The sequence below is a fragment of the Mustela nigripes genome, chromosome X (genome assembly GCF_022355385.1).
Source record: "Mustela nigripes isolate SB6536 chromosome X, MUSNIG.SB6536, whole genome shotgun sequence".
NCBI classification, from domain to species: domain Eukaryota; kingdom Metazoa; phylum Chordata; class Mammalia; order Carnivora; family Mustelidae; genus Mustela; species Mustela nigripes.
Window position 1 is genome coordinate 44,591,124 of NC_081575.1, and position 72,089 is coordinate 44,663,212.

The 72,089-nt window shown below is 38.2% G+C and overlaps 2 protein-coding genes across 3 annotated transcripts; both read right to left on the reverse strand.

Annotated features, from left to right (window-relative positions):
* Nucleotides 1-9,699: 9,699 nt before the first annotated feature.
* LOC132006839 (T-complex protein 11 X-linked protein 2-like) lies at nucleotides 9,700-50,537 on the reverse strand. Of its 2 annotated transcripts, XM_059384897.1 has the most exons (9): nucleotides 50,411-50,537; nucleotides 26,016-26,118; nucleotides 23,022-23,142; nucleotides 21,838-22,058; nucleotides 20,759-20,895; nucleotides 12,876-13,093; nucleotides 12,598-12,779; nucleotides 11,628-11,791; nucleotides 9,700-9,932 (listed from the first exon to the last, which is right to left on the reverse strand). In XM_059384897.1, the coding sequence occupies exons 1-9, from the start codon at nucleotides 50,535-50,537 to the stop codon at nucleotides 9,700-9,702; spliced, it is 1,506 nt and encodes a 501-aa protein (XP_059240880.1). The 2 variants fall into 2 exon arrangements, with proteins under 2 accessions (XP_059240880.1, XP_059240881.1); XM_059384898.1 differs by lacking the exons at nucleotides 26,016-26,118; nucleotides 50,411-50,537 and having other exon boundaries at nucleotides 21,838-22,028; nucleotides 23,022-23,117.
* Nucleotides 50,538-70,909: 20,372 nt separating this feature from the next.
* On the reverse strand, nucleotides 70,910-72,008 carry TMSB15A (thymosin beta 15A). The gene is given in 3 exon segments (XM_059385732.1): nucleotides 70,910-70,947; nucleotides 71,908-71,932; nucleotides 71,934-72,008. Coding segments are annotated over 3 exon segments (138 nt in total).
* Nucleotides 72,009-72,089: the final 81 nt, after the last annotated feature.

Here is a 72,089-nt window from a genome sequence, read left to right on the forward strand (position 1 = left end):
GTAGATTAGTTACTAGGAATGGGGGCAATAGGAAATTGGGACTGGCTTGTAGTTACAAGCCATTTCTTTTTAAGATGATGGAAGTATTCTTGAATTAAATTGTGGTGATGATTATACAACATAAAAACTAAAAACCTATGAATTTTAAAACAGGGAGTTTTGTGTTATATGAAGTATATCTTAGTAAAAAATATAGCAGAAGGGAGTGACTTGCACAGCAGTGAAAGACTACATCATTTTAGAGAATAGTTAAATTATCATAAATTTTTGGTAGAAATAAAAATATCAAAGGGCACTGTTGATAAGAGTTCAGAAAGCAATAGAGAACATGTTTTTGAAAACTGGAGAAAAGGGTAATCTTGTAAATTGGCAGATAGCTCAACTTATTGTGTCTTACATTTGGGTAGAAAGCAGAACTTGTAAGGGAAGAACTTGATGATCTGAGGAGAATTCCAAGTAAAATGTTAAAGGCGTAGCCTGTTTTCTTCTTGCTGCTTATAGTAAAAAAGAAGGAAGACAGAAATTGAAGAATGTTAAACATAAAAACCCTAGTATTAATGATTTGGGAAATTCTCAGCCTATTCAAATTGTAAATGATGTCAAAACTAAGATATTCATGGGTGCCTGAGTGGGTCAGCTGGTTAAGCATCTGCCTTTGGCTCAAGTCCTGATCTCAGTGTCCTGGGACCGAGCTCTGCATTGAACCCCACATTAATCTCCAAAATGAGCCCCACATTGAGCCTTCTATTGGGCTCCCTTCTCAGTGGAAAGCATGCTTCTCCCTCTCCTTCTGCCCCTCCCCCACCCAGCTATGCACTCTCTCAAATAAATAAATAAATAAATAAATAAAATCTTTTAAACATTAATAATATAGTAAAATAAGACTAAGAGGTTCACTATGAGGAAAGCATGCTGTAAAGTCAAAGCCATGGGTATAGCTGGACAACCTTTTGCTAGAGCTTTTAAAGGATGAAAATACCAGAATATTTATTCATACAGAGGTCTCTTTAAGGATATTAAACAAGTGACTCATGGAACCAATTAACCATTTCAGCAGAATCCTGTCAGAAACAAGTTTATCCAGGAAAGATTTGTGAAAGATTCTCTGGTCAAATGCAATGAATCCCTGACTTATACAAAGTAAATTCATAGCTTGATCTGAGTGGGATAGAAAAAAAGATCAAATGAAGGAAGTCTGTTGGACTTCCAAATTCTGCAAGCAGGATAGAGACTGATAAAAATACTCAGCTTCAAACATGAACTCTCCTTCAAGAAAAATGGAAGAATGACCTTAAGGACAGAGCTTTGGATATAAAGGGGAAAGAGGCCAGAGCCTTCAGCCACAGAGTTATTCCTAGGCCTTCAAGCCTAATGGAGTTTGCCTGGTTGGATATCAAAATTGCTTGTAGGGAATGCCTCTGTTCATTTTCTCCCATTTGGAATGGGAATGTCTATTAATTATTATCTTATTCCTATTCTACCACTTTAATTCACCAATGCACTGATAGAAATTTTTCCCCAGGGAGGCTCATACCCAGTTTCTCACATCCCTGATTAAATGATTTACATTTGAGATTTTGGACTTTTATCGAAATGTAATGTGTTGGGACTTTGGGGGATATTGGGGTGAGCTGAATGTACTTTGCATGTAGGATAGATATAAATTTTATATCTATAAATGTCAGAAGACAGAATATCATAAGTTGAATAATAGTCTCTAAGGATATCCATGTCTCAGTCCCTGGAACTTGTAAATGTCTTACATAGCAAAGGGACTTTGCAGATGTAAATAAGTTAAGGATATTCAGATGCAGAGATTATTCTGGTGGGATCTAAATGTAATAACAAGTGTCTGTATTAACAGAAAAGGAGAGGGAGATTTGATGCAGAAGGAAAAAAAAAACAGTGTGATGACTGAAGCAAGATGCTATGTGCCTGATTTTGATGATGGAAAGATGGGTCATAGTTCAAGGAATCCAAGAATGCAGCTCTAGGAGGAAGCCAAGATTGTGGAGGAGTAGGGGAACCCATTTCAACTGGTCCCCTGAATTTAGCTGGGTATCTATCAAGCCATTTTGAACATCCATGAAATCAGCCTGAGATGTAAGAATATATATCTGGATCTCTACAACCAGAAAAGCAACTGCTTTTTGGAAGGTAGTACATGTGGAGTCATGAATCTGTGGGGAGATGTCAGAAGATAAACAAAAGGAGGGAGCCTCCATAAGCTGGCTCTTGGAAAATAATATAACACTGGAGCACAAAATCGGAATCCTTAGAAATCTACTCTAGCAACAGACATCCCTCTCTGAAAGGGGTTCTGGAAATGAAAAGGCAGAATTCTAGGTATGGCATTGTGGTATTGGGAACTGAGGAGTCACAGATCAAACAGGAGTACCTGAACCAGTACAGTTCCTGAGCAGTGGAGCCTGGGAGCAGGTTATGGTAAGCAAGCCCAGGAGGGGACTCTCAGCTCAGGTTGCCATAAACCATGAGCCAGGCTAGTCGGTAATTCCTCTTTTTTTGAGCAGCTTGAAAAAAACTAGAACCTGTTCCCACAAATGGGCAAAAGCTTGCAGAGCAGTAGTGGCCTAGAAAGGATATTAGGACAGCACCCACACATGATCCATGAGCTTTGGGTGCATGCAGGAGCCCAGGACCACTCACAGTTTTAGAATCACAAAGGACAGTGGCACTCATGGGCCCCTGGGACTACCTCTGAGAGGGTTGCAGTGGGTGTGTACCATGGGAGGATGCAGTTAGCAGCATATATAGAAGTGGAGACTATTTGTCCTGAAGGTTTATTTAACAAGGGAAGACTGTAATCTTTCTGCTCTGGGCCAGAGGTTTGGGTGCTGCCATTTTTTCTCTGATCCTCTGAAGAGGTGCAGAAAGTGTCCAGGAAACAAAAGCCACACAGAGGACCAGTTTTCACTGAGACCATCCCTCTGACAGGGGGTGGGACAACTCCACTCAGGCAGGGATACTTGAGAAGCAGCATTGCATACCCCTCCCGCAGAAGACAGTCTGGAAGAACAGATACATGACAACCTATGGACCCCATAAGACTATACAATTCCAAAGTCAGGGGAAAATAATATATTGAGCTCCAGATGTTGCCTCACAACCATTTGTTTTTCTGATAAAATTCTCCTTTTTTTTCTTTTTCCTACACTTTTTCTCTTTTTTTTCTATTTACCATTTTCTCCTTTCAACTAGATGATTAATATACTAACGTATTTCACTTTTTAAGTTGTATTTTTTTCATATCTGCATTTTTATATATATATATGTGTTGTTTTAGTCTTTTTTCACTCTATTAATTTTATCTATCTATCTATCTATCTATCTATGCATCTATCCAGTTTTCTTGCAATTTTGAGATGTAGAGTATTATAAAACAGAGACCCAAATTCACTGAGGAACAAGTGGAACACCCTGCTTTGTCCACACTGCAAGATTACAGTCCTTCTTCCCCTCCCCCCTTTCTAAAATTTTCTTCTTGTGTATCATTTTGGCTTTGTTTTTCTGTGATGGCTTCTGACCACTCCAGATTTTGCTAAGGTGCATTTTGCTTGGGTTGTGGTTGATATTTTGGATTCTGTTCATTCTCCCACCATTGTTCTTTGGGCAAAATGACAGTGAGGAACTCACACAAAAACAAACAAAAGAAAGCGTTCTCTGCCACAGAGCTAATTGATATAGATAAAAGTAAAATGTCAGAGATAGAATTCAGGATAGCAATCGTAAAGTTAATGGCTAGATTTCAAGAAAGCATAAGTGACAATATAGAATCTCAAAGAGCAGAAATAAGATCTAAGCAGGCCAAATGTAAAAATGCTATGAATGAGATCTGGCCTCAATGGGATACTCTAATAGCTAGGCAATGAGTCAGAAGAGAGAATAAGTGATCTAGAAAATAAGCTGATAGAAAGGATGGAACTTGAGAAAAACAGAGACAGGCAGCTAGTAACCCATGATAAAAGGCTTGGAGAGCTTAATGATGCCATGAAATGTTCCAATGTTAGAATTATTTTGAACCCTGATGGGGATGGAAAGAGAAAAGAGGTTTGAAGATATATTTGAGCAAATTATAGCTGAGACCTTCCAGAAACTTGGGAAGGAAACAAGCATTCATGTCCTAGAGGCAGAGAAGCCCTCCCAAAATCAATAAAAATAAATCAACACCCCAACATATAATAGTGAAGCTTGAAAACCTTATATCCAAAGAAATTATCCTGAGAGTTGGAAGGGAAAGGAGGTTCTTTACATATAGAGGAAGGTACATCAAAAGAACATCAGACACATCCACAGAAACCTGGCGAGCCAGAAAGGCTGGCAAGCCATATTCAGGATACTAAATGAGAAGAACATGCAGCCAATAATTCTTTATCCAGGTAGGCTTTCATTAAGAATGGATGGAAAGATAAAGATCTTCCAGCACAGACAGAAACTAAAGGAATATATGACCACCAAGCCAGCCCTGCCAGAAATATTAAGGGGGATACTGTAAGTGAGGAGAAACCCCAAGAGTAATATAGACCAGAAAGTAACAGAGACAGTATAGGTAATACAATGGTACTAAATTCATTTCTTTCAATAGTTACTCTGAAAGTAAGTGGGTTGAATGCTCCCATCAAAAGACACAGGGTTTCAGATTGGATAAAAAAGCAGGACCAAACAACATGCTGGCTACAAGAAACTCATTTTGAACCTAAACATGCCTCCAGATTAAAAGTGAGGGGATGGAGAACCATTTACTATGCTAATGTACCTCAAAAAGAAAGCTGGGGTAGAAATTCTAATATCAAATAAACTAGATATTAAACAAAAGACTGAGTAAGAGATGTAGAGGGACACTATGTCATACTTAAAGGGTCTTTCCAGCAAGAAGATCTAACAATTATAAATTTCTATGCTCCCAACACCAGAGCGACCAATTATATAAAACCAATTAATGACCAAGATAGAGTAACATATTGATAATAATAAAGAGTAAGAGACTTCAACACTCCACTCACAGCAACAGACAGATTATCTAAGCAGATGATCAATAAAGAAACAAGAGCTTTGAAGGATATATTGGACCAGATGGACTTCCTAGATACATGCAAAGAATTCCATCTTAAAGCAACAAAATACACATGAAACTTTCTCTGGAATAGATCACATACTGGGTCATAAATGAGGTCTCAACTAATACCAAAAGACTGAGATTATCCCCTGCTTATTTTCAGACCACAATGTTTTGAAATTGGAACTCAATCACAAGAAGAAATTTGGAAAAAACACAAACTCTTGGAGGTTAAAGAGCATTCTGCTGAAGGAAGAAAGGGTCAATCAGGAAATTAAAGAATTCAAACAATTCATGCAAACCAATGAAAATGAAAACACATTGATTCAAAACCTATGGGATACTGAAAAAGTGGTCCTAAGAGGGAAGTACATAGCCATCCAAGCCTTGCTCAGAAAATTAGAAAAATCCCAAATGCACAAGCTAACCATACATCTGAAGGACCTGGAGAAAGAACAACAAATAAAGCCTAAACCAAGAAGGAGAAGAGAATTAAAGATCAGATTGGAAGTCAATAAAATAGAAACCAAAAAACAGTAAACAGATCAATGAAACTAGAAATTTGTTCTTTGAAAGAAATTAATATTGATAAACCACTAGCCAGACTTACCCAAAAGAAAAGAGATAGGACCCAAATTAGTAAAATCATGAATGAAAGGGTAGAGATCACAACCAATACCAAGTAAATACAAATAATACCAAAGAAATAAAGACAATTATTAGAACTTATTACCAGCAGTTACATGCCAACAAACTAGGCAATCAGGAAGAAATAGATGCATTCCTGGAAACTTATAAACTACCAAGACTGAAACAGGAAGAAATAGATAATCTGAACAAACCAATAACCCGCAAATAAATTGAAGCAGTAATCAAAAACCTCCCAAAAAAACAGGAGTCCAGAGCCAGACGGCTTCCCATGGAAATTCTATGAAACATTTAAAGAAGAAATAATACTTATTCTACTGAAACTGTTTAAAAAAATAGAAATGGAAGGAAAACTTCCAACTTGTTCTATGAGGCCAGCATTTCCCTAATCTTAAAACCAGATATCCCATCAAAAAGGAGAATTACAGACTAATATCCCTGATGAACATGGATGCCAAAATACTCAACAAGATCATAGCCAATAGGATCCAACAGTACATTAAAAGGATTATTCACCATGACCAGGTGGGATTTATTCATGGGATGCCAGGGTGGTTCAACATTGACAAATCAATGTGATGGATTACATTAACAAAAGAAGAGACAAGAAACAAGATCCTCTCTATTGATGCATTAAAAAAAAAAAAAAAACATTTGACAAAATACAGCAACCTTTCTTGATTAAAACTCTTCAAAGTTTAGGGATAAAAGAAACATACCTCAGTATCATAAAATCTATCTATGAAAAGCCCACAGTTAATATCATTCTAAATGAGGAAAACTGAGAGCTTTTCCCTTTTTCACTTACAAAAGAAATTGAGAAAGACACAAATTGATGGAAAAATAATTCATGTGCATGGATTGGAAGAATAAACACTGTGAAAACATCTGGAGAAATCTACACTTTCAGTACCATTCTTATAAAAATATCATCCACATTTTTCACAGAGCTGGAACAAACAATCCTAAAATTTTTATGGAAACAGAAAAGCCCCAAATCGCCAGGGGAATGTTGAAAAAGAAAACCAAAGCTGGGGACATCACGATGCCTGACTTAGAGCCATATTACAAAGCTGTGATTATCAAGACAGTGTGATATTGGCACAAAAACACATAGATCAGTGGAACAGAAGAGACTCCAAAAATGGACCCTCAACTCTATGATCAAATAGTGACTCTTAATCTCACAAAATAAACTGAGGGTTGCTGGGGGGAGGGGGTTTGGGAGAAGGGGGTGGTATTATGGACATTGGGGAGGGTATGTGTTTTGGTGAGTGCTGTGAAGTGTGTAAACCTGGTGATTCACAGACCTGTACCCCTGGGGATAAAAATATATGTTTATAAAAAATAAAAAATTATATTAAAAAAAATCTTTGACAAAGCAGGAAAGAATGTCTGAGTTTGTGGTAATTTGTTAGCAGCCACAAAAAATATCAGAACCTTTAGAGATCATCTAGTGCAGTGGTTTTCAAACAATCCTCAAAACTACTTTTTTTTCCAGCTCTGCTTCTATTCAAGGTGCCTACTTTTTATTTTATTCATGGCCTTCTGGAAATATTTTTTTTAATTTTTTAATGACCATGTAGGATTAAATAATACAATCACTGATTTAGTCCAATACACAACTTTATAGATGAAGCAAAAGCAAAAGCCCAGAAAATTTAAAAGATTTTCTCTTATTCATTCAGTCAGAGCAGACAAACAAACAAACAAAAACAAAACAAGTTCTAACTCCTAATTAGAATCTCTTGTGTTACACTGCACGAGTACTAGAAAAATAAGCTGGAGACAAACTGTAAAGGAATAAACTGTGTATGTAGAGAGGTCAGAAGAGCCCCTGGCACTTAGGTGCTCATAAATGTTACATGTTATTATAATATGTACTTGCATTTGCATAGAATTTTTCTGGAAGAAGACACAAGAAGTCTTGATTTCCTTTAGCTAGGAGGAATGAGACACAGGGGTGGGAGAGAAATTGACTTTTCACCATGTCTTTTTTTAAGAATGTGCATGTACTACTATATATATTTATATATATGTATATATATATATATAAACAGTGAGAAGGATTGAATGGAAATATCTTATCTTGTTTAGTATTAAGGTTCCTTTCTCCTCCATGTGTACATCGAAAACAGAACCTCTAAAAAATTAGTTTTCTGGAATTGGAATTAGAAAGCATAAAACGAAGCTTCATTTCAGTCTAATGTCTATATCCACCAAGTACCTACCCATCTCTATAAAGATCCTTTCAGAGAACATTTTTCTAAGATAATCAGGTTTCCAAGATAAAGATTTTTAAAAATATTTTATTTATTTATGAGAGCTTGAGCAAGGGGAGAGGAGGGAGGAGGGACAAGCAGACACCTTGTTGAGCAGGGAGCATAACACATGGGTTGGGAGAGTGGATCCCAGGACCCTGAGATCATGACCTGAGCCAAAGTCAGATGCTAAACCAACTGAGCCACCCAGGTGCCCCCAAATTAAGATTTTTTAAAATTGTATAAATATTGGTAAATCAAATTTGAAAATCCAACTAGACAAAGTTCACTACCTGGCATTACATATACCACACTCACCAGCATTTGTCACTTTTCTGAGACTGAGTCACAAGATTAGAATTCCTGAATAATCCATTCCTCAGCTCCTCTGTTTCCTATATCCATCCAAAGTAAAAATATCACTCCATTAACCTAGCTGTATTACCCATCTGGAATCCACCTCTGGAGAAATTGCCTAGGGACTAAAGGAACTCACATTCCATCTATTCTGTTTTTTTGAGTTAAGTAAATTATCCTCAGTTCTTTCCATCCCATGAAACAGTGAGGGCATTTTTTATTACCAGTTATAATGTCCCATAAGTAAATTTTTATTTTTCCCTGTCCATTCCAAACAAGTCAAAATCCAAAGTGAATTTTTTCCTTAATCTCCTAGATTGCTGTTGGTCTGTTGCAGTTGGCCTAAGAATGATAGGATGAATCTCTATAATCTCAGAAAACAAGCCCATGTCCTTGTGGACCTAGAACAATTGTCATGTGTGATTCCAGCTGAGATGATAATCATAGCCTTGTAGTTAGAGTTCCAGGCTGCAAATGAGAAGTGTGGTGACTGCTTCCACACTTGAATACCCACACCACCTCTGTCAAGAATAATGGGGTGTCCTAAGCCTAGAGATGTGGAAATAAGAAATAAAATAAGCTGTAGAGAAGTTCCAGAGATGAACCTGAGGCAAGTCAGTCACTGACCAAATGCTTAGATTTGGTGTTACTATAGGAGACTCCAAACCTCACCCTCAGGATCAGTTGAGATACATAAGTCCTGTAGAGGCTGAGAACTGTCCTCAACTGAATGCTTGTTAGCAGACAATATCAACTTACATCTAGTCCTCAGTTTTCATACTGCTTCATGCCACACTCCAGTACAGGAAATGAGGGCTCTTACTATTGCTACATCATTTAAAATGATAGGGAAATTTGAACTGGAAATGGGGTTCTATGCCTTCTCTTGTTCTGTAGCTCAGTAAATTTCTGATTTTCTGAGCCTATATATTCATACTCTAGATAATTCCAGTCCACAAAGAGTTTTCATAGCCCTCAAGGAAATTATTTTCTATTATGGAAAATAATGTCAGCACCTGGTGCCCTGATGATTGCTCAACCATCAGCATACTGAAGAATTATCAGTCAGTAAAAGGAAAACTGAGGGTCTGCTGCCTTATCAGATAATTAGAATATAAGAATACAGAATCTAGATTCAGTTGCAGCACAAAAGGAAATGATGTTTTCTTGCAGCTTGGAAGTTTATTAATAAAGGAGGTTGAACCAGTCGGTGTTACTTTCTTGAACCCTTCATCTCTGTCTCCTGGATGTAGTGAGGAAGAGGTCTAGCTGCTCTCCTCGCTACAGGTGATGTCATCCCAGGAACATGCTTAGCCCTCTCTCCTGGGTCCCTGTTGCCATAGCTTGGGTACAGCATTATCAGACAGACTCCATTTCTGTTTCTTGTGCCTGGGCTGGAGAGATGATATTTCTTAGGATTCCAGCATAGTAGGGGCTAAATACCTGTTGATTGTGATGCATCAAATTGAAAAACTTCCAGCCTAGTTCAGCCAGTTCTCCTTCAATGAGACTAAGGCCTCCAGGGAAGTCTCGCAGAGACTCCTGCATGCCATGAACCAAACAACATTTGAGAAACAAAAGGATTCGCTGATCTGTGAGCAAGGAAAAGGGGGGAGATCAAAGAGGTTTCAGGAGACATTCACAATGCTCTTGTGCTCTCTGCTCATGAAAGTTAACTAAGATATTCACTGACCTACCCATTCATTTGGATATACTGTATAAATAAGATTTGTTTGCTTCATTTTGGAGAAGGGGTTGCTATCAAGCTCACAAAACCATTGCATGATCAAAAGATATTCAGCTATCAAATTTCTGGATGTTTATAAGATTGTGTGGTTTTAAGTGAGCTCCTGGTATGCACTGACCTAACAAGAGGATCTCAGATATTGTACCTGATGTTAAAAGAGCATACATTACAAATAACATGGAGGACATAGGGAGATGGAGAGGAGAAGGGAGTTGAGAGAAATTGGAAGGGGAGATGAACCATGAGAAACTATGAACTCTGAAAAACAATCTAAGGGGTTTGAAGTGGTGGGGGGGTAGGAGGTTGGGGTACCGGGTGGTGGGTATTATAGAGGGCACGGATTGCATGGATCACTGGGTGTGGTGAAAAAATAATGAATACTATTATGCTGAAAATAAATAAATTTAATTTTAAAAAAACAAAATAAAAAAATAAAATAAAATATGCATACCACTAAACTGGAAAAAAAAAAGATTTTTTTCTCCTTATAGCCTAATCACACTACACTTTTTATTCAGTCAAGAATGTATTTGGCAATGCTAGAAAAATAAAAATCCATGAAACTTCCTTTAAGGAAGATTGAAATTAACTTTCTATTTACTCTATAAGAGAAAATAATCAAAAACTTTCATAAGATTATGCTACCAAATAATTTAGAAAACGTATTACAGAAGTGTTTCAAGGAATTAATTTTTTAAATATGCTTTTCTTTTGCATTTTGTTATATTTGTAATCCTTCTTGGTTATATTCTGATGTGATTTCTTTACTCATTCTAAATAAATACTGTATTTCGTAGAAAAAAAAAAACATAAAAACAGGGAGGCAAACCATAAGAGACTCAATGATAGGGAACAAGCTGAGTGTTGCTGAAGGGGAGGTGGGTGAGGGAATGGAGTAAGTGGGTGATGGGCATTATAGAGGGCACTTGATGTAATGAGCACTGAGTGTTACATGCAACTGATGAATCATTAAATTCTACCCCTGAAATTAACAATTTTTTAAAAAAGACACGTATGAAATATACCTCAATAAATAAAATATATGTGGGGAAAAAAAGGCATACATTGCAACCAGTGCCCTCACATCCAAATCAGACTGTTAAGATGCAAAAGTTAGAAGAAAGCTCACCAAGTTCACTGCTTCCTTTACAGCATGGAATATGTCCTACAACCTAAGTCAGTATCAGTTCCTTGGAGGGGAGTAGAAGCCCACACAATAACTTTTAAAGCAAATTGTTTTCCATCATATATCTTGGACTATAGCTAGAAAATGACCAGGGATGACTTGGTAGGGTTGGGCGGACAGTATTTCACACCTGCAAAGTACATATCTTAGCTGCAGGTCCACCTTAAACCCATACATTCACTCTTCAAACTGAAAGAGATCCATTTCAATCCTGTATATTATAGATGAGAAAACTAAAGCCCAAAGACTTTCCCAATAATCATGCTTGTCAGTAACTGGCTTCCAAGGTTAAGTCTACCTCCTCATCCTAAACATTCTTGACACCCCTCCCTATCACTACTATGGGACCTTTACCAATGATGTTACGAACACAGTTCTCTTTCTTGGCAATATTCTGGAGTTGGCCTTTAAGAGATGATGTGTTTTCACTGCTCAGGGCAGTAAGGTCCATGTCTTTGAGTCCTTGCTGGATTTCCCAGGACAGTTGTTCACTCACACTCACCATAGTCTCTTGAGGCCTAGATAATGGACATAAAGCAGAATAACCCTGGCATAGGGTCAAAGCCCAGAGAGCCCCTAACAGAAGGTTGGTCCACTCTAAGCCCCCACCACTAGTAGACAGTAAGAACCCATGTACAGATTAAAAACCTTCATTGTTACTCTCAAGGTGACAACAAATTCACAAATATAGCACTATTTTAGATTTCAAAAAGAAACAAGATAAATTGGAAAATGGTTCCGGTCTATGATTGAACCCACTCAGTATACATTAGTTCCTTAAATATTTTTTTAATTAATTTATTTATTTTCAGCATAACAGTATTCATTATTTTTTTCTCCACACCCAGTGCTCCATGCAATCCATGAGATTTTCTTGGTGGATTTTCCATAGTTGTGTTTTTCTTATTTCATCAGTTAAATTATAAATAAGTTAAGAGACCTAAACTTCTGATTTCTCTTTTTATTTTGGTTGTGGTACCCTACATGCAGTGATGATAAATCAATATTAATGATCAATTGATAAACTTCTGGATATACATACGCAAACCCAGTGTCACCCATTCAAATATGTAATGACTCATTTTTAGAAAACATGATAATGAATGCTGTGTAGTAAACTAGCCTCCACTCTCTGCTCTTGAGAATTTATTTTTCTCTATCCCAAGCCTCAATATGACTTATCAAAAGGCACCAACAATAATTGCAGGTGGTTCCCAGGGTCCTTTTTGTGATGACAAATAACCAATAATTACATTATCTGCCTATGTCCCAAAAACCATATATTATTTTCAACTCTAAAAAAATATCTGTCTATGAAGATTACCTGGAGTTAAATTCTTTTGTCAGGGCCTTGGTTATGCATTTCAGTTTATTCACAAATTCAGGTGAGCTGAATAAAACATTACCAGAGAAACTTCTGGCTACTAGCAAGACTGAGGCCAGGATGGTTAACTGGTGCAGCTGGGACTCCATCTCCTGTAGCCGTATTCTATCCATCAGGAGAGTCTTTTGAAAGAGGGAAGACTAGGTCAAGAGAGGAGGGTTCTAGTAGAGACATTAAATACAAAACAAAAAAAGCAATGCTCTAACACACATCCTTACCTCAGGGAAATCATCATTGTCAGGATCCCAGAGAAGAAGATTTAGGTAACCCTGGTATAGCACCATTGTGGGATTGGGGATTTCTGAGTTGTTAGTTGCCCAATTTGGAGGTGAACGATCCAAACTGGAGGAGCTGGGAGAGCCAAGAGAACTTGGAGATGATGTAGTGAGGTCTGTTGCTGCTTTGGTTAGCCATTTCGTGGTGCAATCAAGGAGACCTATGACACAAAAGAGAATATTTAAGGGCTAAAATCTATGGTTTTAAGATATACTCTTGGTCAATAAATATTATTTTGTAGGATCTTCTGTCTTAGAGAAATATTTTTCACTACCTCTTACTCAAAAAAAGAAACTTTTATTCACAATATATATTACCTTCCTCCCACAGCAAGAGTAAAAAAGGAAAATGAAATTAAAATGCCACATCTCTACCCAGAAGGATGGACTGTGAACAGAATATGTGGGGAGTAGGGGAAAGGAAGGTTACAGATACTACTTAGATGTTGGTAAAGTTAAAGGATGTGTTAAAATTAGTGTTAATCCTTGTAGCTTGTGGAAGAGTAGGCTTTCTAAACTACTGGGGAGAGGAATGGAATCTGTCAATGTAACCATAGACAGGGAGAGGTGGGGTGAAAGTAAAAGAAAAACATAGGGAAAAAAAGGTAGCAAGATAAGTTAAATAGGAAGGCGCAGGGGACCAAAGAAGCTAGCCACTGGAAAGTAATACCACAGTGCAAAAGCACCCTGCACTTGGGGACCAGTGATAGCTTGGAGACCCGTGGTTGTGAGATGGGAAGGGACTGATAACAGCACTCAAAAAGAACAAGGGGGCTTAAGGAGCAGACATTGGGACCAGGTAGCTCCAGGCACAGACCTAAGCCCACAGCCCAAGGATCCACTGCAGCAGCCACCTGCCAGCTGGTGCAGACTTGAGTCAGCAGTCTCTGGGACTGGCAGCTCCTGCTGCTACCACCAAGAGGACCTGGCTTGGACTGGAGCCCATGGTTCCAGGAATGGCAATGGCTGGGGCACGGGTTGACTTCACTGGGATCTCTCCCAGTTTTGGTGGCACTGGGGTATAGAGATAAGCTGGGGCCTTCGTTGACCACTGAGAGGGTCGCTATGGGCACATCACCTGTGGGAGGCTGCAGTATTCAATGGCATTTGCAGAGGGGTGTCTGTGTGTTCTGAAGGATTCAGGGAGGAGCAGACTGTGGCTTCCCTCTGAGTCACTGGTCCAGGTTCGGACAGTTTATTTTGCTCTGACCCTCTGAAAAGGCAAAAGTGAGAAAAGCCACCAGAGGACAAAAGCTTCCAGAGAACAAAAGCCTGGAAAACTGTTTTCCATGGAGCCCAGCCCCTTGGTAAGGGGCAGGGCAACTCAGCCAAAGCAGGGTTAACTGAAAAGCAATGTGGCAGCCCCCTCCCCCCAGGAGACAAGCTGAAAGAACAAGAGGACAACAACCACAGGGTCCTCATAAAACTGTAAAGCACCAACACTAAGGGAAAACAGTATATTAACCTCATTGTTTTGCCTCACAGCCTGTCTATTCCTTAAATACAACTTTTCTCTCTTTTTTAATTCTTTCTCATGGTTCATGTTTTTTTAACCTATTTATCCTTTCAACTAGATGTTTAATATAACATATTCCATAGTAACTTTTTAACTTGAACTTTTTCATACATGTACTTTTTTTCTTTTTATATATATACAGACATTAGCTTCAATGTACTCCTTTTTCCTACTCTCTCTCTCTCTCTCTCTCTCTCTATATATATATATATATATATATGCATACACATATACATGCACACATACACATATCAGTTTTAGTTTCCCTGTATCTCTGAGAAGTACAGTTCTCTAACAAAGAGAACAAAATTCACCCAGGAAGAATTGAAATACCCTTCTTGGCCCACATCAGGGATTATAGCCACCTTCCTGTCAACCCCCATTTTTATTTTGGGTTTCTTTGTTTTGTTTTGTTTTTTGCTTGTTTGTTTTGTCAGTCTTTTTGTTTTTGATTTTGTACTTTATAAAGCTTACTCTTAGGTCTCTTCTTGGCTTTTCTTTTCTTTTTGGTGGTGACTTCCAATTGCTCCAAACCTTCCCAGGGTGCACCTTGCCTGGATTGTGGTTGATATTTTTGGTTGTATACCCCTCAAATACAACTCAACAGAATGACTAGGAGGAGGAACTCCCAACAAAGAAAAGACCCAGAGACAATGGTCTCTCCTACAGATTTAATGGATATGGATCTAAGCAAGATGTCAGAAACAGACTTCAGGGTAGCAGTTATGAAGGCAATAGTCAGTCTGGAGAAAACTATTAATGGTAACATAGATTTGCTAAGGGCAGTAATGAGAGTGGATCTGGCAGAACTTAAAAATGCTATCAATGAGATACAATCTAATCTAGATACTCTAGCAGTCAGGGTAAATGAGGCAGAAGAATGAATTAGTGATCTGGAAGACAAACTGATAGAAAAGAAGCAGGAGGAGGCCTGGAGCAAACAGTTCAAAATCCATGAAAACAGAATTAGAGAAATAAATGACGTCATGAAGCATTCCAATGTTGGAATTATTGGGATCCCTGAGGTTGTGGAGAAAGGGAGAAGACTAGAAGATATATTTGAGCAAATCATAGCTGAGAACCTCCCTAATCTGGGGAATGAAACAAGCATTTGTGTCCTAGAGGCAGAGAGAACACACCTAAGATCAAGGAGATAAGATTGACATCCAGGTATGTAATAGTAAAACTCACAAATCTTAGAACCAAGGAAACCATTTTAAGGGCAGTTAGGGGGGAAAGATTCCTTACGTACAGAGGGAGGAATGTCAGAATAATGTCAGACCTGTCTTCAGAGACCTAGTAAACCAGAAAGGCCTGGCAAGACATATCCAGGATACTAAATGAGAAGAATATGGAGCCAAGAATTCTTTATCCAGCAAGGCTGTCATTCAGAATGGATGGGGAGATAAGGAGTTCCCAGGACAAGCAGAGACTGAAATAATATGTGACCACTAAGACAGCCCTGCAAGAAATATTAAGGGGGTTCTATAAAAGGAGAAAGATACCAATAGTGATATAGAACAGAAATAAACAAATACAATCTATAGAGAAAAGGACTGCACAGGCAACATGATGACAATAAAATCATATCTTTTAATAATCACTCTCAACATGAATGGCCTAAACGTTCCCATAAAATGACACAGGGTTAGAGTTGGATAAAAAGACAGGATCCATCCACATGCTGTCTACAAGAGACTCATTTTGAACCTAAAGATGCACCCAGGCTGAAAGTGAAGGGATGGATAACCATCTTTCATACCAACAGACTTCAAAAGAAAGCTGGAGTAGCGATTCTCATATCAGACAAATTAGATTTTAAGCTAAAGACTAATTAGTGATACAGAAGGACACTACATAGTTCTTAAAGGGTCTACCCAACAAGAAGAACTAAGAATTGGAAATATCTATTCCCCCAACATGAAGCAACCAACTACATAAGCCAGCTGTTAACCAAAATAAAGAGACCAATTGATAAGAACACATTAACAGTAGGAGACCTCAACACTCCACTCTCAGCAATACACAGGTATTCTAAGCAGAAAATAAAAAAAGAAACAAGAGCTTTGAATGACACACTGGACCCAGTGGACCTCATAGATATATACAGAACATTCCAGCCTAAAACAACAGAATACTCATTCTTCTCAAGCATGCATGGAACGTTATTCAGAATAGACTGCATACTGGATCACAAATCAGGGCTCGACCAATACCAAAAAGTTGAGATTATTCCCTGCATATTCTCAGACTACAATGTTTTGAAACTGGAACTCAACCACAAGAAGAAGTTTGGAAGGAATTCAAATACTTGGAATCTGAAGAACCATTGTGCTGAAGAATTTTGGGTCAACCAGGAAATCAAAGGCAAACTTAAACAATTCATGGAAACCAATGAGAACAAAGACGCATCAATCCAAAATATATGGTATATGGCAAAGGCGGTCCTAAGGGGGAAATACATAGCCATTGAAGCTTCATTCAAGAAAAAAAAGAAAAATCCCAAATGCATAAGCTATCTTTACATCTTAAAGATCTGGAGAATCAACAACAAATTAAACCTAATCCACAGACAAGAATGGAAATAATTAAGGTTAAAGCAGAGATCAATGAATTAGAAACCAGAAATAACAGTAGGACTCATTAATGGAACTAGAACCTTGTTCTTTGAAAGAATTAATAAGATCAATAAACCACTGGCCAGGCTTATCCAAAATAAAAGAGAAAGGACCCAAATTAATAAAATTATCAATGAAAAGGGAGAGATCACAACTAATATGAAGGAAATAAGTACAATTATCAGAAATTATTATTAATAGCTATACAACAATAAATTAACCAACCTGGAAGAAATTGATGCATTCTGAGAAACTTATAAACTATGAAGACTGAAATGGGAAAAAATGGAAAACCTGAATAGATCAATAACTAGTGATGATATTGAAGCAGTGATCAAACACCTCCCAAAAAACAAGAGTCCAGGGCCTGTTGGAGTCCCTGAAGAACTCTACCAAACATTCAAAGAAAAAATAATACCTCTTCTCCTGAAGCTGTTTCAAAAAATGGAAATGGAAGGAAAACTTCCAGACTCTTTCTATGAGGCCAGCTTTACGTCCATCCCCAAATCAGCAAAGACCCTATCAAAGAGGAGAATTTCAGACCAATATCCCTGATGAATATGGATGCCAAGATTCTCAACAAGATCCTAGCTAATAGGATCCAACAGCACACTAAAAGGATTATCCACCACAACCAGGTGGCATTTATCCCTGGGATGCAAGGATGGTTTGACATTGGCAAAACAATCAATGTGATGGAACACATAAGTAAGAGAAGAGAGAAGAACCACATGGTCCTCTCAATTGTTGCAGACAAAGCATTTGACAAAATGCAGCATCTTTTTGTAATTAAGCTCTTCAGGGTATAGGGATAGAGGCAACATTCCCCAACTTCATAAAATCCATCTATGGAAAACCAACAGTGAATATCAATCTCAGTGGGGAAAAGCTGTGAGCCTTTCCATTGGGATTAGGAACACAACAGGTATGCCCACTTTCATCACTATTATTTAACATAGTACTAGAAGTCCTAGCAACAACAATCAGACAAGAGAAAGAAATAAAATGTATTCAAATTGGCAAAGAAGAAGTCAAACTCTCTCTCTTTGCAGATGACATGATACTTTATGTGGAAAACCCAAAAGGCTCCATCCCCAAATTACTAGAACTCATACAGCAACTCAGTAATGTGGGAGGATACAAAATAAATGCACAGAAGTCAGTTGCTTTCTTATACACAAACAATGTACCTATAGAAAGGGAAATTAGAGAATCTATTCCATTTACAATAGCTCCAAGACCCATAAGATACCTTAGAATAAACCCAACCAAAGAGATAAAGAATCTATACTCAAGGAACTACAAAACACTCATGAAAGAAATTGAAGAAGACACAAAAGATGGAAAAACATTTCATGCTCATGGATTGGAAGGATAAACATTGTTAAAATGTTTATGCTTCCCAGAGCAATCTGCACTTTAAATGCCATCCCAATCAAAGTATCATTGACATTTTTCAAAGTGCTGGAACAAATAATCCTAAAAGTTATATGGAACTGGAAAAGACCCCAATCACTAAGGAAATGTTGGAAATGAAAAAAAAAAAAACCCAGGAGGTATCACATTGCCTGATTTCAAGCTATATTACAAAGCTGTGATCACCAAGACAGTGTGGTACTGGCACAAAAACTGACACATAGACCAGTGGAACAGAATGGAGAGCTCAGATATGGACCCTCAACTCTATGGTCAAACAATCTTTGACAAAGCAGTAAAAAAAATATCCAATGGAAAAAAGACAGTTTCTTGCATAAATGGTGCTGGGAAAATAGGACAACTATATACAGTAGAATGAAACTCGACCATTCCCTTATACTGTATACAAAGATAAACTCAAAATGGCTAAAAAACTGCAGTGTGAAACAGGAATCCTTCAAAATCCTAGAGGAGAACATAGGCAGGAACCTCCTCAACACCAGCCACAGAAACTTCTTTCAAGACAGGTCTCCAGAGGCAAAGGAAACAAAAGTGAAAATAAACGTTTGGGGCTTTATCAAGATGAAAAGCTTCTGCACAACAAAGGAAACAGTCAACAAAACAAAGAGGCAACCAGCAGAATGGGAGAAGATATTTGCAAGTGATACTACAGACAAAGGGCTGATATCCAAGATCTATAAAGAACTTCTCAAATTCAACACCCAAAAAACAAATAATCAATTCAAAAAATGGAAAGAAGACTTGAGCAGACATTTCTGCAAAGAAGACATAGAAATATCTAACAGACACATGAAAAAATGTGTTCATCATCATTAGCCATTAGGGAAATTCAAATCAAAACAACACTAAGATACTACCTTACACCAGTTAGAATGACAAAAATTAACAAGGCAAGAAAAAACAAATGTTGGAGCTGTTGTGGAGAAAGGGGAACACTCTTACACTGTTGGTGGGAATGCAAGTTGATACAGACACTTCAGAAAACAGTGTGGAGGTTCCTCAAAAAGTTTACATTAGAGCTACCCTATGACCCAGCAATTGCACTACTGGGCATTTACCCCAAAGATACAGATGCAGTGGAAATAAGGGCCACATGCACCCCAGTGTTCATAGCGGCAATGTCCACAATAGCCAAACTGTGGAAAGAGCTGAGATGTGCTTCAACAGACAAATGGATAAAGGAAAGGCCCATATACACATGGAATATTACTTAGCCATCAGAAAGGATGAATACCCAACTTCTGCATCAACATGGACGGAACTGGAGGAGATTATGCTAAGTGAAATAAGTCAAGCAGGGAAAGTCAATTATCATATGATTTCACTTATTTGTGGAACATAAGGAATAGCATGGTGGACATTAGGAGAAGGAAGGGAAAAATGATGAGGGGGTGAATCAGAGGGGGAGATGAGCCATGAAAGACTATAGACTCCAGGAAACAAACTGATGGTTTTAAAGGGTATGGGAGGATTGTTTAGCCTGGTTATGGGTATTAAGGATGGCACATATTGTATGGAGCACTGGGTGTTATACACAAACCATGAATCATGGAACACTACATCAAAAACTAATGGTACATATGTAGTGAAATGGTACATAAGTAGTGAAAACAAAAACTAATGGTACATGTGTATGGCCTTCTGTATCCCAATGTTTATAGCAGCAATGGCCACGGTTGCCAAACTATGGAAAGAACCAAGATGCCCTTCAATGGACGAATGGATAAGGAAGATGTGGTCCATATACACTATGGAGTAGTGTGCCTCCATCAGAAAGGATGAATACCCAGCTTTTGTAGCAACATGGACAGGATTGGAAGAGATTATGCTGAGTGAAATAAGTCAAGCAGAGAAAGTCAATGATCATATGGTTTCACTTATTTGTGGAGCATAACAAATAGCATGGAGGACAAGGGGAGATGGAGAGGAGAAGGGAGTTGAGAGAAATTGGAAGGGGAGGTAAACCATGAGATACTATGGTCTCTGAAAAACAATCTGAGGGTTTTGAAGGGGCGGGGGGTGGGAGGTTGGGGGATCCAGGTGGTGGGTATTGGAAAGGGCACGGATTTGCATGTGGTGCAAAAATTATGAATACTGTTACATTGAAAAAATTAAAAATTAAAAAAAAACTAATGATATACTGTATGGTGACTAGCATAACATAATAAAGGAAAATTAAAAAATATATTTTATCATTGTAAGAAGGCAAACCCAAGGTGAAATCTCCCTCTACCACACTTAAATTTTAAACATACCAGGCTGCTTATCAAGGAGTTCCTGAAATTTAGCTTGTTCATACTGGACAGAATGTTCCTGCAGGTAGGGTCGAAGGCTCTGGATAGTATAGTTCACCATGTCCATTTTCATCAGGCCCAGAACATGGAAGATACCCCTGTCATAAGGAGAAATAAAATATTTACACTATGAAAGGAAATCTATTGTGGAGAGATAGAACTCAAGCAAGATTTCCTAAAATCCCAGCATTTTAGAATTAAAATGGACCTTAAAAACAATAACCCAACTTCAATTTACAAATAAGAACACTGTGGTTAGGGGACAATGGCCACAGAGTGCATTGTTGTCAGGGCTAAGGACAAATATGTCTTCTGTCCTTTTAGTTAGCAGTGTAGAACTCTTTCCAATATTGCCACTATCTTCTCAGAATGAGTATTCAGTGGAAGGAAAATGACCAAAGTCCTAAAAACCAACTGTAAGGAGTTGGAATGATGATAATTAAATTTCTATCTAATTGGACATACTATTTACCTTTCTGGGTCTTGATTCTCCCAGCTGTGAAACAAGGATAATCTTCATTGATGTCCCCTCATGGGCTTTAAGTTAAGATACATAAGAAAACATTTGGGAAAAGGCTATTTGAAATCTCTGGAAGAAAGAACTCTCTCTTAGCATCACTTCTTAAAAAAGGTACAAATGATCTGAAGATCACCAAAAAGGCCTTGAGAGTCTGTCCTTGGAAAATAAAAGCCAATAGTCTAGGGAGCAAAATAAAAGGTATTAGTCAGGGGTGCCTGGGTGGCTCAGTGGGTTAAGCCTCTGCCTTCGGCTCAGGTCATGATCTCAGGGTCCTAGGATTGAGTTCCGCATCGGGCTCTCTGCTCAGCAGGGAGCCTGATTCTCCCTCTCTCTGCCTGCCTCCCTGCCTACTTGTGATCTCTCTGTGTCAAATAAATAAAATCTTTTAAAAAAGGTATTAGTCAGTTCTTCAGTATAGAAAAGCTAAACAAGGCAGGAGCTATAACACAGTATCAGGGAGGGAGCTTTCTGACATAGTTGTTTAAGGCAGATTTCCGGGACAGTATATTTTGTTTCTCACTTTAGTAACTGCACAGGATCTGTCATGCTTTCTAGTTTCTGCACAGCTTCATCGCGGACTGGTGCACATAGGAGGGTCATCAAATTGAGAATGTAGTTAGAGAGATGAGGGACATCCAGGGCCCCATGTTCTGCTTCCTGCTTAAGGAGATCCATGTCCAGAGCATCTTCAATCTCATTTCTTAAGCGGTTCTGGTGTGGTAATAGCAGTGATAACAAGATCTGTCCATAGAAGAAAATCAATGGAGCCAAATTGTTTAGAAAGCTAATAACTCTCCAATAAAAAACCTTCTTGAAACAAAGACATCCTAGTCTATGTCTTTTGGAAGTCTTGAAAATAGGTCTCTAAATTTCTTATAGAAAAATATTATTTATTTCTGGGGCACCTGGGTGGCTCAGTGAGTTGGGCCTCTGCCTTTGGCTCAAGTCATGATCTCAGGGTCCTGGGATTGAGTTCCACATCAGGCTCTTTGCTCAGCGGGGAGCCTGCTTCCCTCTCCCTCTCTCTGCCTGCCTCTCTGCCGGCTTGTGATCTCTCTCTCTGTCAAATAAATAAATAAAATCTTTTAAAAAAAGACTACTATCTCTTTCTGTTTGGGGGCCAATTATAGTTCAAGGCTTCACTGGTATCAGTAATAACAACAGTGCTATATAATATTCTGATCATAAGGATATTAAAATATGAATAAAAATAAGTGTGATAAAAATAAGTGCAGGATATAAAATATATAAAATACACACCACCACAAGGTGATTGAAGCACTCTTAATAAGGAATAAAGACATTTTTAGGTTATTTTTACTTCAAAGATCAAAGATTAAAATAAGTAAAGGAACCATTAAAGGTCACTGGAAATAGCCTTTTGACTCAAAAGTATAAGCCTTTTGGCTCAAAAGCCCTTGTGGGCAAGGGATCCTTTACTCACTTATGTGCTTCTTAAAAACAAAACATAGTTAGTGATTAGTGAAAATCTTTTTAACTGAATGACATACTGTGCCATTATAGCAACATACCACCTTTTGAGCTTCATATCATGCAAAGAAAAAAAGCTTCTCTAGATGGTCTAAGTAATGGACCATGTTCAGGGAGGCATTACACAACTTAAGATATTGGTAATCATCAACAATCCAAAGATTTGGTATGTTCAGGAACTTAACATCCACAAATGAGAGGGTTGTTACTCACCTCCTTAACTTCTTTTAAAAGTTCAAGAGCACAGGTGAAGTCAGGGGGAGTACTCAATAGTTGCTCCTTCAGATGGTCCCAAAAAGCATTGTACATTGTCTCCATGAACCTGCCTTCCAAACTGTAAAAAACATTTAAATGAGCAAATTGCTCTTTACCCAGAGAACTGATCATAATCAGGATAATAATTTCTTAAATCCCAAATAGCATTTAGTATCATGAAAGATCACTGAATTGCCAAGCCAAGAACTATAGTTAGCTCTTGAATGAATAAACTAAATTTAGTGTCAAATGCAAAGATGTTAGCCAAATCCTCTCAGGAGGGTATCTCAAGGTTCCAGAGAAGCTCTCATCCTGCAGTAGGAAGAACCATGAACTAGGTAGGGAGTTAAGCCCTTGAGTTCTAGCCCTGCTTTTGCATCAAACATAAGTGTGTGCCTTAGTTTCTTTTTTCCCAGACAAAAAAAGAATTTATATTATACACTCCCATATACAAAACCTCAAAACAAGCAAAATAATCTGTGGTGTTAATAATCAGAATACTGGTTACCTTTGGAGAGAATGGTTAACTTTCATTGGTAAAGTGCTGTGTGCCTTAGTTTCTATATCCATAGACTTATAGGTTCAACTAGATGTCCTTTTTCTTTCCATTTTGAAATCTAAGAAAAAAAATTCCTCCTTGATTACCCCTTATCATCTCCATTCAAACCTGTTCCTTGTTTGGAACCAGAAAGCTTAATCCTTTTCCCTCAAAAAATACAAAAATGTACATGATCCTGTTAAAACTTTTACAAACAATTACAAAGATAAATGTCAAAAAAAGTCAAAGTTCATCTCCCAACACACCAATCCCATTTGTGAGATAATACATACATAATTGCTGTGTACTGGAGTCCTTCTAACTGCTTTCTCCTGAAACATTTTATCTACTTGGTCACCAAATTCCAGAGATTTTGCTTCCAAAATACCTCTATCTATTGTCATTTCCTACCTGAACTATTGCAGTAGCCTGTTAAATGGTCTTCCTTCCCCAACAAAGTCTTATGCAATGCCACATATTCTTGCTAAAATCAATTATTTTTCTAAGATATACATCTGGTTATGTTGGCATGCTCATTTGAAGTCCTCTCTGGGCTCCCTATCACCAGCAGGATGCATGGTCTCTAAGACCCTTTAGGATCTTCTTCTGTCACTTCTACCTTATTGCCTTCCTTCTTCTAACACACTGCTCCAACAATAACAACCTACTTAAAATGAATATATAATGTCTTTCACTATTCTATGCCTGTGACATGACAGTTCCAGTTCTGGGAGAATCCTTCCTCACCTATCCCCCCACACACACCCCAGACCACCTGAAAATCACCCATACATACTCCAAAACTAAAGTGTTACCTTATGAGGAAAGTCTTTCTTGACACTTCTTGGGCAGCTGAACACACAGAATTCCATATACTAGATGCCAGAGAACTTATCATTGCACAGTAGCTATCTACTGTTTGACTATCTCTGATACAGAAGTCTCTTGTGGTAAAGCTAGCATCCTAGTCACCTGTATGTTCCCAGCATTAAGGATTGTTCTTTTCACCTAGTTGGTACTCAGTTTGTTGTACAAATATCTGACAATAAAATTTTCCTTAGAATCTATAACTATAATTAGTGTTATTTTATAAGACCAAAGGTAAAACCAATAGTCAATATCTATATATGAAATAGATAAACCCATATTCTATTTCAACTTTGTTTTTGTTATACTTTTTGCATTGTTACACTAGAATAAGGCTGTTAATAACAGAACAATTAAAAATCAAGCTCTGAATAGTATTATTCCTTCTGCTTCATCTACCCACCCCTTATCACCACCACAACCCCCAGCCACTTTAACAGATCTTCACTCTCCTAGTTTCACTTTCTCTGCACCCTAGCCAGAAGGAAAAAAATTAACTCGAGTTTCAGAGATGGTAAAGGTGAGGAATATGCTAGGATATTGGTCTTTTGATGGAAACCTCTTTTGGAAAAGCTGTGCCCAGCATGAGTACCTATGAGTACCTATTAACAACAGGTAAGGGAAAACTAAGAAATGTGAAGATCAAAAGAAACACAGAGCAAAGTGTTTTAGAAATAGAACCCCTAAAGTGGGAAATTAGAAATGCTATACAATTAGGGCACAACAAATTAATTTACCCATTTAACTATTAACAAGCTATTAGAAGTATTTAATTCAGGGGTGCCTGGGTGGCTCAGTGGGTTAGGGCTTCTGCCTTCAGCTTGGTCATGATCTCAGTGTCCTGGGATTGGCCCCACATTGGGCTCTCTGCTCAGCGGGTAGCCTGCTTCCCCACCCCCTCTCTCTATGCCTACCTCTCTGTCTACTTGTGAGCTCTGTCTGTCAAATAAATAAAATATTTTAAAAAAGAAGTATTTAATTCATAAAATTTTATTTATGTCTTGCAACATGAATGTAATTAATAAGAACCAGAATAAAGCCTGATTTTAGACAGGCATTCTTTATCAATGTAGTTCTGATCTTAATTCCCAGAATTTTTATTAAGCTACTTATAAGGCAGAAATGTTCTCTGAAATTTTTTCTCATGAAGAGTTGGCAATACCACTATTAGAAAGGTACTCTTTTCACCAGTACCTCTTTGATCTGCAGACAAAAGAATAACTTTCGTGAGCTATTTCTTCCAAGGCTGTCTAAAAAGATCAAAATTAACTCTATATTTCATTATTAACTGGGATACCAAAATAAACATTCTGACAACATCATCTTTGGTTTAATTCCTGTTTAAATATATTTTTTTCTGCTTTGACATGAAACTAATAATTACACTGGTAATTACACTCCTCTGTTTTATTTGTTGGTACCATTTAAGACATAGTCAAAATTAACTGTATTAATAAAAACGCTTCAATCCTGATCAAGAGTCATTTGTGTTATATACTTATCACAGGAGGAGTAAAATAAAAAAAAAAAAATAGAAGAGTCCATACCTGTTGGGAGGTAAAATACTCTCTTCCATACAGAAATCTTGGTTTACCATTATTTCATGAGCAATGCTAAGTTTAGAAACTTCATTAACTGTCTCTATCAGATCTGTGACAGAAAGTACTTCAGGTCTGCTCTCTGGAAAGAGTACAGCAGTCATTAACAGAGATCCATTACAAGTAAAATTTCTATTTTTTATAGATTCTCTCAGTGAAGTAAGGCCCCTAAGTTTAGATCCATAGAGCAGATCTTACATAGATTCACTCAATCATTCTAGTATTTGAGGTTTTCTGAACTTTTGCCTTTCAATAACATTGGAATTCTCAGAGAAGTCAAGCATGAACAAGTTTATGAAAAGCAAAAAGAGAAACTGATTTCAGAACCCTTTGCTTGAAATGTTAAAATAGTAAGTAAAAAACAGCAAAGAAACACTGGTAAATTATGGTTTATAAAATAAGTAATTGTCTAGGGGCACCAGGGTGGTTTAGTCAGTTAAGCATCTGACTCTTGATCTCAGCTTAGGTCTTGATCTCAGGGGTGTGAGTTCAAGCCCTATATTGGGCCCCATACTGGGCATGGAACCTAGATAAAATAAATAAATACACAATTTTCTAAAAGCTGCACTAAAAGAAATTTTCAAATAAATAAATAAATAAATAAAGTGGGGAGACAAGATGGCTGGGAAGTAGGAGGAGGCGCCATCTCAACCTGTACCCTAAAGTGAGCTGATTACCTACCAAAGAACTCCGATCACCCATGAAATCAGGCTGAGATCAGAATTATACATATCTGGATCTCTACAGGGGCAGAAGATGCAAGTGGGCAGGTAAAGCAGAGTGGGAATGTTGGACTGATATCCGAAGATAAACAAAAGGGGGAAGGAGCCACCAGAGGCGACCGATTGGAAAGTAATACCCCAATCCGAGAGTGCCCTGCTTCTGGGAACCAGCATTAACTTGGAAACTGGCTGAAAGTACTCAAAAAGAGCAAAGGATTGTGGGGGAAAATTGTGCGAATTGGGGCAGCTAGTGACAGGGGCTTAAGTCCCCGGACCCAGGACAGCCTCCCCTCCCCTGGCACTGAGCCAGAGAGTGCAGCAGAGAAGCAAAGTCTTGGTCCCTGAGCCACCAGCGCACCCAAGAACAAGTGGGGTCTGGCTCCCATGAAGGGCTGGGACCCTTGCCAGCCTGCAGAACGCAGCACCATACTATCAGAGCCTGAGATGCACACACCCCACACTCTTCCCTGAGAGAGGTGTGTGAAGCCCAGCCCGGTGCTCTTAAACCCGCGCCATACTATCAGAGCCTGAGACATGCATGCCCCACAACCTACCTTAAGAGAGGTGCGCCTAAGCCTGGGGGTCTTAGACCCCAAAAGACCAGGCACTCCCAGCCTGGGCCAGGGGAAAAATCTCAGTGTGTGATTGCTGTTTGGAACCTCTCTGGTGGTCTGGAGCTGCCCAGACAGCCGCCACTGCGGGGGTTTTGGGTAAAAGCAGGAGATCCTGTGTCCCCAGGGACTGCGACTCAGAACCTGTTCTGTCAGCAGCCAAGGGGGAATTTATATGGGCTCTGCAGCACCCACAGGGGAGCAGAATGAGGCTTCTCTCTGAGAGGGAAGTTAGGGTGCAGTTTGCTTTCCTCTAAACCTCGAAAAACTATCAAAAGCTGTCAAGGTGAGAGAAAACAAATGAACAAACATAAAAACCTCCAGACAGCAAAGGCCTGAAAAAACTGGTTTCCTCAGAGCCCACCCCCTCGGGGGTGAGAGGACTTAACTCCAGAAATATCATTGACTGAAAACCCACGTGGCAGGCCCCTCCCCCAGAAAATCAAACAGGAAAGAAAAATAAATAAAAGATGAAAAGAGAACAAGCACCACTACTTCATAGATACAACTTTTATTTTTAACTCATTCCCAATATTCTGGTTCATTTTTTTATATAGATAATTTTTTAACCTATTAACCATCACAGTGAGATGTCCAGTACATCAAATTCCATAATAACCTTCTAACCTGAAATTTTTTATACATACACCTGTGTTCTTCTTTTCCTTCTCTATTTTTAAATTTTTTTTAAATTTTAGTTTAGTTTAGTCTAGTTTATTCCTTTTTATTTTTATTTTCTAATATTCATATGGACGTAAACTTCAAGGTAACTCCCTTTCCTCAATCAATGCTACCCCTATAGGTAAACCAATTTTTAATCCCCCTTTATCTTAGGAAAGTTGAGGCCTTCAAAAAGATATCAAGATACATCCAGGAAGAATCAAAATAACCCCCCTCACCCACACTAAGAATTTATTACCACTCTCCCACCTTTTTCTTCTGCCAGTGTTTCTGTGTTTTTGTGTTTGTCCTGATAGTATAAAAATGTTATACTTGGGGTTCTTTTTGACGAGGTTCTTCCTTTATTTGCATATATATATATATATAATTTTTCTCTCTTGTCATATACTTTTATCAGTCTTTTTGTTTGTCTTTGTTTGTATACTTCCTAAATCTTACCTTGGGGCCCATTTGGGCTGAACCTTCTCTTTTATCTTCCCTTTCTTTCCTGTCCCTCTCTCTCTCTCTCTTTCTTTCTTTTTCTTTTTTTTTCTCTCGTTTGGGTGGGGAATCGTGATAGCTCAGAAGTGTTCCAGGGTGCAGTTTGACTGCACCACGGTCAATATATCCAGATACATCCGTTCAGTCATCTCTCACAAAAATGACAAGGAGGAAGAATGCCCAACAGAAGAAAAATACAGAGGATGGGCCTTCTGCAACAAAGCTAATGGATATCGACATAGACAATATGTTGGAAAAGGAATTCAGGCTAACAATTATCTAGGCAATAGCTAGGTTGGAGAAAGCCATGGATGACCAAATGGAATTGATTAGGGCTGAACTGAAATCCAACAGGTATGATGTTCACAAAGTTAGGGCAGAACTGAAAGCCAGCAGGAATGATGTTCAAAAAGCTCTCAGTGAGTTCCAATCTAATCTAAATTCTCTAAAAGCTAGTGTAACTGAGACAAAAGATCAAATTAGTGATCTGGAGGCCAAACAGATAGAGAGAAAGGATCAGGAGGAATCCTGGAACAAACAGCTTAGAAGCCATGAAAACAGAATCAAGGAGATAAATGATGCCATGAAACGTTCCAACGTCAGAATTATTGGAATCCCTGAAGGGGAGGAGGAAGAAAGAAGTCTAGAAGACATAGTGGAACAAGTTGTCCATGAAAATTTTCCCAATCTCACGAATGGAACCAGCATTCATGTACTAGAGGCAGAATGGTTTCCCCCCAAGATTATAGATTCTCGAAAGTCCCTGAGACACATAATAGTAAGAATGAAGAATTATAATTGTAGGCAAACACTCTTGAAAGAAGGTAGGACAAAGAAGGTCCTTATGTACAGAGGAAAGCCCATCAGAATAACCTCAGACATGTCTACAGAGACCTGGCAAGCCAGGAAGGGCTGGAAAGATATATTCAGGGCACTAACGGAAAGAACATGCAGCCTAGAATACTTTATCCTGCAAGACTGACATTCAAAATGGATGGGGAAATCAAGAGTTTCCTAGACTGGCAAGGCTTAAAAGACTATGGAATCACAAAGCCGACACTGCAGGAAATATGAAGGGGGGGTTCTATAAAAGAGGAAAAATCCTAAGAATAGCATTGAACAGAAATATAGAGAAAATCTACAGAAAGAAAGACTTCAAAGGGAACACGATGTCAATAAAAATGTATCTATCAATAATGACTCTCAGAGTGAATGGCCTAAATGCACCCATCAAATGACACAAGGTTGCAGATTCCATAAAATGACAAGACCCATCCATATGTTGTTTTGGAGACCCGTTTTGAACCTACAGATACACCCAGACTGAAACTGAAGGGATGGAAAAGCATCTTTCATGCCAATGGGCCTCAAAAGAAGACTGGGGTAGCAATTCTCAAATCAGATAAATTAGATTTTAAACTAAAGACTGTAGTCAGAGATATAGAAGGACACTACATAATTCTTAAAGGGACTATCCACCAAGATGATCTAGCAATTGTAAATATCTATGCCCCCACTATGGGAGCAGCCAATTACATAAGAAAACTGTTAATCAAGATAAAGAGTCATATTGATATGAATACATTAATAGTAGGAGATCTTAACATGACCCTCTCAGAAATAGACAGATCATCGAAGCAGAAAATCAATAAAGAAACAAGAGCATTGAATGACACATTGGACCAGATGGAACTCATAGATAGATACAGAACATTCCACCCTAAAACAACAGAATACTCATTCTCAAGCGCACATGGAACCTTCTCCAGAATAGACCACATACTGGGTCACAAATCAGGACTCAACCTATACCAAAACACTGAGATTATTCCCTGCATATTACCAGATCACAATGCTTTGAAACTGGAGCTTAATCACAAGGAAAAGTTCAGAAGGAACTCAAACACCTGGAAGCTAAAGGTCACCTTGTTTAAGAATGCCTGGATCAACCAGGAGATCAAAGAAGAACTGAAATAATTCATGGAAACCAATGAGAATGAAGACACTTCATTCCAAAACCTATGGGATACAGCAAAGCGAATCCCAAGGGGGAAATACATAGCCATCCAAGGCTCCCTCAAAAAAATTGAAAAATCCAGAACACACCAGCTGTCTCTACACCTTAAAGAACTGGAGTATCGACAACAAATCAAACCAATTCTACACGTTAGAAGGGAAATCATCAAGAATAGAGCTGAGATCAATGAGGTAGAAACCAGAGATACAGTAGAACGTGTCAATGAAACTAGAAGATGATTTTCTGAAAGAATCAATAAGATAGATAAACCATTGGCCACATTAATCCAAAAGTAAAGAGAGAAAGCCCAAATTAATAAAATTATGAATGAAAAGGGAGAGACCACAGCTAACACCAAGGAAGTAGAAACAATCATTAGAAGTTATTATCAACAGTTATATGCCAATAAGCTAAGCAACCTAGATGAAATGGATGCATTCCTACAAACTATTATAAACTCCCAAAATTGAACCAGGAAGAAATTGACAAACTGAATGGACCGACATCTAGTAACGAGATTAAAGCAGTGATCAAAAACCTCCCAAAAAACAAGAGCCCAGGACCTGAGGGATTCCCTGGGGAATTCTACCAAACTGTCAAAGAAGAAATAACACTTATTCTCCTGAGGCTATTTCAAAAAATTGAAGCAGAAGGAAAACTTCCACACTCTTTCTATGAAGCCAGCATTACCCTAATCCCCAAAAACACTACCAGAAAGGAGAATTTCAGATCAATATCACTGATGAATATGGATGCTAAGATTCTCAACAAGATCCTAGCAAACAGGACCCACCAGCACATTAAAAAGATTATCCACCAGGACCCGGTGAGATTCATCCCTGGGCTACAAGGATGGTTCAACATGCGCAAATCTGTCAATGTGATAGAACAGATTAATAAGAGAAGGTAGAAGAACCACATGGTCCTGTCAATTGATGCAGAGAAAGCACTTGACAAAATCCAGCATCCGTTCCTGATTAAAATGCTTCAAAGTATAGGGATAGAGGGAACATTCCTGAACTTCATCAAATCTATCTATGAAAGACCCACAGCAAATATCATCCTCAATGGGAAAAAGCTTGCAGCCTTGCCGTTGAGATCAGGAACACGACAAGGATGCCCACTCTCACCACTCTTGTTCAACATAGTATTAGAAGTCCTAGCAACAGCAATCAGACAACAAAGAGAAATAAATGGTATCCAAATTGGCAATGAAGAAGTCAAACTCTCTCTTCGCAGATAACATGATTCTTTATATGAAAAATCCAAAAGACTCCACCCCCAAACTACTAGAACTCATACAGCAATTCAGTAATGTGGCAGGATACAAAGACAACGTACAGAAATCAGTGGCTTTCTTATACACTAACAACGAAAATACAGAAAGGGAGATTAGAGAATCGATTCCATTTACTATAGCACCAAGAACAATAAGATACCTGGGAATAAACCTAACCAAAGAGGTAAAAGAACTGTACTCGAGGAACTACAGAACACGCATGAAAGAAACTGAAGAAGACACCAAAAGATGCAAGACCATTCTATGCTCTTGGATCAGAAGAATAAACATTGTTAAAATGTCTATACTGCCTAGAGCAATCTATAATTTTAATGCCATTCCTATCAAAATTCCACCAGTATTTTTCAAAGAGCTGGAGCAAATACTCCTAAAATTTGTATGGAACCAGAGGAGACCCTGAATCGCTAAGGAAATGTTGAAAAACAAAAATAAAACTGGGGGCATCATGTTACCTGATTTCAAGCTTTACTACAAAGCCGTGATCACCAATACAGCATGGTACTGGAATAAAAACAGACACACAGACCAGTGGAACAGAGTAGAGAGCCCAGATATGGACCCTCAACTCTATGGGCAAATAATCTTTTACAAAACAGGAAAAATTTTAAAAAGACAGTCTCTTCAATAAATGGTGCTAGGAAAACTGGGCAGCTATATGTAGAAGAATGAAACTCGACCATTCTCTTATGCCATACACACTGATAAACTCAAAATGGATAAAAGACCTCAACGTGAGACAGGAATCCATCAGAATCCTAGAGGAGAACATAGGCAATAACCTCCTTGATATCAGCCACATCAACTTCTTTCAAGATATGTCTCCAAATGCAAAGGAAACAAAAGTGAAAATGAACTTTTGTGACTTCCTCAAGATCAAAAGATTCTGTACAGCAAAGGAAACAGTAAAAAAAAAAAAAACAACAACAAAAAAAAACAGAGGCAACCCACGGAATGGGAGAATATATTTGCAAATGACAGTACAGACAAAAGGTTGATACCAGGATCTATAATGAACTCCTCAAACTCAACACACAAAAAATAGATAATCATATCAACAAATGGGCAGAAGATAGGAACAGGCACTTCTCCAATGAAGTCACACAAATGGCTATCAGACACATGAAAAAATGTTCATCATCACTAGCCATCAGGGAGATTCAAATTAAAACCATATTGAGATATCATCTTACACCAGTTAGAATGGCCAAAATTAGCAAGACAGGAAACAACATGTGTTGGAGAGGATGTGGAGAAAGGGGATCCCTCTTACACTGTTGGTGGGAATGCAAGTTGGTGCAGCCACTTTGGAGAACAGTGTGGAGATTTTTCAAGGAATTAAAAATAGAGCTTCGCTCTGACCCTGCAATGGCACTCCTGTATATTTACCCCAAAGATACAGATGTAGTGAAAAGAAGGGCCATCTGTACCCCAATGTTTATAGCAGCAATGGCCATGGTTGCCAAACTGTGGAGAGAACCAAGATGCCCTTCAACGGATGAATGGATAAGGAAGATGTGGTCCATATATACTATGGAGTATTATGCCTCCATCAGAAAGGATGAATACCCAACTTTTGTAGCTACATGGACAGGACTCAAAGAGATTATGCTGAGTGAAGTCAAGCAGAGAGAGTCAATTATCATATGATTTTACTTATTTTGTGGAACATTACAAATAAAATGGAGGACGTGGGGAGATGGAGAGGAGAATGGAGTTGAGGGAAATTGGAAGGGAAGGTGAACCATGAGAGACTATGGCCTCTGGAAAACAATCTGAGAGGTTTGAAGTGGTGGGGGGGTGGGAGGTTGGGGTACCAGGTTGTGGGTATCATAGAGGGCACAGAGGCATGGAGCACTGGGTGTGGTGAAAAAATAATGAATACTGTTATGCTGAAATTAAATAAAAAATAAATTTAAAAAGAAGAAAAGGAATCTATATTAAAAAAAAAAAACTGCAAACCTGGGGCATCTCGTTGGCTCAGTTGTTAAGTGTATGATTCCTGATTTCAGCTCAGATCATTGTATCAGTGTCGTGAGATAGAGTCCTGCATATGGCTCCACACTGAGCATAGGGTTTGCTTAAGATTTTCTCTCTCCCTCTCCCTTTGTTCCCCCTACTCAATCTCTCTCTCTCTCTCTCTCAAGGAAAAAAAAAAAAAAAGAATTGTAAAACTCATGACAAAGAGATGGTCTACTTATGCCATTTACTGCTTATTTTTATAAATGAATTGCTTTGTTATTTAAATTCAAATAGCAAACATACTTGGTTTCAGATGTAGTGTTCAATAACTCATCAGCTGTGTGTAACAACCAATGCTCATCACATCATGTGCCTTCTTAATGCCCATCACCCAAAACCCCATCCCCCTATGCACCTCCCCTCCAGCAACCCTCAATTTGTTTCTTAGAGTCGACTCGAAAGTCCCTTATGGTTTGTCTCAGTCTCTGATGACTTCCCATTCAGTTTTCCCTGCATTCCTCTATGATCCTCTGCACGTTTCTTACATTCCACATATAAGTGAAACCATATAATTGTTTTTATCTGACTGAAGTGTTTTGTTCAGTGTATTACCCTCCAGTTTCTACCATATTGATGTAAATGATAAGAGTTCATCCTTTCAGATGATTGAATAATATTATTGTATATATATACACACCACATCTTATTTATCTATTCTATTGATGGACATCTTGGCTCTTTCCATAGTTTGGCTCTTGTGGACATGGATGCTATGAACATTGGGGTGCATGTGCCCCTTAAGATCACTACATTTGTATATTTGAGGTCAATACTGCTCAGTTATAGGGTACCTCTATTTTTAACATCCCAAGAAACCGCCATACTGTTTTCCAGAGTGGCTATATCAGCTTTTATTCCCACCAACACATTCCCACCCTTTCTCCACATTCTCAACAAGATTTGTTGTTTCCTTGTCAATTATAGTCATGCTGACTGCTGTGAGGTGGTATCTCATAACGGTTTTCATTTGTATTTCCCTGATGTCAAGCGATGTGGTGCATTCTTTCATGTGTCTCTTGGTCATTTCATTGTTTTCTTAGGAAAATGTGTGTTCTTGTTTCTGCTCATTTCTTTTTTTTTAATTTTTTATTTTTTATAAACATATATTTTTATCCCCAGGGGTACAGGTCTGTGAATCACAGGTTTACACACTTCACAGCACTCACCAAAGCACATACCCTCCCCAATGTCCATAACCCCACCCCCTCTTCTCCCAACCTCCCTCCCTCAGCAACCCTCAGTTTGTTTTGTGAGATTAAGAGTCACTTATGGTTTGTCTCCCTCCCAATCCCATCTTGTTTCATTTATTCTTCTACCAACTTAAGCCCCCATGTTGCATCACCACTTCCTCATATCAGGGAGATCATATGATAGTTGTCTTTCTCCGCTTGACTTATTTCACCAAGCATGATACGCTCTAGTTCCATCCATGTTGTTGCAAATGGCAAGATTTCATTTCTTTTGATGGCTGCATAGTATTCCATTGTGTATATATACCACATCTTATTCTTCCATTCATCTGTTGGTGGACATCTAGGATCTTTCCATAGTTTGGCTATTGTGAACATTGCTGCTATAAACATTCGGGTGCACATGCCCCTTTGAATCACCACGTTTGTATCCTTAGGGTAAATACCCAGTAGTGCAATTGCTGGGTCATAGGGTAGTTCTATTTTCGAAATTTTGAGGAACCTCCATGCTATTTTCCAGAGTGGTTACACCAGCTTGCATTCCCACCAACAGTGTAGGAGAGTTCCCCTTTCTCCGCATCCTCGCCAGCATCTGTCATTTCCTGACTTGTTGATTTTAGCCATTCTGACTGGTGTGAGGTGATATCTCATTGTGGTTTTGATTTGTATTTCCCTGATGCTGAGTGATATGGAACACGTTTTTATGTGTCTGTTTGCCATCTGGAAGTCTTCTTTGCAGAAATGTCTGTTCATGTCCTCTGCCCATTTCTTGATTGGATTATTTGTTCTTTGGGTGTTGAGTTTGCTAAATTCTTTATAGATTTTGGACACTAGCCCTTTATCTGATGTGTTGTTTGCAAATATCTTCTCCCATTCTGTCAGTCGTCTTTTGATTTTGTTAACTGTTTCCTTGCTGTGCAAAAGCTTTTGATCTTGATGAAATCCCAATACTTCATTTTTGCCCTTAGTTCCCTTGCCTTTGGCGATGTTCCTAGGAAGATGTTGCTGCAGCTGAGGTCGAAGAGGTTGCTGCCTGTGTTCTCCTCGAGGATTTTGATGGATTCCTTTCGCACATTGAGGTCCTTCATCCATTTTGAGTCTATTTTTGTGTGTGGTGTAAAGAAATGATCCAAGTTCATTTTTCTGCATGTGGCTGTCCAGTTTTCCCTGCACCATTTATTGAAGAGGCTGTCATTTTTCCATTGGACATTCTTTCCTGCTTTGTCGAAGATTAGTTGACCATAGAGTTGAGGGTCTATTTCTGGGCTCTCTATTCTGTTCCATTGATCTATGTGTCTGTTTTTGTGCCAGTACCATGCTGTCTTGATGATGACAGCTTTGTAATAGAGCTTGAAGTCCAGAATTGTGATGCTACCAACTTTTGCTTTCTTTTTCAATATCCCTTCGGCTATTCGACGTCTTTTCTGGTTCCATATCAATTTTAGAATTATTTGTTCCATTTCTTTGAAGAAAATGGATGGTACTTTGATAGGAATTGCATTAAATGTGTATATTGCTTTAGGTAGCATAGACATTTTCACAATATTTATTCTTCCAATCCAGGAGCATGGAACATTTTTCCATTTCTTTGAGTCTTCCTCAATTTCTTTCATGAGTACTTTATAGTTTTCTGAGTATAGATTCTTAGCCTCTTTGGTTAGGTTTATTCCTAGGTATCTTATGGTTTTGGGTGCAATTGTAAATGGGATTGACTCCTTAATTTCTCTTTCTTCTGTCTTATTGTTGGTGTAGAGAAATGCAACTGATTTCTGTACATTGATTTTATATCCTGAAATTTTTGAATTCCTGTACAAGTTCTAGCAGTATTGGAGTGGAGTCTTTTGGGTTTTCCACATATAGTATCATATCATCTGAGAAGAGTGATAATTTGACTTCTTCTTTGCTGATTTGGATGCCTTTAATTTCCTTTTGTTGTCTGATTGCTGAGGCTAGGACTTCTAGTACTATGTTGAATAGCAATGGTGATAATGGACATCCCTGCCATGTTCCTGAACTTAGCAGAAAAGCTTTCAGTTTTCCTCCCTTGAGAATGATATTTGCGGTGGGTTTTTCATAGATGGCTTTAATGATATTGAGGTATGTGCCCTCTATCCCTACACTTTGAAGAGTTTTGATCAGGAAGGGATGCTGTACTTTGTCAAATGCTTTTTCAGCATCTATTGAGATATCATATGGTTCTTGTTCTTTCTTTTATTGATGTGTTCTATCACATTAATTGATTTGCGGATGTTGAACCAACCTTGCAGCCCTTGAATACATCCTGCGTGGTCGTGGTGAATAATCAATTTAATGTACTGTTGAATCCTATTGGCTAGTATTTTGGTGAGAATTTTCATATCTGTGTTCATCAAGGATATTGGTCTATAGCTCTCTTTTTTGATGGGATCCTTGTCTGGTTTTGGGATCAAGGTGATGCTGGCCTCATAAAATGCGTTTAGAAGTTTTCCTTCCATTTCTATTTTTTGGAACAGTTTCAGGAGAATAGGAATTAGTTCTTCTTTAAATGTTTGGTAGAATTCCTCCGGAAAGCTGTCTGGCCCTGGGCTTTTGTTTGTTTGGAGATTTTTAATGACTGTTTCAACCTCCTTACTGGTTATGAGTCTGTTCAGGCTTTCTATTTCTTCCTGGTTCAGTTGTGGTAGTTTATATGTTTCTAGGAATGTATCCATTTCTTCCAGATTGTCAAATTTGTTGGCGTAGACTTCCTCATGGTATGTTCTTATAATAGTTTGTATTTCTTTGGTGTTAGTTGTGATCTCTCCTCTTTCATTCATGATTTCATTTATTTGGGTCCTTTCTCTTTTCTTTATGATAAGTCTGGCCAAGTGTTTATCAATTTTATTAATTCTTTCAAAGAACCAGCTCCTAGTTTCGTTGATTTGATCTATTGGGGTTTTTTTTTTGTTGGTTTCTTTGTTTGTTTCAATTTCATTGATTTCTGCTCTGATCTTTATGATTTCTCTGCTCCTGCTGGGCTTAGGGTTTCTTTATTGTTCTTTCTCCAGCTCCTTTAGGTGTAGGGTTAGGTTGTGTACCTAAGACCTTTCTTGTTTCTTGAGAAAGGCTTGTACCACTATATATTTTCCTCTCAGGACTGCCTTTGTTGTGTCCCACAGATCTGGAACCATTGTGTTTTCATTATCATTTGTTTCCATGATTTTTCTTCAATTCTTCTTTAATTTCCCGGTTGACCCATTCATTCTTTAGAAGGATGCTGTTTAGTCTCCATGTATTTGGGTTCTTTCCAAACTTCCTCTTGTGGTTGAGTTCTAGCTTCAGAGAATTGTGGTCTGAAAATATGCAGTGATAGAGTCCAATCTTTTGATACTGGTTGAGTACTGATTTAGGACCGAGGATATGATCTATTCTGGAGAATGTTCCATGAGCACTAGAGAAGAATGTGTATTCTGTTGCTTTGGGATGAAATGTTCTGAATAAAAATGTGATGTCCATCTGGTCCAGTGTGTCCTTTAAGGCCTTTATTTCCTTGTTGATCTTTTGCTTAGATGATCTGTCCATTTCAGTGAGGGGAATGTTAAAGTCCCCTACTATTATTGTATTATTGTTGATGTGTTTCTTTCATTTTGTTATTAATTGGTTTATATAGTTGGCTGCTCCCACGTTGGGGGCATAGATATTTAAAATTGTTAGATCTTCTTCTTGGACAGACCCTTTGAGTATGATATAGTGTCCTTCCTCATCTCTTATTATAGTCTTTGGCTTCAAATCTAATTGATCTGATATAAGGATTGCCACTCCTGATTTTTCTGATGTCCATTAGCATGGTAAATTCTTTTCCACCCCCTCACTTTAAATCTGGAGGTGTCTTCGGGCTTAAAATGAGTTTCTTGGAAGCAACATATAGATGGGTTTTTTTTTTTTTATCCATTCTGATACCCTGTATCTTTTGATTGGGGCATTTAGCCCATTAACATTCAGGGTAACTATTGAGAGATATGAATCTAGTGCCATTGTATTGCCTGTAAGGTGACTATTACTGTATATGGTCTCTGTTCCTTTCTGATCTACCACTTGTAAGCTCTCTCTTCGCTTACAGGACCCCTTTCAATATTTCCTGTAGAGCTGGTTTGGTGTTTGCAAATTCTTTCAGTTTCTGTTTGTCCTGGAAGCTTTTATTCTCTCCTTCTATTTTCAATGATAGCCTAGCTGGATATAGTATTCTTGGCTGCATGTTTTTCTCGTTGAGTGCTCTGAAAATATCATGCCAGCTCTTTCTGGCCTGCCAGGTCTCTGTGGATAAGTCAACTGCCAATCTAATATTTTTACCATTGTATGTTACAGACTTCTTTTCCCGGGCTGCTTTCAGGATTTTCTCTTTGTCACTAAGATTTGTAAATTTTATTATTAGGTGAAGGGGTGTGGGCCTATTCTTATTGATTTTGAGGGGCGTTCTCTGAACCTCCTTAATTTTGATGCTCGTTCCCTTTGCCATATTGGGGAAATTCTCCCCAATAATTCTCTCCAGTATACCTTCTGCTCCCCTCTCTCTTTCTTCTTCTTCTGGAATCCCCATTATTCTAATGTTGTTTCATCTTATGGTGTCACTTATCTCTCGAATTCTCCCCTCGTGGTCTAGTAGCTGTTTGTCCCTCTTTTCTCAGCTTCTTTATTCTCTGTCATTTGGTTTTCTATATCGCTAATTATTTCTTTTGCCTCATTTATCCTAGCAGTGAGAGCCTCCATTTTTTATTGCACCTCATTAATAGCTTTTTTTATTTCAACTTGGTTAGATTTTATTTCTTTTATTTCTCCAGAAAGGGCTTTTATATCTCCCGAGAGAGTTTCTCTAATATCTTCCATGCCTTTTTCAAGCCTGTCTAGAACCTTGAGAATTGTCATTCTGAACTCTAGATCTGACATATTACCAATGTCTGTATTGATTAGGTCCCTAGCCTTTGGTACTGCCTCTTGTTCTTTTTTTTGTGGTGAATTTTTCTGCCTTGTCATTTTGTCCAGATAAGAGTATATGAAGGAGCAAGTAAAATACTAAAAGGGTGGCAACAACCCCAGGAAAATATGCTTTAACCAAATCAGAAGAGATCCCAAATCGTGAGGGGGGATACAGGGGATAAAAAGAGGTTATCAAAATGAAAGAAAGAAAAAAAATTTAAAAAAATGAAAAGAATTTAAAAAAGAAAACGAATAAAGAAAAGTATAAAAAAGAAAATATATATATTAAACTAGTTTTAAAACGTTAAAAAAGAAAAGGGTAAAAGTTAAAAAAAATTTAGCAGAAGCAGAGAAAATAAATGAAAAGGAAAAAAATTAAATTAACTGCAATACTAAAAAATCACAGGGACAAAGCCATGAGTTCCATGCTTTGCTTTCTCCTCCTCTGGAATTCTGCTGTTCTCCTTGGTATTGAAAACGCACTCCTTGGTAGGTGAACTTGGTCTTGGCTGGATTTCTTGTTGTTCTTCTGGTGGAGGGGCCTGGTGTAGTGATTCTCAAGTCTCTTTGCCCCAGGCGGATATGCACCGCCCTTACCGGGGGCCGGGCTGAGTAATCCTCTCGGCTTTGCTTTCAGGAGCTTTTGTTCCCTGAGCGCTTTCCGTAGAGATCCGGAAGACGGGAATACAAATGGCGGCCTCCTGGTCTCCAGCCCGGAGGAGTGGAGAGCCCGGGGCCCCACTCCTCAGTCTGCCCTCAGAGAACAGCACCCAGTAACTCCTGTCTGCCTGACCTCCAGCCGCGCTCCGAGCTCACCGAGCCTGTGACTGGTTCAAGGTAACCCCCAGCTGTGAGCTTACTGTCGGCTCTGTCTCTGAGCCAGCTTTCCTGTTCCAGTACCTGCAAACTCTGCGACACTCAAACACCCCCGATCCTTCTGTCACCCTGCGGGACCTGAGGACACGCTGACTCCATGTTGGCTTCGCCCCGGTTTAGCCTCTAGAGCGATGCCCCTCAGCAGAACAGACTTTTAAATGTCCTGATTTTGTGCTCCGTTGCTCCGCTGCTTGCCGAGGAGCCGGCCCCTCCCCCCAGGGTGTATCTTCCCATCGCTTTGGATTCACGTCTCCGCCAGTCCTACCTTTCAGAAAGTGGTTGTTTTTCTGTTTCTAGAATTGCTGTTCTTCTTCTCTTCGATCTGCCAATGGATTTGCAGGTGTTTGCAATCTTTAGATAAGCTATCTAGCTGATCTCCTGCTAGCGGAAGTAGTCTCAGCCTGCTACTTCTCCGCCATCTTGACTCCTCCCCCCCTTTCTGCTCATTTCTTAACTGGATTAGTTTTTTTTTCTAGATATTGAGTTTGATAAATTCCTTGTAGTTCTTGTATGCTAGCCCTCTTTCTGATATGTCATTTGCAAATATCTTCTCCCATTCTAAAATTTGCCTATTAGTTTTATTGACTGTTTCCTCTGCTCTGCAGAACATATCTTGATGAAGTCCCAAAAATTCATTTATGCTTTTGCTTCCTTTCCCTTTGGATATGTGTCTAGCAAGAAGTTGATGCAGTTGTATTTGAAGAGGTTGTTGCCTGTGATCTCCTTAAGAATTTTAATGGATTCCTGTCTCACATATAGTACTTTAATTGTTTTTGAGCTTGTCTTTGTATATGGTGTCAAAAAAATGGTCCAGTTTCATTCTTCTACATATAGCTATCCAATTTCCCAGCAACATTTATTGAAGAGACTATCATTTTTCCATAGCTACTCTTTCTTGCTTTGTCAAAGATTAGTGACCATCAAGTTGAGTGTCCATTTCTGAGTTCTTTATTCTGTTCCATCAACCTATGTGACTGCTTTTGAGCCATTACCATACTGCCATGAAGATAACAGATATGTAATATGGCTTGAAGTCCAAAATGGTGATTCCACCATTTTTGGATTCGTTTTTCAACATTCCTCTGGCCATTTGGAGTATTCTCTGGTTCCATAACGAGTTTTAGGATTATTTGTTCCAGGTCTGTGAAGAATGTTGATGGAATTTTGATAAGGATTTCACTGAATGTGTAGATTGCTCTGGGTAGCATAGAACTTTTAACAGTATTTATTCTTCCAATTCATGGTCATGGAACATTTTTCCATTTCTTTGTGTCTTCCTCAATTTCCTTCAAAAGTTTCTGTAGTTTTTAGGGTACAGGCCCTATACCTATTTGTTTAGGTTTATTCCTAAGTATCTTACGGGTTTCGGTGCAATTGTAAATGGGATTGATTCTTTAATTTCTCTTTCTTCTGTCTCATTGTTGACGTATGGAAATGCAACTGATTTCTGTGCACTGATTTTGTATCCCAACATGTTGCTGAATTGCTGTATGAGTTCTAGCAATTTTGGGGTGGAGGTTTTTGGGTTTTCTGCATAGGGTATCATGTCATCTGCAAAGAGTGAGAGTTTGATTTCTTCTGTACCAATTTGGGTGCCTTTTATTTCTTGTTGTTGTCTGATTGCTGAGCTAAGGCTTCCAGTATATGTTGAAGAACAGTGGTGACAGTGGGTATCCCTGTCATGTTCCTGACCTCAGTGGAGAAGCTCTCAGTTTTTCTCCATTGAGAATGATATTCACTGTGGACTTTTCTCAGATGGCTTTCACGATATTGAACTATGTTCCCTCTATCCTTACACTGTGCAGAGTTTTAATCAAGAAAGGATGCCATATGTTATCAAATGTTTTTTCTGCATCAGGTGAGAGGATCACATGGGTCTTGTTATTTATTGTATTAACGTGATCTATCACATTGATTTATTTGGGAATGTTGAACAACCCTTGCAGCCCAGGAATAAATCCCACTTGATCATGGTGAACAATCCTTTTAATGTTCTCTTGGATCTTATGGGCTAGTATCTTGGTGAGAATTTTGGCACCCATGTTCACCAGGGATATTGGTCTGTAATTCTCCTTTTTGATTGGGTCTTTGCCTGGTTTTGAGATCATGGTAATGATGGCCTCATAGAAAGAGTTTGGAACTTTTCTTTCCACTTCTATTTTTTTGAAACAGCTTCAGAAGAATGGGTATTAGTTCTTTAAATGGTAGAATTCCTCTCAGAAGCCATCCAGCCCTGGACTCATGTTTACTTTTGTTCTTTCCTTCCACTCAAAGAGTTCCCTTTACTATCTCTTCCAGGGCTTATTTAGTGGTCACAAGATCCTTTAGTTTCTGTTTGTCCTGGAAGCTCTTTATCTTTCCTTCCATTTTGATTGACATCCTTGCTGGATCATGTATTCTTGGCTGCATGTTTTTCTCATTTGTTACCCTGAATATATCACACCAGCCCTTTCTGGCCTGCCAGGTCTGTGGATAAGTACGCTGCCAGTCTCATGTTTCTACCATTGTACATTAAGGAGTTCTTGTCTTGAGCTGCTTTCAGTATTTTCTTGTTATCTCTGAAATTTGCAAGCTTCTTGTTATCTCTGAAATTTGCAAGCTTCACTATTGAGGTGTTGATCTATTTTTACTGATTTTGGTGGGGGGGGGTTCTCTCTACCTCCAGGACTTGAGGGCCTATTTCCTTTCCCAGATTAGGGAAGTTCTCAGCTGTGATTTGCTCAAATATACCTTCTGTCCTGCTCTCTCTTTCTTCTTCCTCTAGGACCCCAATAATTCTAATATTGTTTTGCTTTATGGTATCAGTGATTTCTCGAAGCCTCCCCTCATGGCCCATTAGTTGTTTTGCTTTCTCTTCTTCAGCTTTCTTTCGTTCCATCATATTGTCCTCCATGTCACTGACTCTTCTGCCTCATTTACCCTAGCTGTTAGGGCATCCGTGTTAGACTATCTCAGTTAAAGCATTCCTAATTTCAGCCTGATTAGTTTTTCTTTCTTTGCTAGGACATTCTATAGTGTCTTTTATCCTTTTGTTCAGCCTAGCTAGTAGTTTTATAGTCATCATCCTGAATTCCAACTCTGACCTTTTACTTATGTCCATATCGATTAGATCTGTGGTAGAGGGTATTGCATATGTTTTTTTTTCCCTTTGTTGTGAATTCCTCCTTCTAGTGATTTTTCCCAGAGAAGAATGGATGAATGAGGGAATAAAATAAAAAATATCAACCACGACCTAAGCAAAATACACACTAGAAGAATCTGAAAAGGTCAGAAACCAAAAAAGAGAAGAAGAAGAAGAAAAAGCAGGGAGGAGAGAATACAGTCTCCCAGGTGGACAAAACAGGGTGATCCACTTGGTCCTGGGTGTATTTTTGCTTGTTTGTTAGAAGACAATAAATCCCACAAGTATAAAGAAAGCAAAACTTATATATACAAAAATAAAATTGAATACAGTGAAAGGAAGCCAAAATGAAGACTATATCTATAAAGTAAATGTAAAAATGGAATTAAAAATAGACTTGAGAACAAAGAGTTAATAAAACAAGAAACTAGTTGAAAAGGAAAAAAAAAGAAAAGGACATTTAAAACCGAAAGATAAACAAATCATAGTGAAAAAAATACTTGAATTCTATATACTATTTTCCCCTAGCACTGGAATTTTGCAGTTCCATGTGCTTGGTAAACTTGGTATTCCCCTGACATTCCAGCTGGTCTTCTGGGGGATGGGCCTGCTGTGTTGATCTTCAGGTGTCTTTTGCTGGGTGGAATTGCATCACACCTTGCCAGGAGGCCAGGCTCAATGTAAGCTCCTTCAGGTTGTTCTATGTGGCTTTTGTTCCCTGCCACTTCAGAGGATGAAAATAAAATTGCCCACGCCCCAATCTCCAGCCCTGGAACTGAGAGATCATGGCCCCCTCTTTTCAGTAAACCCTCAGGGAAAAGCAGCCTTCACTTTCATGTGCACAAACTCTGCAGACTCTTAGAGTGTGTGCACTGGTGCCAACCCTCTCTGCGGAGCGGGGAGGGTCACTGTAGGCCTGCTTCTTGCAGGGCTTCTGCATGGAGAGCAGTTGCCAGATCATGTGTGCACCCCCACTGCTCCTCCTGGGGCAATGTGAAGGGTTGCCACATTTTTGCCCTTTGCAGGGTCCTTGCATGAAGAGCGGTCACCCCATAGTCCGAGGTTTGAGGTTTATGGCAAACTGAGCTGAGAGCCCACTCCTGGGCTTGCTGACCACAGCCAGTTTCCCCACTCCAGTGCTTGGGAACTCTTTCAGCTCAGGCACCACCCCCCTTCTTTCTATGACCCCAGGGATCCTAAGGCCACACTGTCCCGCCTAGGATTGTGCCCTGGTTCACCACCTGAGCACCTTTTAGGCAGGGCTGTCTCTTACTGGAGCAGACTTCTAAAAGTTCTGACTTTGTGCTCTTGGGCGATATCACTTTTGGGTAGCTGTCTTATGGAGGCTCCTCCCCCTGCTGTTTATCTTCTGATATACTGCCTCTTAGAGTCCCTTCTACACACCTCCCACCTTGCAAAAAGTGGCCGCTTTTCTATTTGTGGAATTTCAGAAACTCTTTTCTTGCATCTCAGCTTGACTTCATAGGTGTTCAGAATGAATTGATGGTTATCTAGCTAAATTCAGGGAAGCAGATGAAACGAGGTGTCCTATTCTTCTTATATCTTGCTTCCCTTAACTAATTTTAAATTTAAAACATCATGTCACCTTCTAATGGATGCAGAAAAAGCATTTGAGAATACATGACATCCACACATGATTAAACTCTCAAAAAAGTAGTTTCGGTGAGAACGTATCTTAACACAATAAAGGACCACATCATACTCAATTGTGAAAAACTCAGAACTTCCCCCCTAAGATCAGGGACAAGACATGGATGTCCACTCTCACTACTTTAATCAACATGGTATTGGAAGTCCTAGCCACAGCAATACGACAACAAAAAGAAATAAAAGGCATCCAAATTGCTTAGGAAAAAGTAAAACTTTCACTATCTGCAGATAGCACAATACTACATTTATAAAACTCTAAAGACTCCATCAAAAAATTACTAGAACCTTAGTAACATTTCAGGATACAAAATCAATATACAGAAATCTGTTGCATTTCCATACCCTACTAATGGAGTAGCAGAAATAAATTAGAAAACAATCCCATTTATAATTGCACCAAAAGAATAAAATGGTAAGAATAAACTTAAAAGAGGAACTTAAAGACCTCTACTTTGAAAACTATACAACATTGAAGAAAGAAATTGAAGATGACAGAAACACATGGAAAGTCACATCATGTTCATGGGTTGGAAGAAAAAATACTTTTAACATGTTTGTATTTCCAAAGCAAGCTACACAAACGTTCAATGTCTATCAAAATACCATTAAATTTTTTCATAGTACTAGATCAAATAATCCTAAAATGTGTATGGAACCATAAAATACCCCCAATTGCTAAAGCAGTCTTATAAAACAAGAACAAATGTGGAGGTACCACAATCCCAGGTTTCAAGATATACTAAAAAACTATAGTCCTCCAAGCAGTATGGTCCTGGAACAAATATAAACACACAAATCAATGGGACAGAATAGAAAGCCCAGAAATAAATCTATACTTTTATGGTCAATTAATCTATGACATGAATGCAAGAATATGCAATGGGAAAAGACCATCTCTTCAACAAATGTTGCTGTGAAAACTGGACAGCCACATGCAAAAGAATTATACTGGACCACTTTCTTACATCACACACAAAAATAAACTCAAAATAAATAGAAGATCTAAAAGTGAGTCCTAAAGTTCCTAACGAAATCATAGGTAGTAATCTCTTTGACATCCGGCATAGAAACTTTTTTTTGATATGTCTCCTTTGGCTAGGCAAACAAACACAAATTTAAACTCTTGGGACTGTACCAAAATAAAAAACTTTAGTACAGTGAAGGAAATCATCAATAAAAAAATAACTCATCTAATTGGAGAAAATATTTGCAAATGATATACCTAATAAGGATTAGTATCCAAGATATATAAAGAACTTTTACAACTCAACACCCCCCAAAAGGAATAATCCAATTAAATAATGGGAAGATGATATGAATAGACATTTCTCTAAAGAAGACATCCAGATGGCCAACAAACACATGAAAAAATACTCAACATCACTTATTATCAGGGAAATGCAGATCAAAACTACAATGAGTATCACTTCACACCTATGAGAATGACTAAAATAAAAAACACAAGAAATAGCAAGTGTTGGCAAGGATGTAGACAAAAAAGAACACTTGTGTACTGTTGGTGGGAATGCAAACTGTGCACAGTGGAGCAGCAACTATGAAAGACAATATGGAGCTTCCTCAAAAAATTAAAAATAGATCTGTTCCCTTAGCAAGTTTCAAGGGCACTATACAGTATTATAACTACAGTCGCCATGCTGTACATTAGATCCTCATAACCTATTCATCTTGTAACTGAAGGTTCTTACCCTTTGACCACTATCTCCCCATTTGCCTCACCTCCCAGCCACTGGTAACCATCATCCACTATTTGTTTCTGTGAATTCACTTCTTCATTTTTTAAAAGTCCATGTGTAGATGATAGCACACAGTATTTGTCTTTCTCCTTCTGGCTTTTTTCACTTAATATAATGTCCTCCAGTTTCATCCATGTTGACACAAATAGCAGAATCTCCTTCTTTTTCATGACCAAATAATATTCACATTTGCTTTATCATTAAAGTATAATGGATATACAATATTATATTAGTTTCATGTGTACAACACATTAATTTGACAATTATACACACTACTCAGTATTACTCAACTAGTGTAATCACCATCTGTCACTATACCCTGTTATTACAATATCATTAAGTATATTCTTTATGCTGGACTTTTCATGTCCATGACCCACATTTTCTTCACCCATGCAACACTTGTTGTTTCATTGTCTTGGCTACTATAATGAACATGGGGTGCAGATATCTCTGAGATCCTGTTTTCATTCCCTTTGGATATATGCCCCAAAGTGGGATTGCTGCATCACATGGTAGTTTTACTTTCATTCTTTAAAAAAAAAAAAAAAAAGAGGCTGTATCAATTTATGTTTCTACCATTGTACAAGGGTTCCATTTTCCCCACAACCTTGACAATGCTTGTTTATATAGTCTTTTTTTATTTTTTATATTAGCAATTCTAACTATGACATAATAACTTTTCATTGTGGATTTGATTTGCATTTCCATGATCATTTGGAAAAATATCTATTTAGGCCCTGTTTCCATTTAAATTTTTTTAATTTTTAATTTTTTATTAAGATATAATATATTTTTAGCCCCAGGAGTTTACACACTTCACAGCACTCGCCATAGCACATAACCCTCCCCAATGTCTGTAACCCAACCACCCTCTCCCTACCCCTCTACCCCCGGCAACCCTCAGTTTGTTTTGTGAGATTGAGTCTCTTATAGTTTGTCTCCCTCTGAACCCATCTTCTTTCATTTTTTCCTTCTCTATGCCACAAACCCCCATGTTGCCTCTCAAATTCCTCATATGAGGGAGATCATATGATAATTGTCTTTCTCTAATTGACTTATTTCGCTCAGCATAATACCCTCTAGTTCCATCCATGTCGTTGCAAATGGCAAGATTTAATTTCTTCTGATGGCCACATAGTATTTATATATGCCACCTCTTCTGTATTCATTCATCTGTTGATGGACATCTAGGTTCATTCCATAGTTTCGCTATTGTGGACATTGCTGCTATAAACATTCGGGTGCACATGACCCTTCGGATCACTACATTTTTACCTTTAGAGTAAATACCCAGTAGTGCAATTGTTGGGTCATAGAATAGCTCTATTTGAAACTTGCTAAGGGAACAGATCTTAAGCTTGCTTATCAAAAAAAATTCAGATGGGTGCCTGGGTGGCTGAGTTGGTTGGACGACTGCCTTCAGCTCAGGTCATGATCCTGGGGTCCAGGGATTAAGTCTCACATCGGGATCCCAGATCCACAGGAGTCAGCTTCTCCCTCTGAACTTCTTCTCGCTCTTGATCTCTCTCACTGTCTCTCTCTCAAATAAATAAATAAAATATTACCAAAAAAATTCAGGTGGTTGTGAGGTGATGTGTTCATTAATTTTATTGCAGTCATCATTTTATAATGCATATGTATATTAAATCATCAAATTGTACACTTTAAATATATGTAATTTTATGTGCTCATTATACCTTAAAAAATCTGGAGAAAATGGTTGCAATGATAAATATTATGTTATGTGAATTTTACCACAATTGAAAAAATAAATAAATAATCAAAAAAATTAAAAATAGAATTTCCATATTACCCAGTAGTTCCACTACGTTATATTCACCCAAAGAATATTAAAGCATTAATTCAAAAAGATATATGCATCCCTAAGTTTATTGCAGCCTTATTTACAATAGTCAAATTATGGAAGCAATGCAAGTGTCCATCCATAAAGGAATGGACAAAGATGTGGTATATATTCACAATGGAATATTAGTCATAAAAAAATGAAATCTTTCCATTTGCAACAACATGAATGGATCTAGAGGGTATAATGCTAAGTGAAATTAGTTAGGGAAAGACAAATATCATATGATTTCACTTATATATAAATTTAAGGAACCAAACAAGAACAAAGTAAAAAAGAGAGAAACCATGAAACAGACTCTTTTTCTTTGAAACAAACTCTTAACTATAGAGAACAAACTGATGTTTACCAGAAAGGAGATGGATGGGGGGATGGGTGAAATAGGTGAGAAAGACTAACAGTATGCTTACAATAATGAGCACTGACTAATGTATAGAATTGGTGGATCGGTACATTGTACATCTGGAACTAATATAACACTAGATGTTAACCATACTGGACTTAAATTTTTAAAAAATCTCTTAAATATACAGAAAAAACTGGTGGTTGTCAGAGAGTGGGCATGTATGGGGGATGAGTGAAATAGGTGAAGGGGAATAAGAGTGCAATGATCATGCACGGAGTAATAAAATTTTTGAATCACTGTGTTCTACATCTAATATAATTAACATATACACCTAATATAATATAAACTAATATGTTCACCTAATATAAATTAATATAACACTGCATGTTAATTATTCTTGATTTTATAAATAAATAAATATGCAATCTATTTCCAATGTTTGAACTCACTCAAACACTCCAAGTCTTGGCAAGCACAAGTTATGATGCTTTGTTGGCTGCTTTAAGCCAAAATGTCTTTTAATTTTACTTGCCAGTAAGGGTCCTTGGTCCTCTATGTAAATATTGAAAGGGGAAAAAAAGACAACACAAATAATAATCCAAAAGAGGAGTAGTCGAAGAATGAGAAAGGAAAAAATGCAAGGTTGCAGGAGATTTTCATGCTCCTTAAAGACCCTTAATCCACAGGCAGTCTATTCCTTCAATGTAACTATTATTAAGCACTACCCCAGGATGTGTTGATAGAATTCTAGACCTACCAGCAGAGTGGTCATCTAAACAGAAGCTCTTGTTTTCCTGGTTCTGCCCTGGTGTTTTAGGCTTATGAGCCCTACTCTCTGCCTCACTGGGATCATTTTGGAACATGTTTTCTTCAATTTTGGGCATCTTGATGTTATCTGGAATTAGGGAGACAATAAAAGGTAAGCTTTTTATAGTATAATATCTGGCTCTGACCCAGGGATGAGCGGGAGGAGAGGACTTCAGCTGCCATTGTGTGCCTTGATGACAGAACCTACTGCTCCCAGTTAAGGAGGTCAGGAACAAGGGCCTCGAGGGCCTCAAGAGCCTCTTACTGCAATAGCTAATGTTCTCAAACAACCCTGGGAGAAGGCAAACTTGAAAATAGTGTGACTGCTTTTCCTTAAATTAAAGAAGTTAGGGGTAGGGCAAGCAGAAGAGGAAATTAAGGCCCAGAGATGGACAATGACTTGTGAGAGAACACTGCCCAGTAATGGTGTAGTTAAGAGAGGAAACTTCTTCAACTCTGCCTGTCTTTAATTAATCCAGGAATTTCCCCCTTCCTCCTTAACTTCACCCAGACCCGCTTTGACTATGAAGAGAGTGGAATCCAGACTCACGCAGCAAGAGACCCCTCTTGGACCCGGACCCTGGTCCTTCACCTCCTGCCAGTCCTTGACCCGCTGCCCTGAAGCTGCATCTGCTATTGAAGCCCTTTCGCCCCTTCAATATAGTCCTGGAGCATACCATGACGGACAGGGCAGGAGGGGAGATCAAGCAGGAAGGGACTGGGTGGAACCATGAAAATGATGAGACCTACCTGAAGCACACCCCTGCCAATGACGCCAAGTGAAAGAGTCCAAAACCTAAAAACAAAGGGTGGCCAGTCTCCCTTAGCAATGTGGGTTTTTTGCCCAGGGTACCATGGGAACCAAGACAGCAGGAAAGGCAAACAGGGAAGCACCATCAATGATGGAGATAAGAACCAGAGATTCCTCATGTGGAGGCTTCAGACTCATATCCTTCTTCCTAGGCTTGAAGTCCCAGAAGGGCTTGAAATTAATTCTCTTAAGTCCTGTTCCTTCCCCATAGGTAAGGTACTGTCCCAAACTATTAACCTCATTCCCCCAGGAAATAAAACATTAAACAACCTTTTAGATAGGAAAAGGATCGTCAGTTTTTGTTTGTTTTACCTCATGCTGTTCACGTGGCCTTAGAAATGAAGAATCAACAGGGTTGCAGAATTCCAGAATTTCATTCTGATTTTTTTTTCTTTAAGTCTATACAATATGAAGTAGACATGTATAAGCTGTTAAACTCTTATTTTACAAATATGGAAACAAAGAATTGTTTTAAAGGGCTAATCATAAAAGCTCTGTGGTAAAGGGTCAAAACCATATGTTTAAGACAGAGCCTAGGTTTTGGTTTTGTGTTTCTAACTGAATTTCTGACAGTTTTCCATTACAATTAAATTATAAGCCTTGGAGATCAGCCTAGGACCTGAAGATGCTGGAACAGATAATTCTAAGAGCACTCATGTTGCTCACTCTTTACTCATAGTTTATTCTTTCATTCTACTGGCCAGTTGCCAAAGTGATATGCAGACACCTGAATTGACCCCTTTCTAAATTTTGGAAAAATACATATATCTTTTAAAAGATATGTATACATTACAGTATTCCATCCCACTCTTTAATCCTGACTTAATTTTTAATTTATTTATTTATTTATTTATTTGACAGAGATCACAAGTAGGCAGAGAGGCAGGCAGAGAGAGAGGAAGGGAAGCAGGCTCCCCGCTGAGCAGAGACCCCGATGTGGGCCTCGATCCCAGGACCCTGGGATCATGACCTGAGCCGAAGGCAGAGGCTTTAACCCACTGAGCCATCCAGGTGCCTCTGACTTAATTTTTAATCCATTAACCTTTTTTCCATAAAACAAGACTATAATTTGGCCAAATTCTCATCTAAATCCTTGGCTTGTTAGTGCCTATAGTGAAGTGGGGATATCTTGCACAGCATGTGGATTTTGAGAAAGGAAGTTGTAGAAGGGCGCTTTCTGGCTGAGGGAAACTCCACTCCACTCTCCAGGTCCAAAAGGATATGAGGGATCTTGGCCAAAAAAATCAGAAATCAACTTGATTTCTCTTCTTAAAATTCAGATTTCTACTTGGTTTGTTTCTAAGAAAAAGAAGACCTATAATGACACCAATTCTCTTCCTCACAAAAATGCATTGTTTTAAAAGACTCCCCCTAATGATGCCTGAAATTCTATTAGTATTAAAATCATATAAGTTGAACTTTCTTTTCTAAATAGGCTATATTTTATAGAGGAGTTCCAGGTTCACAGCAAAACTAAGCAGAAAGTACAGTAATTTTCCATATGGCCTGGGCCCCACATATGCATAGCTTCCCACATTATCAACATTCCCCAAAAGAGTGCTAGATTTGTTACAACTGATAAACCTACACTGGTACATTATCACCCAGAGTCCACAGTTTACATTAGGGTTTAGTCTTAGTGTTGTACACTGTTTCTGGACAAATGTACAACATGTATCTGCCAGTATAATATCATACAGAATAGTTTTACAACCCTCAAAATTTTTTGTGCTCTGCCCATGTATTTTCCCTTCTGCCTAGCCCCAGACAGCCATTGATCTTTTAATAGTTTTGCCTTTTCCAGAAGATCATATAGTTGGAATTACCCAGTAAGTTATCTTCTCAGAGTGCTTTCATTCACTTAATAATAGGCATTTAAGTTTTCTCTATTTCTTTTCATACCTGGATAGCTCATTACTTTTTAGCTCTGAATAATATTCCCTTGTCCAGGTACATTACAGTTTATTTATCCATTCATCTACTGAAGGACATCATGGTTGCTTTCAAGTCTTGGCTTTATGAATAAAGTTTCTAGAAATATTTTTGTGCAGCTTTTTGTGTAGCATTAATTTTGGGTAAATACCATGGAGGGTGACTCCTGGATCATATGGCAAGAAACTGCCAAATTGTCATCCCAAATGGCTCTGCTATTTTAATTTTTTTAATTTTTAATTTCAAATTTCACTTCTTTATTTCTGGTATATAAGAAAGGAATTCACTTTTGTATATTAACGTTATCCTATAGCCTTGCTATAATCACTTATAAATTGCAGGAATTTATTGACTCTTTCAGATTTCCTACATAGAATATCATGTTAACTGCAAACAAAGACAGTTTTATGTCTTCATTCCCAATTTATATACTCTATTTCCTTCTCCTGGTGCATTAGCTGGAGGCTCCAGTACAATAATAAGAGTGGGTAACCTTGTCTTGTTCTTTGTCCTAGATGAAAAATACTTAGCTTTTCACTGTTGAGTATGATATTAGCTGGGGATGTGTCAGATGTGGCTTTATTATGTTGAGGTTCAATCCTTCTATACCTAATTTGCTGAGAATTTTTATCTTGAAAATATTTTAATTTTGTCTTTTTCTGCATTTACTGAGATGATTGTGGTTTTTATTCCTTCATTTTGTTAATACAGTATATCACATATTGATTTTTGTATATTTTGACCCATGCTTGCATTACAGGGATAAATCCTACTTTATTTATTTTTAAATTTATTTTTTTATTTTCAGCATAACAGTACTCATTATTTTTGCACCACACCCAGTGCTCCATGCAATCCGTGCCCTCTATAATACCCACCACCTGGTACCCCGACCTCCCACCCCCCGCCACTTCAAAACCCTCAGATTGTTTTTCAGAGTCCATAGTCTCTCATGGTTCACCTCCCCTTCCAATTTCCCCCAACTCCCTTCTCTCTATCTCTATCTGAGTGAAATAAGTCAAGCAAAGAGAGTCAATTATCATATGGTTTCACTTATTTGTGGAACATAACAAATAGCATGGAGGACATGGGGAGATAAATCCTACTTTATCATGTTGTATTATACTTTTAAAGTGCTGTTGAATTTGATTTGCGACTATTTTGTTGAGGATTTTTGCATCTAGACTTATCACAAATATTGGGCTGTAATTTTCTTTTACTGTAGTGTCCTTCCATATCTTCAATATCAGGGTAATGTTGACCTTGTAAAATAATTCTATATTTCTTCAATTTTTTGGAAGAATTTGAGAAAGATTGGCATTAATTTTTCTCTAATTGTTTTGTAGAGTTATCTGTAAAGCAAGCTGGTTCTGGGTTTTTCTTGGTTGGGAGATTTTTTAAAAATATTTTATTTATTTATTTGACAGAGAGACACAGCGAGAGAGGAAACACAAGCAGGGGGAGTGGGAGAGGGAGAGAAGCAGGCTTCCCTCTGAGCAGGGAGACCCAGTGTGGGGCTCGATCCCAGGACCCTGGGACCATGACCCAAGCCAAAGGCAGATGCTTAATGACTGAGCCACCCAGGCTCAATTTGGTTGGGAGATTTTTTAAAATTCTTTATTTAAGGGGCGCCTGGGTGGCTTAGTGGGTTAAAGCCTCTGCCTTCGGCTCAGTTCATGATCTCAGCATACTGGGATTGAGCCCCGCATTGGGCTCTCTGCTCCTCGGAAAGCCTGCTTCCTCCTCTCTCTCTGCCTGCCTCTCTGCCTACTTGTAGTCTCTGTCTGTCAAATAAATAAATAAAATCTTTAAAAAATTATTTATTTAAATTAAACTTAGTTAATATATACTTCATTATTAGTTTCAGGGATAGAATTTTGATTACTGATTCAATCACTTTATTCATTATTGACCTGTTCAGATTTTCTTTTTCTTTATGATTCAGTCTTGGTAGGTTTTAGGTTTCTAGGAATTTTTCAATTTCTAGATTATACAATTTGTTGACATATAATTATTCATAAAATCCTTTGGATTTCTGCAATACTAATTTTATAGTCTCATCTTTTGTTGCTGATTTTATATGAGTCTTCTTTTTTCTAAGTCTAGCTAAATATTTGTCAATTTTATTTATCTTTTCAAAAATTCAGCTCTTAGTTTTAGTGATCTTTTCTATTGTTTTTCTTTTTATATACTACTCTATTTTATTTATATTTTTAGACAGAGAGTGAGTGGCAGAGGAGCAGAGAAAGAGAATCTTAAGCAGGCTGCAAGTGTGATACAGAGCTAAATCTCACAACCATGAGATTTTGACCTGAACCAAAACATCGAATCGGATGTTTAAATGACTAAGGCACCTAGGCGCCTCTCTATTGTTTTTCTATTGTCTATTTCATTTATTTATGCTCTTATCTGTTATTTTCCTTCCCTCTACTAACTTTGGGTTCAGTTTTTCCTTTTTCTAGTTCCTTGAGGTGTAAAATAAGGGTTTATTTATTAGTAAGAAAGGATCATGTTTTGAAGCAGAAGATCCAGGTCACTTTGTACACAGAATTTTGTTATGTTCAATAAACCTGGTTGGAGGAAAGCTTGGCTTTTCTCTGGATTCTTTAAAAAAAGTAAAGAGAATAAAAAACAGCCTTTATATGGGTTATATCTGCCAATATTTATTTTATTAATTATTAAAGCTAGATTTTAAAAATGTTTTTGTCAATTCTTCTCTTTTTTAGTTAATTTTGTTTTTTCAGTGCTCCAAGATTGATTGTTTATGCACCACACCCAGTGCTCTATGCAATACGTGCCATGCCCTCCTTAATACCCACCACCAGGCTCACCCAACCACCCACCATCTCCCTTCCAAAACCCTCAGTATGTTTCTGAGTCCACAGCCTCTCATGCTTTATCTCTCCCTCTGATTTTCCAGTGTTTTGTTAATTCTTTTAAAAATCACCATAAAATACCAATTACATCATATAAACATAAATTAAAAATTTACATGAAAAATATGAGGAAATGCACAATTTTTATGTACTTGAAAATTTTTACATATCTGTCCTAATAGAAATTCCTATGTCTTCTTTGCACTAAATCCCTAGCCATATTATATGTAATATATCTATGAAATTTCCCACCTTGTGGAGAATGAGATTTAAAAAGGTAAGTACATTTATTATGTAAATAGTTTACACCTTTCAGATCCTTCAAAAAGCTAAACTAGAGAGGTCTCAGAACTGTTCGATTATTAACTTATTATTTCACAAATCAATTATGGGACAAACATTATTTCCTTTTGAGCAAATTGTACTACAGATACATTAAATTTGATAATACTTAGTTCATGTAAAAAAAGATATTTTTAAAAATCAACAGACCATCACAAGTTCAAAAAATGAAATAGATAAAACTTTACTGGGGGGCACCTGGGTGGCTCAGTTGGTTAATCGTCTGCCTTCCATTCAGGTCATGATCCCAGATCCTGGGATAGAGCCCAAATCAGGATCTCTGCTCAGCAAAGAGTCTGCTTCTCCCTTTTCCTCTGCCTTCCACTCCCCCTGCTTGTGCTCTCCCTCTCTCTGCCAAATACATAAATAAAACCTCTTTAAAAAAATGATACTGGGCTACAGTTATTATTATGAAAACTTTAGGTGACTAAAAATAGCTTTAGTTTCTGATGCTCAGATCCTTCTGAGTACAGCTTATGTGCAGCTACTGTTCTTGGTGGTGGACTATCTGCACTCAGACACAATGTAGTTGGCCAGTTCCCTGTACTTCAGCTCTTTGGACCCTGGACAGCTATTGGCCCCCTTGAAGACAACAATCAAAAGCTTTTGTAATGAGCCAACTGAGGAGCCTTTTCTGGGATACACCAAAAAATACCATTAAGGAAAAAGTTCATTATATATCTGGCCTTTTATAAAATAGTGATCTTAGGATATATCTGTCTCAATAGCATATATTTTTCTTCTACTCCAGGGTTTTAGAGGCATTTTCATTAGATCCCCTATTGTTATGCATAGAAATTTTAACAGGAAGTTCAGGTATTGTGGAAAAACGTTTTCAGTACCTTGGAAAAGTGGAACAGTGGCTGGCGACAGGGTAGGATCTACTTATAGGCCTTGTATTCAAGTGATGTATCGAGTAAACTCAACATCTAACTAGATAAGATGCAGTGCAACAAAGCCTGCCAATAAACCACACCACATTAAATGTGATTGGATAGTCTTCTTATCTGGCATAGAAGACAAGGAATAACCAGATTGCTAGAAGCTTCCTGTGGTTTTCATTAAAGGAACTTTGAACAGACTGCTATCTACAGTACCAAGATAATGTAGAGATATAACTAACTCTACATATGGTTTCTGGGCTTCACTGCATTACTGCTCTACAAGAATCTTCTCCCAGACCTGTATTATAAAGCCTTTTCCTTTGGAATGCACCTTTCTTTCCTATCTCTCTACAAAGCTGCCTGTCCCTATGTTAAGCCCATGAGAATGGGAACATGTGTTTCCTCAATTGTCCACGTAACTCAACTTAATTATCCCAATAACCCTTTGTGGAATAGACTCTTTTTAGCCTCATTTTAAATGAGGTAGAAGACAAAGAGAAACTAAGTAACCTGTCCAAAGATAAAACTGCTAATACATGCTTTTTCAGCATCTATTGAGAGTATCATATGGTTCTTGTTCTTTCTTTTATTGATGTGTTGTATCACATTGACTGATTTGCGGATGTTGAACCAACCTTGCAGCCCTGGAATAAATCCCACTTGGTCGTGGTGAATAATCTTTTTAATGTACTGTTGAATCCTATTGGCTAGTATTTTGTAGAGTATTTTCGCATCTGTGTTCATCAAGAATATTGGTCTATAGCTCTCTTTTTTGATGGGATCCTTATCTGGTTTGGGGATCAAGGTGATGCTAGCCTCATAAAATGAGTTTGGAAGTTTTCCTTCCATTTCTAATTTTTGGAACAGTTTCAGGAGAATAGGAATTAGTTCTTCTTTAAATGTTTGGTAGAATTCCCCCAGGAAGCCGTCTGGCCCTGGGCTTTTGTTTGTTTGGAGATTTTTAATGACTGTTTCAATCTCCTTACTGGTTATGGGTCTGTTCAGGCTTTCTATTTCTTCCTGGTTCAGTTGTGGTAGTTTATATGTTTCTAGGAATGCATCCATTTCTTCCAGATTGTCAAATTTATTGCCGTAGAGTTGCTCATAGTATGTTCTTATAATAGTTTGTATTTCTTTGGTGTTAGTTGTGATCTCTCTTCTTTCATTCATGATTTTATTTATTTGAGTCCTTTCTCTTTTCTTTTTGATAAGTCGGGCCAGGGGTTTATCAATTTTATTAATTCTTTCAAAGAACCAGCTCCTAGTTTCGCTGATTTGTTCTATTGTTTTTTTGGTTTCTATTTCATTGATTTCTGCTCTGATCTTTATGATTTCTCTTCTCCTGCTGGGCTTAGGGTTTCTTTCTTGTTCCTTCTCCAGATCCTTTAGGTGTAGGTTAGGATGTGTAAAAGCATTTGACAAAGTACAGCATCCCTTCCTGATCAAAACTTTTCACAGTGTAGGGATAGAGGGCACATACCCCAATATCATCAAAGCCATCTATGAAAAACCCACCGCAAATATCATTCTCAATGGAGAAAAACTGAAAGCTTTTCCGCTAAGGTCAGGAACACCGCAGGGATGTCCATTATCACCACTGCTATTCAACATAGTACTAGAGGTCCTAGCCTCAGCAATCAGACAACAAAAGGAAATTAAAGGCATCCAAATCAGCAAAGAAGTCAAATTATCACTCTTCTCAGATGATATGATACTATATGTGGAAAACCCAAAAGACTCCACTCGAAAACTGCTAGAACTTATACAGGAATTCAGTAAAGTGTCAGGATATAAAATCAATGCACAGAAATCAGTTGCATTTCTCTACACCAACAGCAAGACAGAAGAAAGAGAAATTAAGGAGTCAATCCCATTTACAATTGCACCCAAAACCATAAGATACCTAGGAATAAACCTCACCAAAGAGACACAGAATCTATACTCAGAAAACTATAAAGTACTCATGAAAGAAATTGAGGAAGACACAAAGAAATGGAAAAATGTTCCATGCTCCTGAATTGGAAGAATAAATATTGTGAAAATGTCCATGCTACCTAAAGCAATCTACACATTTAATGCAATTCCTATCAAAGTACCATCCAACTTTTTCAAAGAAATGGAACAATAATTCTAAAATTTATATGGAACCAGAAAAGACCTCGAATAGCCAAAGGGATATTGAAAAAGAAAGCCAACGTTGGTGGCATCACAATTCCGGACTTCAAGCTCTATTACAAAGCTGTCATCATCAAGACAGCATGGTACTGGCACAAAAACAGACACATAGATCAATGGAACAGAATAGAGAGCCCAGAAATAGACCCTCAACTCTATGGTCAACTAATCTCCGACAAAGCAGGAAAGAATGTCCAATGGAAAAAAGACAGCCTCTTCAATAAATGGTGCTGGGAAAATTGGACAGCCACATGCAGAAAAATGAAATTGGACCATTTCCTTACACCACACACAAAAATAGACTCAAAATGGATGAAGGACCTCAATGTGCGAAAGGAATCCATCAAAATCCTTGAGGAGAACACAGTCAGCAACCTCTTCGACCTCAGCCGCAGCAACATCTTCCTAGGAACAACGCCAAAGGCAAGGGAAGCAAGGGCAAAAATGAACTATTGGGATTTCATCAAGATCAAAAGCTTTTGCACAGCAAAGGAAACAGTTAACAAAATCAAAAGACAACTGACAGAATGGGAGAAGATATTTGCAAACGACATATCAGATAAAGGGCTAGTGTCCAGAATCTATAAAGAACTTAGCAAACTCAACACCCAAAGAACAAATAATCCAATCAAGAAATGGGCAGAGGACATGAACAGACATTTCTGCAAAGAAGACATCCAGATGGCCAACAGACACATGAAAAAGTGCTCCATATCACTCGGCATCAGGGAAATACAAATCAAAACCACAATGCGATATCACCTCACACCAGTCAGAATGGCTAAAATAAACAAGTCAGGAAATGACAGATGCTGGCGAGGATGCGGGGAAAGAGGAACCCTCCTACACTGTTGATGGGAATGAAAGCTGGTGCAGCCACTCTGGAAAACAGCATGGAGATTCCTCAAAATGTTGAAAATAGAACTGCCCTATGACCCAGCAATTGCACTATTGGGTATTTACCCTAAAGATACAAACGTAGTGATCCAAAGGGGCACGTGCACCCGAATGTTTATAGCAGCAATGTCCACAATAGCCAAAGTATGGAAAGAACCTAGATGTCCATCAACAGATGAATGGATCCAGAAGATGTGGTATATACACAATGGAATACTATGCAGCCATCAAAAGAAATGAAATCTTGCCATTTGCAACAACATGGATGGAACTAGAGCGTATCATGCTTAGCGAAATAAGTCAAGCAGAGGAAGACAACTATCATATGATCTCCCTGATATGAGGAAGTGGTGATGCAACATGGGGGCTTAAGTGGGTAGGAGAAGAATAAATGAAACAAGATGGGATTGGGAGGGAGACAAACCATAAGTGACTCTTGATCTCACAAAACAAACTGAGGTTTGCTGGGGGGAGGGGGTTTGGGAGAAGGGGGTGGGATTATGGACATTGGGGAGGGTATGTGCTTTGGTGATTGATGTGAAGTGTGTAATCCTGGTGATTCACAGACCTGTACCCCTGGGGATAAAAATATATGTTTATAAAAAATAAAAAAATTAAACATGCAAAAAAAAAAAGCATTTACATTCATGGGCAGTTCTCTTCTAAGAAAACCTACTTTAGGTTGGGAAACATGGGGCTCTGAAGCAGGTGGAAAAACAGTGCTTGATTCAGAAGACAGAACTACATCATTCCCCACCCCCATGTAAGCAAGAGATGAAAGAAAGAAATGTTCATACTTTTTATTCATTGGTAATAATAATAGTAATGATAATAATAAATAATGCAGCTCCTTTCTATTATCTCCCACATCTATCCCTGCCTCCACTATTTCTCTGTTTACCAATTGCTTATGCTCTTACAATTCAGGTCCAACCTTTGTGAAAATAAGTCTGAATTCAAAACCTACTCCATACAAACCTGTGATGGTTGAAACATGTGCAATATACAACTTCCCTTCTATGACTTACTAAACAGAGTTTATTATTTTTAACTTTATTTCCCAATTCCAACAATGGTACTCTGTCCATGGACCATTCAAGGTCAGTACACCTTGAAAAAGCAGAAGAACGCTATATAGTACAAGGATCTGCAATGGCTGAATAGATACATCTAAGATGTGTGACTACCTCTTTTTAATCTCTTTTCTTAAGATCTTCACATATTTTTAGTCACAGTCACTCATTTTCATTCTTATCTTATTCCTTCTATGAACCTGTAAGTCCCTGAAGGACATAATTCTCTCTTCCTTGTCTCGCATATCCCCTACTCAGATCTTTAGACTTAGCAGGCTCTTGACAAATCCTAGCTGAATTGAAGAAATGCTTTCTCCTTTCCCAAGCATCTATCCAGCCATTTCAAAAGCATTTTCTGTGGTGAACCATTTTTCTAAAGCAGTGATTCTTAAACTTGTTTATGCATCAGAATCATCTGGGAGGGATGTTAAAACAAAGTACTAGGCCATTCCCCCAGGTTATAACTTAGTAGGTCTAAGATGAGGCCTGAAATTTGTATTTCTTAGTTCCTTGGTGAGGCCAGTGCCGCTGATTCAGATACCACACTTGGAGAACAAGTGGTTTCAAGTAAAAGTCCAACAGACTAATTACTCTATCAAGACATCACTCCTCTCAAGACATCAATAATATTTACACACATCCAGGAAACAAAGATCATACATGAGAGAGATCCAGAGACAGATATTGTTAATAAGACACTAAGTCAGACAGCATAAAAGTAGAGAAGCAGTCATATATACACCCTCAACTTTTCAAGACTGTGACATAAGAACATCCCTTGGCCTAAATGAATCTGAATCTCTGGGAGCTAGGCCCAGGAATACTCACTACTCACTAAGGGTGATTCTCAGTCTCATGACTCAGGGACCACACTTAGAAAGTTCCACTGTATGTAATCACAAATAATTACCAAACTCCTGAATAAAGTTTGTATGTTATCCTAAGTTACCTTCTTTTCCTAAGTGGATACTTCTCCTGTATGACCTAAAAAACGTCTTGTTTCCTCTGAGTCTCAGTTTCTTCACTTGCCAAGTGCAGCTCCACTATGCAGCATGCACTAGTACTGCTATAGGTCCTACTATCAAGTAGCCCTTTTTTCTTTCCCATAAAACTAACTACACCAGTGAGAACTTAGTGATGTTGATTTTTCCATTTTTCCAGGCTTATTGAGATATAATTGACATTTAACATTGTGTAAGTTTAAAGCTTACAACACAGTCATTTGACATATCTCTATATAGTGAAATAATTATTACAATAAGGTTAGTTAACACATTAACACCTCACATCTCACATACTTACTTTTTTATGGTGAGAACTTTTTAAAAATAAGATTTTATTTATTTATTTATTTGACACAGAGAGAGAGAGAGACCACAAGAAGGGGGAGCAGCAGGCAGAGAGAAAGGGAGAAGCAGGCTCCCCGCTGAGCAGGAAGCCTAATTCAGGACTTGATTCCAGGACCCTGGGATCATGACCTGAGCCAAAGGCAGATGTTTAACCAAGAGCCACCCAGGTGCCCCTAATGTGAGAACTTTTAAGATCTGCATTCTCAGCAACTTTCAAATATACAATACAGTATTGTTAACTAGAGTCACCATACTGTACATTACATCCTCAGAACTCTTTCAGTTAACAAATGAAAGTTTTATTCTTTGACCACCTTCCCCCCCCCCCCCCCCCCCCCGTATCGCCTACACCCAGGCCCTGGCAACCACCAATATGCTCTGTTTCTATGAGTTTGGGTATTTCTAGATTCCACATATAAGTGAGATTGTACATTATTAGCCTTTCTCCATGACTTATTTCACTTAACATAATGCCCTAAGGTTCATCCCTATTGTCACAAATGGCAATATTTTATTTTGCATGTGTGTGTGTGTGTACATATATACACACACACACACATATATATCTCACATTTTCTATTCTATCTATTAGATGTAGATATCTATATCCGTTCATCTGTCGACAGACACTTAGGTTGTTTTCATGTCTCAGTCATTGTAAATAATGTTATAATAAACAGGAGGATGCAGGAAGCTCCTTGAAGTTGTGATTTATTTCCTCTGTATATATACTCAGGAATGGAATTGCTGGATCTTATGGTAGTTCTACTTTAAATTTTGGGATAAACCTTCACACTGTTTTCCATAGTAACTGTGTCAATTTACATTCTTATCAATGTGAACAAGGGTTCCCTTTTCTTCACATCATCCACAAGTCTTGTAATCTCTTGTCATTTTTTTATGTTCAGTTAGCTAACATATAGTACACTATTAATTTTTTTCTTTTTTTTTAAGAATTTATTTATTTATTTGACAGAGAGAGATCACAAGTAGGCAGAGAGGTAGGCAGAGAGAGGAGGAAGCAGGCTCCCTGATGAGCAGAAAGCCTGATACGGGACTCGATCCCAGGACCCTGGGATCATGACCTGAGCCAAAGGCAGTGGCTTAACCCACTGAGCCACCCAGGCGCCCCAGTACACCATTAATTTTTTATGTAGTGTTCAAAATTGATTGTGTATAACACTCGGTGCTCATCACAACTTCTCTTTTTGATAATAACCATTTTAATAGGTGTGAAGTGATTTCTTACTGTGATTTTGATTTGCATTTCCCTAAAAATTAGTGATGTTGATCACCTTTTTATGTATTTCTTAGCCATTCAAATATCTTGCTTGGAAAAATGTCAATTTAGCTCCTTTGCCCATTTTAATCAGAATTGCTTTTATGCTATTAAGTTGTAATGAGTTCTTCATATATTTTGGATATTAACCTCCTACCAGATATGTATTTACGAATACTTTTCCAATGTTATAGATTGCTTTTTCATTTCATTAATTTTTCTTTTGTTGTGCAGAAGTATTTTTAGTTTGATGTGCCCTTCTTGTTCACTTTTGCTTTTATTACTTGTGTCTAGATTATATATCCATGGAATTATTGCAAAGGCCAAAGCAAGAAGCTTTTTCTTATATTTTATTCTAGCAGTTTTGTAGTTTCATATTTTACATTTAAGGTTTAATTAATTTCAAGTTATGTTTGTGAGTAGTATACAATATGGGTAAAATTTTATCCTTTTACATAGAATTATAGATTTTCCCAGTGTTTTTATTGAAGAGACTATTCCCAGTTTAGTATTCTTGTTTCCTTGCCAAATATAGTTGATATATACATGGGTTTGATTCTTGGATATCATTCTGTTCCATTGTTCTATGTGTCTGTATTTATGTCAATACTAACTGTGTTGATTACATAGCTTTATAATATAGTTTGAAATCAGGAAGTGTGATATCTCCAGATTTGTTCTTTCTCAGGATTGCTTTGGCTATTTGGGGTCTTTTATGGTTCCACACAAATTTTAGGATTTTTTTTTCCTATTTCTATGAAAAATGGCATTGGAATATTGATGCAAATTGAATTGAATCTGTAGATGGCTTTGGGTAGTATGGGCATTTTAAGAATATTAATGCATACAATCCATGAACACAGGGTAAGCAACTGCTTTTGACTTGGGTCATAATCCTGGAGTCCTGGGACTGAGCACCACGTCGGACTCCCTGCTCAGTGAGGGAGTCTGCTTCTCCCTCTCCCTCTGCCCCTCCCCCTGCTTGTGCTCTCTCTCTCTCTCTCATTCTCTCTCTTTCTCAAATTAATAAACAAAATCTTTTAAAAAACAAAGTATTAAATATATAGATCTTTCACTTTCTGGGTTAAATTTATTATTAAGTATTTTCCAGTTTTTAATGCTATTGTAAATGGGATAATTTTATTTTTCAGGTATTTTACTGTTAGTGTATAGAAACATAACTGACTTTTCCATGTTGATTTTGCATTCATAAAGTACTCAATTTGTTGATTAGTTTTTTTAAAAAAAGATTTATTTATTTGACAGAGATCACAAGTAGGCAGAGAGGCAGGCAGAGAGATTGAGGAGGAAGCGGGCTCCCTGCTGAGCAGAGAGCCCAACGTGGAGCTCAATCCCAGGACCCTGGGATCATGACCTGAGCCGAAGGCAGAGGCTTTAACCCACTAAGCCACCCAGGTGCCCGTTGATTAGTTTTAACAGGTTTTTTGGGTGGATTTTTTAGGGTTTTCTGTGTAGAAGATCATGTCTTCTGTAAACAGGGACAATTTTACTACTTTCTTTTCAATTAGATGGGTTTTTTTGCCTGACTTCTCTGGCTAGGACTTCTTGTACTATGTTGAATAGAAGTGGTGAGAGTGGACACATTGTCTTATTCCTGACCATAGAGGACAAACTTTCAAACTTTCACCATTGAATATGATGCTATGTGGGCTTGACACATATAGCCTTTATTACATTGAGGTACTTTCTCGATACCCAATTTGTTGAGAGATTTTATCATGAATATATGTTCAATTTTTTCTGATGCTTTTTTGTGTATTTATTGCAGTGATTATTTTTATGTTTCATTCTATTGATGTTATCCATTAAATTATTCTTTTACATATGATGAATCATCCTTACATCCCAGGAATGAATCCCCTTGATCATGGTGTATGATCCTTTTAATGTGCTAGTTCCTTGAGGCATAAAGTTAGGTTGTTTATTTGAGATTACTGCTTCTTCTTGATGCATGTCTTTATCATTATAAACTTTCCTCTTAGAACTGCTTTGGCTGTATTCTGTAAGCTTTTGTATATTGTGTTTCCATTTTCATTTGTCTTAAAATAGTTTAGGTCTTTTTTAAATTTTTTTGGTCCATTAGTTGTTCAGTAATGTAATGTTTAATTTCCATGCATTTGTGAATTTTAAAGGTTTACTTCTGTTATAGATTTCTAGTTTCATTCCATTGTGATTGCAAAAATTAAATAATACCTATCTTTTTAAATTTGTTGGGACTTGTTTTGTGACCAAACATATGATCTAACCTAGAAAATGTTCCGTGTGCACTTGAGAAGAATGTGTATTCTGTGGCTGTTAGATTGAATGTTCTGTATATGTCTTTTAGGTCCATTTGGCTCAGCATGGAGCCCAACAAGGGACTCAGTCTCATGACCCTGAGATCATGACCTGTTCCAAGATGAAGAGTCAGATACTCAACTGACTGAGCCACCCAGGCACCCCAATGCATTGTTTTTCTTATGTTATTTTGTCTGTCTGTGTGTTCCTGTAGTGGACTAAACTTTTTAAGAAGGATTATTCTGAATTCTTTTCAGACAATTCATATTCTTTATAGTGGGTTATAGAAGTGTTATGTTTCTTCTTTTGGTAGTACTTATATATAATTCTGTGATTCTTAATTCTTTGCATTGGTATCTGCATGATTGGGTAAGCTATCTCCTCCTCCAGACTTTATAGGTTCACTTTGCCAGAGAAAGACCTCCACCAGTCAGCTCAACTTTAGGGTACTGGATGGGTCAAGCAGACAGCATCAGTTGGAGAATGTCATCAAAAAGATGTGACCACCAACTGACCCATGAGCTGGACCCAGACATTCAGAGGTGTCTCACCTCCTCCCTTGTCCTTGGAATGCAGGCTTTACTTATATTTCCCATTCTCAGAGGCCACTCCAAGCACATGGTCTTGAGATTATGATGTCATGTTGAGAACACGCACATGATATATGTGACTGAACCCAGTTAGGGCTTCTTTACAAACTTTTAAGATTTGACTGGCACATGTAGGGATCCATTTCTTACTGACACCCAAGAGAAGCCTCGTATGTAAGTTCCCTTTGCTTATTAAAACTCCCACCTACTAACTTGGAGTGGCCTGTCTTTTTCTTCAGTCTCTCTCTACCCTCTGTGTATGGGGGCTGGCTTAAAATTACACCAGGGAAATTCCTGGGAGGAATTACATGCAACAGGATCCATAAGCAGGTATGTCTTGCTAACAAAGTCTCTTTTTGGGTGAGGCCACTGCTCATGCTCTGAGGCCAGGGGGATGACACAGGCTGGACTCCATATTTACGTAGGCCTACTGGCTGGGTTCCAGATGCAAGAAAATCCACTGGACAGGCTTCCTGGTCAGATGGGGCTTCTGGTAGTATTCTGCAGCCACATGGGGCCACTACCTGGGATCTGCAATTACCTTGGTTTAGGTAAACTCACAGGATGTGCTGCCTGATAGGACAGTGCCATGGGGTTGGACTCTACAATTGGGAAGGACTGCAGACTACATTCCACAATCATTCCTGGCCAGGTAAGATTTGTTTATCCAGTTACGCTTTCTGACCAGTTGGTGTCACTAGCTGGACTCTGTTTATGAATGGCCACAAGCAGGTCTTCATGGTCAGATGGAACCTCTGACTGTTGAGCAAGGCTGCTGGCTGGGCTTCCTGCCTGTTTAAGGTTGCAAACTATGTTCAACAATCAGGCAAGGCTGTAAGCTAGGCTCTGCTGCAGGGCAGGGCTGTAGGCCTGGCTGTGCAGCTTGGCAGTACCAAATCATGTGATCTAAGACTACCCAGGGTCACTGTTCACACTCCTTGGTTATGTGAGGCTAAAGGCTATATTTAACGATTTATATTTCACAATTGGGCAAGAATGCTGACTTGAATCTATGCCCAAGCAGAACTGTAGGATGGGCTCCACTTCTCTCCAGGCTCTCTGTCCAGATGTCCTACTCTATGGGACTAGAGGATATACTTATTGGTTGGGTGGGCCAGTGAATTTGCTCTCTGGGCCTGTGAATTTGCTTTCCTACACAGGCAAAGCCATAGAAGGGGCTCAACAGCATATATGGCTCATTAGCTGGAGACCCAAGTTAGACAAAACTGTCAATTAACTTCCATGGCCAGACACATGGCCACAAGCTCAACTTTGCACATGAGCAAAACCAATGGCTAAGATCTCTGCTCAGGCACCACTGCAGACAGGAATGCTGTCTGCCTAGACTGAGCACTAGTTGTTAAGTCCTGCTCACCTTCTGTCTCTGTTGTCTGGTGGTCAAGACCTGGAGATTTCCACAGTGATCCCTGTGAAATGAGACCCAAGTGGGCCTCCTAGGAAGTGTCCCCACAGCACTAGGAAAGCTCTGTTCTTCCCATTGGAGAAACCATAAGCCGAGGGGGTACTTCTAAGTGCAGTGCTTTACCATCCTTAGGGAGGAACAATACAATAATGATGTCAGTGCTCTTCTTTTATAGTCCTTGGTTTTTATGATCCTGGTGAGGCTTCAGCCTCAGCCCCAAGTCCTGGGATTTTTACAATGGTGTCTTGTCTATGAATGGTTAGTCTTCTTGTGAGGGGCACTAAAGTCAGGAACAACCTATGTCACCATCTTGATGATAACCCTCCTCCAGATTTGCAATAAATTAATTTGGGACCCTAGATTTTAATGCTCATAATGGCTTATTAGAAAAAATCTCCCCCTATTTGGACAGCCAAGTGAATCTAGTGACTATCTCTATATTATATATTTTAAAATGCAGGGTTAACTACTCTAGATGGGCAAATGTTTTTCTCATCTTGTGTCTGTAGGAGTATTCACTTAGCAACTCTAAGTCTTTGTATTTCTCATCTGCTCCCATTCAGTTTAGCACTTACACTGTCCAGAGTGGAATCAATACCTTAATGTAAAGAATGGTTACCAGATGAAACTGAACAATGGAAGTAATTGTCTACCCCAGCTCACCCGACAACACTCATGTTTTCCTTTAGACTCTTTGAAATGGGCCTAATCTTGTGCTGGATTGGTATACAAATGTAGAGGTTATTGAATTTATCATGGATTTGCAACACGTTTCTCAAATTTGTAAGTGGCAATACTGAAAAGAGAGCAAATGTGTTGGATGACAGAATATGGATTCAAAGAGATCTGATAATGAGCAAATTTGGGCACATCAGCAAACAGTATGGTTCCTCATACATGTAACTTAGATCCAAAGTATCTGAGAATTGTCACATGGAAAAGACAGAGGTACAGGAACAGACACACAACAGCTGACTTCAAATATTGGAGCAGGTATTACTATGTTGTGTGAGCCTCCAGCAGACAGTCCTAGGACTATTGGATAGAAGTTATAGGAAAGCAGATTTGGGCACAGTATAATAATCAGGTCACTGCAAGGGGTTGAATAACCCTATTGGACGATTGTTTTAGGCAAGAGGTAAGGCGTTGGTGATCAACATGGTAGCTTCCAAGTCTTAAATCCTCTAGCTACACTAAGCCCCATGACTGTGCTATCTCACTGACAATTGATCAGAGTTGTCCCACATACTCTTTTGCTTATGTAAGTTTATGCTCTGGTAAAGAAAACAGCTTCCACTTCCTGTGGTTATTTAAACATGTAATCCATCAGAAAGGGGTAATGTAATACTTGAGGTTTCAAATAGGTATGAAGAGAATAATATTTTTGTAGTAAAAGACATGGGTATTAAGAAACTATAGCTTGGATGGTTATACACTCAAATGTTAACAATTCTAATTGATGGGATGTTAGAGATTGCTTTTTACAATTTGAAAGCTGATAAAAGTATTGTTTAAGGTAAGGAATGGAATACAGAATGGACACACACACACACACACACACACACACACACACACACACTTTGTGCTCACCATGAACACCAAAAATAATTGGTTCAGAAGACAGTAAATTCTGTTCCAGACAAGAATGAGAGCAGAGATTCAGTGTTGCAGATCATTAGCAGGTATTAGATGTCTGAATTTGTGTTCAATAGATGTGATGTGCTTAGCACGATGTGTGCTAGCTTGTGCCTCTTTCCCCTTTCTCCCATCAAATCCCAGTGTCAGGGGTCTCCTATGAAGTTGAAAAGCACATTACAGAAAGTGAGAGAGCTCAGTTTAAACATCCCAGCTCTTATTTGCCTTAGATCACTTCAGACCCTGTGTTTTCATTTTCTTACTTCTAAGCTAAGGAGGCTAGTCCATGTTACCTCCTCTCCTGAGATTCTCATGGGAGAACCATGATTCCAACTCTATGGAAAAGCACCTAGCATTCGCAAGTCAGAATCCACTGGACCTGGACAAAGGACAGAATTTTCCCTGTGACTAATCTCCTAAAGTGGCTTTAAGCCATTTCGTTTGGCTAAAATGAGTACCTTTGGTGCACTTTCATTCCTTAGAAGACCACCAAGAATGGGCCACCAGAATCTCAAAACAATGACTATACTTATTATTTTATCACTACATTAGAAATGAAAATAAACTGAGAAGTTACAAATGCATGCCACTTCATGAATATCGTCAAGCAGCAGATTCATCCACTGTAGAAAGTTAAAAGTAGTTTAACTTTTGGGGATGCAAGGAATACACAAACAAAGGTCATAAATGGTAAGATTATTGACAGCACCTTCCATATGGCATGTATGTATCAATGGAAAATTTTAAAAAGGGAATATTGGCTGGGAAGGGAAGAAATCAGAAGATGCCTAAAATTTCTACAAACATATAGGCTTATATAAAACAAGCCCCAAACTGAGATACTTAAGGAATGTTGAAATTTGGTGTAGGCAGGAGATCCCCATTTTATGACGTTTGAACACACTCTTTCTCTTGTTGGATAGCTGGGGGGTGGGGGAAACAAACACACACACACAAATCATTAAGAAGGCATATTCCTAGGAGTAAGTTCAGTTTTCTTCCAAGAGGTAACTGCCAAGTTATTGAAGCTTGCCATATCTGCTTTAAATTTAGAAGGCTAAGGCACTAACCACAAAACCCCAGTTGAGTGTTTGTGTTGCATGTGCACACATGTTCACCACCTGAACATTTATGAGAACATACATCAACTACATATTTTTTTCATGTGAGAGGCAGATTTACGCTATTGCCATTTTTTCCATAGATTATTCTGAGACTGAAGAGGAAGTGAAGCATTTTCCTCAGATTTATCTATCACTACATAATTAGGAAGTTATAACCTTTCAGGTACTTCTGACTTAACTGCATTATCAAATAACACTGACATGACAAAAAGTGCCCCTCAGGTTTGTGAATATGCTTGGAGTTTTTCTATCAGGCTGTAATTCTCAAAGGAAAATCTGATCCTTTGAAGTCTGGGAACTTTGAGTGTCCCCCAAATCTAAACTTTTTCTCTACCTTATCTTGTCAATCAGGTAGAGAAAGCCAATACTGCAGCTTGTGTCGTTCTTTAGGAATGAAATCATGGATCCAACCTGCTAGATGCAGAAAATGCCTAATAACCATAAAGTGGATGAAACTAAGACTTTTCTAGTCCTTAGTCTAATATTCCAAGATTAGTTATAATGAGATTTTTAGTAATTTTCCAACAAGAAACGAGATTTTTATTTTCCCATTACTTCTTGGGTCTATCTCATGAGAACCACTTATATAACTGAAGTAAGAAAACAACTATTTGATATTTTCAACTGTTGCATTAAATACAATGGTACTCTAATTATTGCTTAGTCAGTGGCAAAATTTACTGGAATAGTTTATTTTCTGAGCCTATAAACGTTCACCATTGTTTTTCTCCACTAGAAACCCCCAGTCCCATGACTTACTTTCCTGTAAAGGGAGAGTATTTTTTTTCTTCAGTATTGGTTTTCTTCAGTTTTGACCTGTCAAACTTCTTCACTTCAGACAAGTCTGGCTTATCACTCATCTTGACTAAAAGAAAGACTGAAAAAGTTTTAACTTAAAATCAGCATAACTAATGTCATACTAAGGAATCACAGCCAATAAT

What these genes read in the sequence shown, in the direction of transcription:
- LOC132006839 (XM_059384897.1), bottom strand. Translation starts at nt 50,537, where the DNA reads ATGCCCAAAATTGAAGAAAACATGTTCCAAAATGATCCCAGTGAGGCA. An exon ending in AGTATTTTACCTCCCAACAG is followed by an intron (nt 23,143 to 26,015) that starts GTATGGACTCTT and finishes TGTTTTTTACAG; the next exon opens with TTTGGAAGGCAGGTTCATGG. An exon ending in ACAAAAGAATTTAACTCCAG is followed by an intron (nt 11,792 to 12,597) that starts GTAATCTTCATA and finishes TCCATTATCTAG; the next exon opens with GCCTCAAGAGACTATGGTGA.